This window comes from Wyeomyia smithii, chromosome 3 (genome assembly GCF_029784165.1).
Source record: "Wyeomyia smithii strain HCP4-BCI-WySm-NY-G18 chromosome 3, ASM2978416v1, whole genome shotgun sequence".
NCBI classification, from domain to species: domain Eukaryota; kingdom Metazoa; phylum Arthropoda; class Insecta; order Diptera; family Culicidae; genus Wyeomyia; species Wyeomyia smithii.
Genome location: NC_073696.1, coordinates 187,642,668 through 187,703,615, shown reverse-complemented (window position 1 = coordinate 187,703,615; position 60,948 = coordinate 187,642,668). Strand labels below are relative to the sequence as shown.

Below are 60,948 nucleotides of genomic sequence, written 5' to 3'. Positions count from 1 at the left end.
CACACTTCCCCTATGTAATAGGAATTATAGAGACTATATTTTTACCTTTCTAGCTTGATAGGCTAAAGCGATAAAACGCTGCAAAACGTCACAGCACTGAAGATAAATCAATTGCTGCCATAGGATATTTGCTAAAAGCCTCCCGTAACATTTCCGGTCAGAGTCGAGGCAAAAACTAATAAGCAAGGTTATTCTGAGTGTCACTCAGGCCTTAGACGCGCCTATGCTTTTGCACTGGGTTGTATGTGACTTTTTTTGTGGCTCCATTTCCATTTCGAACCCACTGTGGTTCCAATATTTTGCTTGTTATTTTTCGGTCATAGAAAAATGGCGTCTTTTCATAGGCCTGGTGTCACTGCATAGTGAACTTGGTTGGAATTCCGCGTCTCTAGTTTGTGTTATTACAGATCGATACGATCTATTCTGAGTGGGCCAAATCGAGTAAACGGTAAGTGGACTACACTACTCTAATAACTCAGCCTTTTAAAGCACTTTAACTTAAATTTTGAGTAGTTTGTATCAAAATTGGTAATATTAATCTAAAATAGGTGAATTGAAACTGACCGATAACAAGTAATACGTAATACGTACTAAATTTTTTGCAGAATCTTCTTATAGCTTGGATTGGTATTTACCTTAGAAGCTGAACCTCTACATATTTGGTTTACTATAGGTTACAAGAACGACGATAAGTACACCGCGTTACTTCGTTGAGGCTGGAGAATAACAGTGTTTCGTAAAATCTGCGGATGTAATTGCATTTTTTTTTTGAAATACGCAATTATACGTTATAAGTATAAGCTAAAAAAAGTATCTTATCTTTTGAGTACTCTTATCTCTTACTCACGTTAAATTATTGTAAAGATATTTATATTTATACTCAGTTTCACGAATGCAGTAAATACTTACACTGTGTTGAAAGCCCAACAAGACAATCCCCACGTAAAAATACAATCGATGTTGCCGATTGCCAGCTCGACCGATGAAACTAGTTCTATTATCTGCGGAAGATTTAGCCGCAGAAGCTTGTGAAGTTTATAAAACTTTTATTCGTTTTTGGTGAGTGATACTGTTGGCGAAACTTTATCCATAAATATAACCACTCTCCGCCGTCTACTTGTCTTGTAGGTACTATGGGAACTTTTCCATCAGTTGCGATTTTTTCGCTCCTGCTATCATTCGATGGTTTCGTTTTGCAGCTTTGTACTGCCGGAGGCTTTGCGCCGCCGATAAAGTGCATTGTGGTTTGGTAGTAATAAGGATTGGAAGAATTTTGTTCGATTAAGTACAACTGAAGTAAGATTTTTATAGGATTCCTAGTGATAATATGGTCAATAATGTTAACCCTGTCCTAAGAAAAACTTTTTCAAGATCTGCATAAAAAGACTGCGACATAATTATAAAAAGGAAATTTTGTTTTTCTGCCTCGCAGTCAGGAAAATAAAACAAGCCAAACACATTAGAAACTTTCCTCTGCTATCGCTTGAGCTGAGCATAGGAAACGGATTTAAATAAAATCAATTTCGACTTTCTGCGCAATTGAATGTTCCTGTCGAAAGTATGTGAGAATTGGTGTTTTACGTCATCAACTTGACGAAGCGATATTTTGGATAAACGAATTGCGAAAAGCTGAAAGAGAAAGATATTATTCTGTTTGACGGCAAAATATCGACTGATGACTGGTGAATTTGAATATTTCAACTACAACAGTCTTGGGGATGGGGCTTTGCAATATCACGGTGATTGACACATTGCGTTCTATTGAAATCGATTGTTGGTTGAAAGGCTGAACAGTTCTTTTCGGGGTTTTCTGGCGCAGCTGTTATTCGACGGGTTGTCCTGTGGTATATATATATATATATATATATATATATATATATATATATATATATATATATATATATATATATATATATATATATATATATATATATATATATATATATATATATATATATATATATATATATATATATATATATATATATATATATATATATATATATTTATATACTAGCCTCAAGCCACGGCTTCAATCGCGTGGTCGAAGATTGTGGTAACAGCTATTTCGTTGGTTTTAGTAATATCTGTTTTTCAATAAATATAACAATATGAAACTATTAGTTTCACATTGCGACGTTTTCCATTTCTAAATAAAATACCTACATAGTTTTTATACTTGTGACGTATTTCGAAATGAACGCTGATAATGGTTGTCTTTAGCAACCGAAATACGTACGAATCTGTGGTCGGTATGAGAGAGCATTCGATCTTTTGGTAGGTAGTAGAATTAAATGGAAACATTTTTTTATTATCAATGTTCAATTCCCGTCTACTAAGATGCTCAATAGGAAATCCAAACCTTTTGAAGTTGTGATGAATACTACGGACTGTGTTGAGCTTCAGTGACTACTGGATCTTTTCAACCTATGGTGTTTTAGAAACCTTTTTTTCTGTAAGTCATCGCCTTCTTTCGGACAAAAAAATCCAATCTTATTTGACTATACTATGTCGAGTTAGCCTCTATTTAGAGTGACACAAGTTTGAGATCTGGGAGTTATTCTGGATACTACGCTCTCTTTCAAACTGCACTATAAAGGATCATATCTAAAGCTAATCGACGATTCGAGTTTATGTTCAAGATAGCCAACGAGTTCTGCGTTCCGTTTTGCCTTAGATCGCTATACTATTCTTTGGTGCGATCCATCTTGGAATTCTGCTTCGTTGTATGGTGTCCATTCTACAACTTCTGGATTACTAGAATTGAATCCGTGATGCGGAAATTTGTACGATACGCCCTGCGATTCCTTCCCTGGCGCAACCCCACACATCTGCCAGCCTACGCTGAACGCTGCCGGTTCTTAGGAATGCGAACTCTAGAAAAAATACGTTTTGAGGCTTTAGATTTATTCATAGGTAAAGTTCTTCTAGGTAAAATCGATGCCCCGGAAATTCTCGATATGCTCCCGAACGATCTCTCAGACCCAGATCCCTGCCCGAGCCTGCCCCAACGTAATGTACAATTTGATCAGTTCGGCCCAATACGCTTTATGTCGGCCAGCTTCAATACGGTTGCAGATTCGTTTGAATTTAATGTTACTGGAACAGCTGTTAAAAACAGACTTCGTGTTCGTAGATAGATTTTGTGATCGTTTATTGACTTTGTGTTAGTATTAGGTTATTTATTAATGTCGAATTCCTTTTCGCGGTGTAGCTACACCGGTCCAGATTACATCTGCAGCTTAAAAAAAACATTTTCAGTGTAATTGCATTGGTATGCGTAATAATAGGGATAACTGTCAATTTGTTTTGTTTTGGTCATTATCGCCATCTTCTTTTTGTCCTGTTTCCATTTCATATTTCCATCTCGAAAATTGCTGAAAAAAAATTTACCACGTGGAACGAGAACCAAAACAAACCTGTTTTGACACATACGCGTGAATGTGTTGGTAACTCCCTACAGTACACTCTCCTTTTTTGGGGTGTAGTCCTGGATAAAAAAGTGTAGTCAGAGACAGAAAAAAACTAGTGCGGAAAGTGAAAAAAGACATTTACGGGGCCAAAAGTGCAGCTACACCGCGAAAACGAATTCGACATAAGACAAATACCTTGTCAGATAGAATTTTGAAAAATCATAAAAATTATACAAATTGTATGACGACGTCTTATGGTAGGTACGGATGCATTAATATGTTCACTGTCTTTCTTTCCCAGCACAGTTGACACTAACGAAAACAAACGATTTGACTACTTGTGAAGGTTTTTACGGCTGATATTACCAGCCAGGAAACGAATGTCCGCGGGCTTCAAATGGTGAGTTGACAACTTGGAAGGAGCGTCAAACTTAACTTCACACAAGATCCTATCTCATGCCTCCACGAGTCATATGATACAATACTGCCGTGGGCTGGTATTTTGAAGTAAGCGCCAAATTTCCAAATTTCATTTTTTTACGTTCTAATATAGTATACGTTGCCACCTTCAAGATGCTTGTTACCGTTTCCAAAAATGATGATAAATAGCTGAGAAATCCGGAGTGATTTGCGATAAGGGCGCAACTGGCAAAAGATAAACATTGGGGAATATCAGTTTGAAAATTTGCAAGTACATTTTCAAATCGTAATTTCAAAGGAAGTGACTAACATTAACATCAATACCAAAAATCGACGTAAAATAAACCTGGCTTATAGTTTCCTAACAATACCACATTACATTTGTGCATTTATGGCTTAAATCTGCGCTTTTCTTCTAACCTTTTTCTAATGAGCCTTAAAGCATTTTGACAACGAGATTCGCCCACCTCTATTTCGCCTTAAAGCATTCTGACAACGAAAAACGCCCATCTTTCTTTCGCCTTGTTTTTATTTTTTCTTCAGTTGCGCCCCTTTAAATGCGCCTTCATTTTGAAAACAAAAGTTGATCCGCCCTTTACTGTCGCCTGTTTACGAAATATTTCGCAAATAAGCCCGTTGCTTCAAAACACTGTAAAGGGCCTAGTTCCTTTATACTTTATCTTTTGTTTTGGGTAAACTGCTTTATCGCCCTCCACTAAAAGCTTGATTTAAATAATTTTATCGATTTATACAAAAGAAAGGATCCTTGCCATGAATTTTGTAAGTCTTTTCGAAACCAATGATGTGATAAAACGATTTGTTTACATTTTGTTAGTTGCGCCCTAATCGCGAATAACTCCGGAAATATCAAAAATAGGAAGTGACGTTAGCGCCATTTTACATAGAAATGACGTTGAGGTGCGGATACGATAGTGTATCATGCTTGTGGAGTTAATTTTAATTATATCATTGCAGCTGATTGCCGGCCAGTACGCATGGCAAACTAGACTGTTTAGGCGCACCAGCGTCACTTTTCGTGCAAGATGTTGAAATGGTTTTGCTATTTTGCAGGAGAAGTGACGTTGGCGTTAGAACTCAATGGGACACGTTTCTTAACAAATTTACGCAGATTCCATCAGATCAGATTGCGTAATAAAGCGTTCTGGAGCGATTTTGTGCTTCTGGCGCTTACGACAAAATGCCAGCCCACGGCAGAATAGACTACCAGTTGAAACATGGACACAACTGGTTGGCGTTGCCTGGGAAATGTTGTCATCCGACAATAGCTAAGTGAGAAGGTGCGACGCGATCATTGGTGCGTTAACCATATCTCGGCGGTAGAGGAAATACTTCGCCAACCTGAGCGTCTGTTTATCAAGATGGTGCGGCTCAGAACACCGTCTGCTCTCCATGTTAGGAACGGCTGATCAACGTCCTAGTGTCAGCGAGAGGTTCTAAACAGAGCTGACACGATGGTCCCCCGGCGAGACAGGAAGTTGGGGAAGGCCCAACAAGCCGCCCCGTAAAACACCAAACGTAAATATCGAAGATGTAAATACGGAACGGAACAATCGGCACAGACCTAGGCAACGAAATAAGGACTACGATTGGAAACTCGGTTCATAAACTGCAGATCGTTAGGCTTTCACGGCTGTGACAGGATTATATATGATGAACTCAATCCACGCAACTTTGAAATCGTAGCACTGCTGGTCGGGACAAAAGGTATGGAAAAGCGGATATCGAGAGGCTACCTTTTATCAGAGCGGTGGCACCACCAACGAGCTTGGGACTGGTTTTATAGTGCTGGGTAGGATGCGCCAACGTGTGATCGGGTGCATCCTACCCAGCACTATGAGTGCGAGGATTGTAAGTTGAGAATTAAGGGCCGGTTCTTCAACTACATCATCATCAACATGCACTGTCTACACGGAGGAAGACGCGACGTCGAGAAAGAAGCGTTCTATGCGCAGCTGGAGGTGTATGATAGCTGTCCGCAACAGGACGTTAAGAACATCATCGGTGATATGAACGCTCAGATCGGGCCGAATAGCCTGCATGCCGCATCAAATGATAATGGCCAACGATGCGTGAACTTTGCAGCCTCCCGCGGTATGGTAGTCAGAAGTACCTTCCCACGCTGTCTTACAAATGGAGAACTAAATCGACCACATGCTAATCGATGGTAAATTCTTCTCAGACATCATCAACGTTCGCACCTACCGCAGTGCGAATATTCATTCGGACCATTACCTTGTTACGGTATGCATGCGCTCAAAACTTTCGACGGTGCGAGACACGCGTCAAAGTCACCCACCGCGGCCGAACATCGGGCAACTACGAGACGCCGAAGTTACGCGCAGCAGCTGGATGCAGCATTACCAACGGAAGAGCAGCTTGGCACAGCTACTCTTGAAGATGGCATTCGATCAGCCATAGGTAGTACTGCTGTAGCGGCGCTTGGTACTATGGCTCCGAATAGGAGAAACGACTGGTTTGACGGCGAGTGCAAACAGTTAGTGGAAACGAAAGGCGAACGTGGAGCGCTACCGACGCGCACGGAACAGGTGAAACTTGGTCTTACGGAAGCAGAAGCGCCAGCAGGAATATAGAGATCGCGAGGTGATGAAGGAACTGTACCGTGCGAATGACACACGAAAGTTCTACGAGAAGCTGAACAGTTCCCGTAGGCGAGTTCGTGTATCTGGGCTCAATGGCGACTGCTGGATTTTTTTTTGTATGGACCCCACTGCGAGTGAGTGGTCCATACAGGAACAAAAAACGCATATATTTTGTTGTCGACTAAGCTTCTTAAAAACTGTTTTATTCTTCGAAATAATATCTATTTATTGTGATGCACTGATTGTTACTACACTGTAGTTTTGTAAAGCTGTGCGTCACGCCCTTCGTTCATTTCCAACTCTAGCTCTTCATTAAAGCGGAATCATCTGTCAGAGAGCTAGGTATATATTCAACCAGAGAAAAAGAAAATAACCACTCGGGGCTGAATTTCTGTTAATTTATCAATCGTATCGCAAGTAGTATGAGCGGGAGCGTAGCCTTGGTAACAGAGTACTTGTTTAACATGTACTTACAAGGTAGTTGACGAATCAAACTTTTTTTTTTTATTCTCACTTATTTTCCGTCGGTCTAGTTCCGCCACTGTTGTTGTGCCAATCACCGACGCCCGGGGAGGCGACTTCACCCAGGACCCTAATTCACGACCTGTTGATTAACAAACCGGCGCCAACGGCTTTACTTCTTCATGTGATGGAAGGCGTGATCCCAGAGATTTTTAACCTCAGAAAATCTCCCGGTGTCGGCTAGGATTGAAACTAGACCAGTTGGGTTGGTTGTGAGTGGATCACGCCACCTCACAACCATCGACACCTATGTCGGCGGTGGGATTCGAACCCAGGCGTCGAGCGTGGTTGGCGGAGACGTTACCAACCACACTAGGCCCCCGCTCAACGAATCAAACTTATTTTGCGATCATTTAGCACGGTTTAACGAATTTTCAGATGAAATTGAGCAAACCAATACTCTACAATTGGGTTGTTTAGTTATATCAGTTTTTATATCATCTGAAAGAGCCGCATTTTCTAAGCAAAACGTGATTTTCGAAAATGTCCTATCGTTGTCATTCAATTTTTAAATCACGAATTGAAACTGCTCGAAATCGCTACAATGACAGTACGCCCATATACCAACTGTCATTGCAGCGATTTGGAGCGATTTTCATTCTTCTTTCAAAAATCGAAGGACAATTAAATTAAATTTCGAAAAAATCACGTTTTGTTCAGAAAATTATACTCTTTCAGCTGATATATAAAAATGTGGAATCCGTGTGTAGCTAAACAGCCCAATTAAAAACCCCTTACCCTTTCATGTTTTTTAAATATAAAAAAGGCCGCGTTCAGAATTTTACCTTGCCGTCTGAATGCCCATTCACCTCTATAATACAACCCAAGTAACAATCCAAAGACGATTTAGTTTTTTTTTATATTTTATAGTAGTTTTATCGAAACATTACTAAATCTATCGAGTTTTATCATAAATTCATTTAAGTACTTGTGGTTTTTTTTATCAACAGTTCCCAAGAGTTATTAAAGAACACTTGAAGAATCCTTCATAAAACTCCTTCATTAATAAGTGTAATTAGTCTGAAGAGCGGTTTGAAACGCACTCAGTATCCCTATCAAAATACCTATGAGTAGCTTCCATAAAACTTCATGAGAGTTTTACGATAGTTTTATGGTACTTATCTTCAAGAAGAATCTATCTTGGAAATGTGCTCATAAAATTTTCTTAAACCCATTTTGCCTCATGAAAGAGGAAACATTCGTGAAAGAAAAGGATCTAAAATAAACAAACATTTTTCAGCTCATTCAAGCAACTAACTCAATTTAAATCAAGTCAACCTAAATCATTCTAAATCAAGTCATTTAAGGGTATATTACTTTTGGTGGTTTAAAAACAGCAAAAACTCAATGGGGCTTTTTACGGGAAAAAATGACAACCGTTATAGGTACGGTGAAAGTGATTCCCGTTTGATTTACACGCGTCTTTTTTCACCGTGAGATTTTTTCGATTCGTTCTCACCGTGAGGTGACATCCGTAATAAGCCCCAATACTCACTAACGGACATGAAATATAAGATGGTAGAAATTCCAATACAGGTTGGACTCGATTATCCGGAACACCAAAACATTTTTTACTCCGGATAATCGAGTCTCCGGATAATCGAGTCCGACTTGTACCTGACAATGACAGAGAAGTGGTATTCATTCCCCTGCCTCATGCAATATGTTGCATTTCTTCATTTTGCTCATGTTTTAAGGCCCTAATTATAAAGTACACTGGATGTTTATTCTAAACCATTTATTGTTTCTCGTTTTAAAAATCGCTACAAGTAAGACTTTTCCAACAGCAATGATCACAAAAATGGTGCTTGACTGTGAACAAACAGTTGTCAAACGGGAGAGGGGGTTATCTCAGATAAAATTTGTTTTTCTTGGAAAGTTCAAGCAAGTTTTATTCAAGCGCAAGTATTCTTCTCCGTGAATGCAACAAGTAAATGCCAACTTGTCAAGATACTAAAAAAATCTTATTAGTCTTGCACAAGAAGTTTTAGTTAGAAGCCGTCTTATGAGGGATTAAAATAAAACCAACGACAAATATGGCGAACAGACTGTGATTACCTACGTCAAATTAATAGCCATTTGTAATTGAACGGTAATAAAAGGCCGAGATTCTCAATGCTACTAATAATTCTTGCAGTTCAGTAGTGAATGTTGACCATGCTGAACACAAAGTTTAGTAAAATGTTCCATAGTATAGCAAACCCGAGCTTAATGAAAATTCAGATATATTTTTTATTTTCTGAATAAATTACTGATTTGCCAGTAATATCATGGCGCGTTAAAAATTACAAACTTTTTTGCCATATCTATACATATAAAAATGCAGCTCTGTCTGTCTGTCTGTCTGTCCCAAATAGGCTTGAGGGCTTGAGGCTATAGGGGTTTTAGGGGCCGAGAAAGATGACTAAGATAGTTTGAGACCCCTCCCTCTTCTGGAAGGGAGGGGTCCCATACAAATGAACCACAAATTCATGCACATCTCGAAAACTAACCAAGTAAATGAAACCAAATTTGGCATGTGGATGTTTTTAGGAGTAACAAATATGTCCATGTTGATTCGACACCCTTTCCTCTTCTGGAAGGGAGGGGTCCCATACAAATGAAACACAAATTTCTGCACATCTTGAAAACTATCCAAGCAAATGGAACCAAATTTGGCATGTAGATGTTTTTAAGAGTAACAAATATGTTCATGTTAATTTGACACCCTTCCCTTTTCTGGAAGGGAGGGGTCCCATACAAATGAAACACAAATTTCTGCACATCTCGAAAAATAACCAAGCAAATGAAACCAAATTTGGCATGTGGATGTTTTTAGAAATATCAAATGTGTCCATGTTGATTCGACACCCTTCCCTTTTCTGGAAGGGAGGGGTCCCATACAAATGAAACACAAATTTCTGCACATCTCGAAAACTAACCAAGCAAATGGAACCAAATTTGGCATGTGGATGTTTTTAGGAGTAACAAATATGTCCATGTTGATTCGACACCCTTCCCTCTTCTGGAAGGGAGGAGTCCCATACAAATGAAACACAAATTTCTGCACATCTCGAGAACTAACCAAGTAAATAGAACCAAATTCGTTTGGTGGATGTTTTCAGGGGTAGCAAATATATCCATAATGGTTTGACACGCCTCCCTCTTCTACAAGGGAAGGGTCCCATACAAATGAAACACGAATTTCGCACAGCTCGAGAACCAATCAACCAAATACAACCAAATTTGGTATGTGAATGGTTTTAGAGGTAACAAGTATGTCCATAGTAGTTCGACTCCTCTCCCTCTTCTGTGAGGGAGGGGTTCATAACAAATGAAACACAAATTTCTGCTTATCTCGAGAACTAACCAACTAAATGGAACCAAATTTGGCAGGTGATTGTTTTTAGGGGTAACAAATATATCCATAACACATTCTGTGCCGAACACGCATCAGTATTGGACGTGTTTTGTGATCGCTCCGATAGAATATAAAACAAAAGACGTGTGAACAAGTGTTGGCATTGTTTGCCTGGTCGAGTGAAATAAATCCGGGTTCAAGGTCGCGCCTTTGTGCAACTGTTTCGCAACGTGACTGCCAGCTGGTGCGTAAGCCGATTTGGCTGCTGGCTGAATTGTGCTACAGCAGTGGACGAGACACAAAAGAGGAAAAAGAAGAAGCCATCAGTTGACAGTTGAGTTGTATCGCTGTGTGGAGTGATCTCACACCTGGCTCGCTGCTGGTGGCTGTTTGGTGCTGCTGTATTGATGCTGCTGGCTGTAACGGCTGCAACTTCGAACGATCGGACAACCAACCTTACTGGAAGGGAGAAGTAAAAAGGTACGTGCTCTTGTCGGCGCTAGTGCGCTAGACTTAGCGGGATGGATGTAGATCCCTCGCCTCCCGCGCCACCATCCCCGAACCCCTCTGACCCTGACCCTTCTGTTACCCCCTCGCCTGTTCATTCTGCAGTCCCCCCTCGCCCCAGGCTTTACCCAGACGGAGCCCAGGGCAGCTATACTGTCTATTTTCGGCCAAAGGCGGGACCGAAATCGAAACAGTTGAACCTCTTGCAGATTTCTAAAGACCTGACGAAGGAGTACTAGGGCGTGACCGAAATTTCCAAGGTCCGGCCTAACAAGCTCCGTGTCGTGGTCAGTAACCTGAAAGAGGCCAACGATATAGCTTGCTCTGAGCTCTTCACACGCGAGTATCGCGTTTACATACCCGCACGAGACGTGGAGATCGACGGTGTCATAACCGATTCGAGTCTGTCCGTCGAGTGTATACTGAAAAGTGCCAAAGGGTGCATTAAGAACAAAACCTGTCCCGATGTAAAGGTGCTCGACTGCAAGCAATTGCGGTCAGCATCGATCATCGGTGGCAAAACAGTATACACTCCGTCAGACTTGTTTCGAGTTACGTTCGCCGGGTCAGCGCTACCAAGCCACGTCTCGATCCACCGGGTTCGTCTCCCTGTGCGATTATATGTGCCTCGCGTCATGAACTGCCTGAATTGTAAGCAGTTAGGCCACACCGCCGCCTACTGCTGCAATAAGGCACGTTGTGGCAAGTGTGGGGAGAATCATGCGGATGATTCCTGCAGTAAAAATGCTGAAAAATGCATTCACTGTGGGGAGAGTCAGCATGAGCTCTCGACATGTGCGGTGTACATGCAGCGCAGGGATAAAATAAAGAGGTCTCTCAAAGAGCGTTCGAAGCGTTCTTACGCTGAGATGCTGAAGAAGACCGTTACCACTTCTCCCATTACATCAAACCCTTTTGATCTGTTGTCCTCTGATGAAACCGATTCTGACGATTCACCAGCGGGAACATCTTACGCCAATCCTGGGGAGTCTAGAAAGAGGAAAAATATTTCCTCTCCTAAACTTCCCAGAAAAGGTCCTAAGATTTCTCAAAGTGAAATGAAAGTTACAAACAAACCAAACAGTGCTGCGGAAAAACCGAAGCAAACTCCTCCTGGGCTTGCAAATTTAAAGTCCCAGAAGGAGTTCCCAGCACTGCCAGGAACATTTAAAATCCCAGTTGTCCTTTTTGCACTCCCAGTTGATGAAACAAACTCTGGATTAGTAAAATTTTCTGACATTATGGACTGGATTTTTGAAACTTTCAATGTACCCGATCCAATTAAAATTTTTCTTACAGCATTCCTCCCAACAGTTAGATCATTTTTGAAGCAGTTGACTGCCCAATGGCCCGTCCTTGCAGCGATTGTATCCTTCGATGCCTAATTCAACTGCGTATATGAAGGATTCTATCTCTGTCTTACAGTGGAATTGTGGAAGTATTATACCAAAAATTGATTCGTTTAAAGTTTTAATAAATAGAAACAAATGCGATGCATTTTTCCTTTGTGAAACTTGGCTTACTTCAAATATTGATCTCAACTTCCATGATTTTAATATTATTCGCCTTGATCGAGACACCCCATATGGAGGAGTACTTTTAGGGATTAAAAAGTGCTATTCTTTCTATCGTATTAACCTCCCCTCGATTCCAGGCATCGAAGTTGTCGCATGTCAAATGACAATACAAGGTAAAGAGCTTTGTATTGCCTCAATATATATTCCTCCCAGAGCACAGGTTGGGCAACGGCTGCTCTTTGATTTAATAGAACTTCTTCCCTCGCCACGTTTGATTTTGGGAGACTTCAACTCTCATGGCGTGGCTTGGGGTTCCCCATACAATGATAACCGCTCCTCTTTAATCTATAACCTTTGCGATGACTTCGACATGACTATTTTAAACAACGGTGAAATGACACGTATCCCGAAACCTCCAGCGCGCCCAAGCGCTTTGGATCTATCCTTATGTTCGACGTCGCTACGGTTGGATTGCACATGGAAGGTAATCCTCGATCCTCACGGTAGCGACCATCTGCCTATTCTTATTTCAATTAATAACGGGTCAACTCGCATGCGACCAGTTGACATTCCGTATGACCTCACACGGAATGTCGATTGGAAGTTTTACGAGGAAATGATTTCAAAAGCGGTCGATTCGATTCAACATCATCCACCACTTGAAGAATACAACCTCCTCGCGGGCTTGATTCTCGTCGCCGCGTTGCAAGCCCAAACGAAGAAATATCCCGGCGTAACGATTAAAGAACGGCCTCCCACTCCGTGGTGGGACCAAGAGTGCTTCGATGTCTACACGCAAAGATCCGACACGTTTTTGGCCTACCAGAAGGGAGGTATACCTGGCGACTATTTACGGTATTCGGAGCTTGATACCAAGCTTAAAAGCTTGGCTAAAGCAAAGAAACGCGGATATTGGCGTCGGTTCGTGAACGAAACGTCGAGGGAGACATCGATGAGCACTCTTTGGAACACAGCCCGAAGAATGCGGAATCGCGTAACGGTCAACGAAAGCGAGGAGTCTTCAAGTAGGTGGATATTTGATTTTGCCAGGAAAGTATGTCCGGACTCTGTTCCTGCGCAAAATATTGTTCGCGATGCTTCTCCGGGCCACGACGCGATAGAATCACCTTTTACGATGGCAGAATTTTCAGTTGCCCTCCTGTCCTGTAACAATACCAGGGAAACCAGCTTCTGATCACAACTCTTATAGGCCGATTGCAATGCTATCCTGTATCTAGAAATTGATGGAAAAAATGATACTCCGTCGTTGAGACCATTGGGTCGAATCAAATGGCCTACTATCGGATACTCAATTTGGCTTCCGCCGTGCCAAAGGAACGAATGATTGTCTTGCGTTGCTTTCAACAGATATTCAGCTAGCGTATGCTCGCAAAGAACAAATGGCGTCTGCGTTCTTGGACATTAAGGGGGCTTTTGATTCCGTTTCTATTGATATTCTTTCGAGTAAACTTCACCGCAAGGATTTTCTCCAATTTTAAACAATTTTTTGCACAATTTGTTGTCCGAAAAGCACATGCATTTTACGCACGGCGATTTAGCAACTTTTCGCATTAGCTACATGGGTCTTCCCCAGGGCTCATGTTTAAGCCCCCTTCTTTACAACTTTTATGTAAATGACATCGACGAATGTCTGGCAAATTCATGCACGATAAGGCAACTTGCAGACGACAGTGTAATCTCTGTTACAGGAGCCAAAGCTGCCGATTTGCAAGGACCATTGCAAGATACCTTGGACAATTTGTCTGCTTGGGCTTCACAGCTAGGTATCTAATTCTCTCCAGAGAAGACTGAGATAGTAGTTTTTTCTAGGAAGCATGAACCTGCTCAGCTTCAAACACAATTAATGGGTAAAACGATTTCTCAGGTTTTGGTACACACATATCTTGGTGTCTGGTTCGACTCTAAAGGCACCTGGGGTTGTCACGTGAGGTATCTGATGAAAAAATGTCAACAAAGAGTGAATTTTCTTCGTACAATAACCGGACAATGGTGGGGAGCCCATCCAGGAGACCTTATAAGGCTTTACCAAACAACGATATTGTCTGTTATTGAGTACGGGTGTTTCTGCTTCCGCTCCGCAGCAAACACACATCTGATCAAACTGGAGCGAATACAATATCGTTGTTTGCGTATCGCCTTAGGTTGCATGCAGTCGACCCATACGATGAGTTTGGAGGTCTTAGCTGGAGTACTACCATTGAAAAACCGCTTCTGGAGCCTGTCTTCTCGTGTTCTTATCAAATGTGAGGTTTTGAACCGTCCCGTGATTGAAAATTTTGAAAGGTTAATCGAACTTAATTCTCAAACCCGTTTTTTGACATTGTATTTCCATCACATGTCCCAAAATATTAACCCTTCTTCGAATATTCCAAATCGTGTCGACTTATCAAATACTTCTGATTCTATTGTGTTTTTCGATACATCCATGATAGAAGAAACTCGTGGAATCCCGGATCATTTACGCGTGCAGCAGATCCCCAAAATTTTTTCCAATAAGTATCGAAACATCAACTGCAACAATATGTTCTACACTGACGGATCACTTCTTGATGGGTCCACTGGCTTCGGTATTTTCAATAACAATTTAACCGTCTCCCATAAGCTCGATAATCCTGCTTCTGTTTACGTCGCAGAATTAGCTGCAATTCAGTACACCCTAGGGATTATCGAAAAAATGCCCAAGGACCATTATTTCATCTTTACGGACAGTCTCAGTTCCATTGAGGCTCTCCGATCGATGAAAGATGTTAAGCACTCTCCGTATTTCCTGGGGAAAATACGGGAACATCTGAGTGCTTTATCCGAAAAATCGTATCAGATTACCTTAGCGTGGGTCCCTTCTCACTGCTCGATACCGGGCAATGAGAAAGCGGACTCTTTGGCTAAGGTGGGCGCATCAAACGGTGAAATTTATGAAAGACCAATTGCTTTTAATGAATTTTTCGCATTTGTACGTCAGAATACGATCATCAGTTGGCAAAATTCTTGGACCAGAGGGGAACTGGGAAGGTGGTTACATTCCATAATCCCCAAGGTGTCGACGATCCCGTGGTTCAAGGGGTTGGATGTAGGTCGGGATTTCATTTGCGTGATGTGCCGGCTTATGTCCAATCACTATAGATTTGACGCGCATCTCCGTCGTGTTGGGCTCGGGGAAAGTGGTATCTATGCCTGTGGTGAGGGTTATCACGACATAGAGCATGTGGTTTGGTCATGCCTGTACACCGTGACGCCAGGTCTAAATTAATAGCTTCCCTGCAGGCCGAAGGTAGGCAGTCGGCTGTTCCTGTTCGTGATGTCTTGGCGAGCCGTGACCTATCCTACATGTCCCTTATATACGTTTTCCTGAAATCCATCCACGCCCCAGTTTAATCCTATTCCCTTCGCCTACATCCAACCAAACGACAAAAACACGTTAAGATCCCGGATCCGGAAACAGCAACTAGACCCGCACGATACTCTCAGGTCCCGAGGGAGACAACCCAATATGCCAGTCCGTAATATCTTGGCCCAGCAGCGGAACATATTCAATATGCTGCTTACCTATGGCGATGGAAAACCATCAAACAACAAATCAGTGCTTTTAATGCAAAACATTCTAGCTTTAAGTTAGATTTAGTTTCAGCTCGCAGTCGGCAGCGAGGATAAAAAATTTACTTTTAGTTATTAAGATACTTTAGAAAGTAAGCTACCAGATATAATTGGCGCCGTTAAACATTAAATTGTATGTTTTTTTTGTTCATCTATAATTTATTTGACACGGCACAAATACAATTTACAACCAGTTCCCCTCTGGTCCAAGCATTTTGCCAACTGATGATCGTATTCTGACGTACAAATGAGAAAAACTCATTAAAAGCAATTGGTCTTTCATAAATTCCACCGTTTGTTGCGCCCACCTTAGCCAAAGAGTCCGCTTTCTCATTGCCCGGTATCGAGCAGTGAGAAGGGACCCACGCTAAGGTAATCTGATACGATTTTTCGGATAAAGCACTCAGATGTTCCCGTATTTTCACCAGGAAATACGGAGAGTGCTTAACATCTTTCATCGATCGGAGAGCCTCAATGGAACTGAGACTGTCCGAAAAGATGAAATAATGGTCCGTGGGCATTTTTTCGATAATCCCTAGGGTGTACTGAATTGCAGCTAATTCTGCGACGTAAACAGAAGCAGGATTATCGAGCTTATGGGAGACGGTTAAATTGTTATTGAAAATACCGAAGCCAGTGGACCCATCAAGAAGTGATCCGTCAGTGTAGAACATATTGTTGCAGTTGATGTTTCGATACTTATTGGAAAAAATTTTGGGGATCTGCTGCACGCGTAAATGATCCGGGATTCCACGAGTTTCTTCTATCATGGATGTATCGAAAAACACAGTAGAATCAGAAGTATTTGATAAGTCGACACGATTTGGAATATTCGAAAAAGGGTTAATATTATGGGACATGTGATTGAAATACAATGTCATAAAACGGGTTTGAGAATTAAGTTCGATTAAACTTTCAAAATTTTCAATCACAGGACGGTTCAAGACCTCACATTTGATAAGAATGCGAGAAGACAGGCTCCAGAAGCGGTTTTTCAATGGTAGTACTCCAGCTAAGACCTCCAAACTCATCGTATGGGTCGACTGCATGCAACCTAAGGCGATACGCAAACAACCATATTGTATTCGCCCTAGTTTGATCAAATGTGTGTTTGCTGCGGAGCGGAAGCAGAAACACCCGTACTCAATGACAGACAATATCGTTGTTTGGTAAAGCCTTATAAGGTCTCCTGCTCGGGCTCCCCACCATTGTCCGGTTATTGTACGAAGAAAATTCACTCTTTGTTGACATTTTTTCATCAGATACCTAACGTGACAACCCCAGGTGCCTTTAGAGTCAAACCAGACACCAAGATATTTGTGTACCAAAACCTGAGAAATCGTTTTACCCATTAATTGTGTTTGAAGCTGAGCAGGTTCATGCTTCCTAGAAAAAACTACTATCTCAGTCTTCTCCGGAGAGAATTCGATACCTAGCTGTGAAGCCCAAGCAGACAAATTGTCCAAGGTATCTTGCAATAGTCCTTGCAAATCGGCAGCTTTGGCTCCTGTAACAGAGATTACACTGTCGTCTGCAAGTTGTCTTATCGTGCATGAATTTGCCAGACATTCGTCGATGTCATTTACATAAAAGTTGTAAAGAAGGGGGCTTAAACATGAGCCCTGGGGAAGACCCATGTAGCTAATGCGAAAAGTTGCCAAATCACCGTGCGTAAAATGCATGTGCTTTTCGGACAGCAAATTGTGCAAAAAATTGTTCAAAATTGGAGAAAATCCTTGTCGGTGAAGTTTACCCGAAAGAATGTCAATAGAAACGGAATCAAAAGCCCCCTTAATGTCCAAGAACGCAGACGCCATTTGTTCTTTGCGAGCATACGCCAGCTGAATATCTGTTGAAAGCAACGCAAGACAATCATTCGTCCCTTTGGCACGGCGGAAGCCAAATTGAGTATCTGATAGTAGACCATTTGATTCGACCCAGTGGTCTAAACGACGGAGTATCATTTTTTCCACGAATTTCCGGATACAGGATAGCATTGCAATCGGCCTATAAGAGTTGTGATCAGAGGCTGGTTTCCCTGGTTTTTGGATGGCGATCACTTTCACTTGCCTCCAATCCTGCGGTACAATGTTTTGCTCCAGGAACTTATTGAACAAGTTCAACAAGCGCCTCTTGGCATTGCCAGGTAGATTCTTCAACAAGTTGAATTTGATTCTATCTAACCCAGGTGCGTTATTGTTACAGGACAGGAGGGCAACTGAAAATTCTGCCATCGTAAAAGGTGATTCTATCGCGTCGTGACCCGGAGACGTATCGCGAACAAAGTTTTGCGCAGGAACAGAGTCAGGACATACTTTCCTGGCAAAATCAAATATCCACCGACTTGAAGACTCCTCGCTTTCGTTGACCGTTACGCGATTCCGCATTCTTCGGGCTGTGTTCCAAAGAGTGCTCATCGATGTCTCCCTCGACGTCTCGTTCACGAACCGACGCTAATATCCGCGTTTCTTTGCTTTAGCCAAGCTTTTAAGCTTGGTATTAAGCTCCGAATACCGTATATAGTCGTCGGGTATACCTTCCTTCTGGAAGGCCAAAAACGGATCTTTGCGTGTAGACATCGGAGCACTCTTTGTCCCACCACGGAGTTGGAGGCCGCTCTTTGATCGTTACGCCGGGATATTTTTTCGTTTGGGCTTGCAACGTGGCGTCGAGGATCAAGCCCGCGAGGAGGTTGTATTCTTCAAGTGGTGGGTGATGTTGAATCGACTCGACCGCTTTTGAAATCATTTTCTCGTAAAACTTCCAATCGACATTCCGTGTGAGGTCATACGGAATGTCAATTGGTCGCATGCGAGTTGAACCGTTAGTAATTGAAATAAGAATAGGCAGATGGTCGCTACTGTGAGGATCGAGGATTACCTTCCATGTGCAATCCAACCGTAGCGACGTCGAACATAAGGATAGATCCAAAGCGCTTGGGCGCGCTGGAGGTTTCGGGATACGTGTCATTTCACCGTTGTTCAAAATAGTCATGTCGAAGTCATCGCAAAGGTTATAGATTAAAGAGGAGCGGTTATCATTGTAAGGGGAACCCCAAGCCACACCATGAGAGTTGAAGTCTCCCAAAATCAAACGTGGCGAGGGAAGAAGTTCTGGTAAATCAAAGAGCAACCGTTGCCCAGCCTGTGCTCTGGGAGGAATATATATTGAGGCAATACAAAGCTCTTTACCTTGTATTGTCATTTGACATGCGACAACTTCGATGCCTGGAATCGAGGGGAGGTTAATACGATAGAAAGAATAGCACTTTTTAATCCCTAAAAGTACTCCTCCATATGGGGTGTCTCGATCAAGGCGAATAATATTAAAATCATGGAAGTTGAGATCAATATTTGAAGTAAGCCAAGTTTCACAAAGGGAAAATGCATCGCATTTGTTTCTATTTATTAAAACTTTAAATGAATCCATTTTTGGTAAAATACTTCTACAATTCCACTGTAAGACAGAGATAGAATCCTTCGTATACGCAGATGAATTAGGCATCGAAGGATACAATCGCTGCAAGGAGGGGCCATTGGGCAGTCAACTGCTTCAAAAATGATCTAACTGTTGGGAGGAATGCTGTAAGAAAAATTTTAATTGGATCGGGTACATTGAAAGTTTCAAAAATCCAGTCCACAATGTCAGAAAATTTTACTAATCCAGAGTTTGTTTCATAAACTGGGAGTGCAAAAGGAACAACTGGGGTTTTAGATGTTTCTGGCAGTGCTGGGAACTCCTTCTGAGACTTTAAATTTGCAAGCCCAGGAGGAGTTTGCTTCGGTTTTTCCGCAGCACTGTTTGGTTTGTTTGTAACTTTCATTTCACTTTGGGAAATCTTAGGACCTTTTCGGGGAAGTTTAGGAGAGGAAATATTTTTCCTCTTTCTAGACTCCCCAGGATTGGCGTAAGATGTTCCCGCTGGTGAATCGTCAGAATCGGTTTCATCAGAGGACAACAGATCAAAGGGGTTCGATGTTATGGTAGAAGTGGTCACGGTCTTCTTCAGCATCTCAGCGTAAAATCGCTTTGAACGCTCCTTAAGTGACCGCTTGATTTTATCTCTGCGCTGCATGTACACCGGGCATGTGGAGAGCTCATGCTGATTTTCCCCGCAGTGAATACATTTTTCAGCATTTACACTGCAGGAATCGTCCGCATGAGTTTCTCCACACTTGCTACATCGTGCCTTATTGCAGCAGTAGGCGGCTGTGTGGCCTAGCTGCTTGCAATTGGTGCAATTCATAACACGGGGTACATACAATCGCACAGGCAGACGAACCCGATCGATCGAGACGTGGCTAGAGAGAGCAGATCCGGCAAACGTAACACGAAACGAGTCTGAAGGAGTGTACACTTTTGTGCCGTTGACAAGAGACACAGACCGCAATTGCTTGCAATCTATGATCTTTACTTTTACTTCGTGACACAAAGCATTTTTGAAGCAGCCAAAACCGCTTGCCAAGATACACTCGACCGACAGACTCGAATCGGTTATGACACCGTCGATCTCCACGTCTCGTGCGGGTATATAAACGCGATACTCGCGTGTGAAGAGCTCGGAGCGAGCAATAGCGTTGGCCTGTTCCAGGTCGCTGACCACGACACGGAGCTTGTTGGGTCTGACCTTGGAGATTTCGGTCACGGCCTAGTACCCCTCCGTCAGGTCTTTCGGAATCTGCAGGATGTTTTACGGTTTCGATTTCGGTCCTGCTTTTGGCCGAAAGAAAGCAGTAAAGCTGCCCTGAGATCCGTCCGGGTAAAGCCTGGGGCGAGGGGGGACTGGAGAATTAACAGAGAAAGGGTTGGCAGGAGGGACAGGGTCGGAGGGGTTCGGGGATGGTGACACGGGAGGCGAGGGATCTACATCCATCGCGCTAAATCTAGCGCACTAGCGCCGACAGAACACGTACCTCTTTACTTCTCCTTTCAGCAGGGTTGGTTGTCCGAACGGTCGAAGCTGCAGCCGTTACAGCCAGCAGCACCAATACAGCAGCTCCAAACAGCCACCAGCAGCGAGCCGGGTGTGTGATCACTCAGCACAGCGACACAACTCGCTGTCAACTGTTGGCTTCTTCTTTTTCCTCCTTTGTGTTGAGATTCTCGTCCACTGCTGTAGCACAAATCACTTAGCAGCCAAATCGGCTTACGCACCAGCAAACAGCCACGATGCGAAACAGTTGCACAAAGGCGGGCGACCTTGAACCTTCACTCGACCAGGCAAACATCGGAGCGATCACCAAACACATCCGATACTGATGCGTTTTCGGCACAGAATGATTAAATTGTATTTGTGCCGTGTCAAATAAATTATAGATGAAGAAAAAAAAAAATATATATCCATAATGGTTTGACACCCCTCTCTCTTCTATAAGGGAGGGGTCCCATACAAATGAAACTCAAATTACGCACAGCTCGAGAACCAATCAAGCGAATATAACCAAATTTGGCAGGTGAATGTTTTTAGGTGTAACAAACATGTCCATAATGCTCCGACACCCTTCCTTCTTCTCGCATGTCTCCAAATACCATTTCGAAATCCAAGATGGTGACTTCCCGTTTCTGAAAATAACGGCAAATGACCAAATACCACCCAACATAAGTATTTCCGGAATTGTTATGATGCACTGAAGCTACAAATCGACCTCAGACAACATTTCGAATTGTAAGATGGCGACTTCTGGTGTCTGGAAAACAGCCGAAAATGACCAAATACCACCCAATATGGGTATTTCCGGGATTGTGATGTTGCACTGAAGCCACAAATCGACCTATCAACTTCAGAAAACATTTTGAATTGTAAGAAGGCGACTTCCGGTGTCTGGAAAACAGCCGAAAATGACCAAATACCACACAATATGAGTGTTTCTTCAACCAGATTGACGCTCAGAGGCCAGAAATTGTCTCCTAATGTCATTTTTAAATCCAAAATGGCGACTTCCGGTTTCTGAAAAATAGCGGCAAATGACCAAATACCACCCAATATGAGTATTTCCGGGGTTGTTATGTTGCACTGAAGCCACAAATCGACCTCAGACAAAATTTTGAATTGTAAGATGGCGACTTCCGGTGTCTGGAAAACAGTCGAAAATGACCAAATACCACCCAATATGAGTGTTCCTTTAACCAGATTGACGCTCAGAGGCCAGAAATTGTTTACAAATGCCATTTTGAAATCCAAGATGGCGACTTCCGGTTTCTGAAAAACAGCCGAAAATGACCAATTACCACCCAATATGGGTATTTCCGGGATTGTTATGATGCGCTTAAGCCACAAATTGACCTCAAACAATATTTTGAATTGTAAGATGGCAACTTCCGGTGTTTGGAAAACAGCCGAAAATGACCAAATACCACCCAATATAAGTGTTTCTTTAACCAGATTGACGCTCAGAGGACAAAAGTTGTCTCCTAATGCCATTTTGAAATCCAAGATGGCGACTTACGGTTTCTGAAAAACAGTGTCAAATGACCTAATACCACCCAATATGGGTATTTCCGGAATCGTTATGATGCACTAAAGCCACAAATCGACCTCAGACAAAATTTTGAATTGTAAGATGGCGACTTCCGGTGTCTGGAAAACAGTCGAAAATGACCAAATACCACCCAATATGAGTGTTCCTTTAACAGGATTGACGCTCAGAGGCCAGAAATTGTTTACAAATGTCATTTTTAAATCCAAGATGGCGACTTCCGGTTTCTGAAAAACAGCCGAAAATGACCAAATACCACCCAATATGGGTATTTCCGGGGTTGTTATGATGCACTGAAGCCACAAATCGACCTCAGACAACATTTTGAGTTGTAAGATGGCGACTTCCGGTGTCTGGAAAACAGCCGAAAATGCCCAAATACCACCCAATATGAGTGTTCCTTAAACAGATTAACGCTCAGAGGCCAGAAATTGTTTACAAATGTCATTTTGAAATCCAAGATGGCGACTTCCGGTGTCTGGAAAACAGCCGAAAATGACCAAATACCACCCAATATGAGTGTTTCTATAACCAGATTGACGCTCAGAGGCCAATAGTTGTCTCCTAATGCCATTTTGAAATCCAAGATGGCGACTTACGGTTTCTGAAAAACAGTGTCAAATTACCAAATACCACCCAATATGGGTATTTCCGGGATTGTTATGATGCACTGAAGCCCCACATCGACCTCAGACAACATTTCGAATTTTTAGATGACGACTTCCGGTTTTCGGAAAACAGCCTAAAGTGACCAAATACCACCCAATACGAGTATCTCTAGAACGAGAATGAAATTTTGAATGAGAAATTGTCTCCAAATGCCATTTTTAATTCCAAGATGGCGATTTACGGTTCCTGAAAAATAGCCCAAAGGATCAAATACCACCCAATATGAGTATCACCGGATCCAGAATGATGCAAGGTGCTATAATTGACTTCTGGGAAACAGCAAAAAAAAACCGAATACTACTACATATGGAAATGATGTAGAGAAGCATTGACCCTGGACTCCATTTTGAATTAGAAGATGACCACTTTCAGTTTCTGGAAGACAACGAAAATAACTGAAATGCACCCTATAAATATCCGGAATAGAGGTCATTTACAAAAGCCAAAAGTCGAGGATGTTGTCATTCCGATAAAACCAATCATTTTTAAACGATATAATCCAATCGCAAGGAATCAAAAAAAAAAGCAAAGCCTTGGTGCTACATTCCGTATCGGAATTCGACCTTCTGTTTTACTATACACAGACTTCGCAGCCGACTGTTAAGTGTACAGAACAATTGCGGGGCTAGCGCTACGATCCTACTAACACTAACAGTCTCTCCCGAGCCGGGACTCGAACATACGACAACTGGCTTGTTAGGTCAGCATCGTACCTCGAGACCAGCTGGAAGATATCGCAAGGAATCAATGAATTTGAAATGTTTAAAATTATTAAATTAAACACTAAAATAGGTGGGACGAAGTTTGCCGGGTCAGCTAGTTACGTATAAATCTAACGTAGCAATTGAAAATTTTCAAATATGAACTTGAAAATACATATAGATTCATCTACCTATTTTATTCAACGACTGCGATGACATTCATTTTGGAGAAAGAGTTCGATGGGGTTTGTTTCATAAAGTGATGTATGTAAATCTATACATATAAAAATGAAGCTCTGTCTGTCTGTCTGTCTGTTCCATATAGGCTTGGAAACTACTAAAACGATTGGCGTGAAATTTTGTATATAGGGGTTTTAGGGGCCGAGAAAGGTGACACCATTTCAAATTGAAAGATGGCAACTTCTGGAAAACAGCCGAATAATACTACATATGAATATTTTCGTAATCGAAATAATGTATAGAAGCCAAGCATCGACCCTGGACACCATCTTGAATTCGAAGATAACTGAATACCACCTAATATGAGTATTTCCGGAATAGAGGTGATGTACTAAAGGCAAAAGACGAGGATGTTGTCATTCCGATAAAACCAATAATTTCAAACGATATAAACAAATCGCAAGAAATCAATGAATTTGGAATGATGAAAATTATTAAATTAAACACAAAAATAGGCGGGACGAAGTTTGCCGGGTCAGCTAGTAAAAAATAAATTCTGTTCATAGCGAAATAAGCTAGAAAGAAGAGTTGCGAACCTGATTTATAAAACTCTCGAAGTTCGTTACAGTTTTTTCATGGTTGTGAGCAACTCCTGAATGCCATAATGAGTACATATCGATAAAAATATAGAGTTTTAAGCAAACCTTAGGAATTATTCTTGAGTACCTTCTCTAGAACGGGCCTCCTTGATCTTATGGGGATTTTACGGCTGATTTGTAGCAGTTTGTGAGAATAATAAGATTTATGCCCTGTTTTAAAAACAAGCAATCAAAACTTCTTCAAGTACATCGTTAAACTGATATTGTTACTTGGGAAGTATTTTTAAAACACGGGTTACTCATAAAAGACAATATGCCTGTTGCCAAGGTAAAACCTTTGATTTGTACTTTTGCCTTAAATTTCAATTAAAATACAAGTTTTTGTCATTAAAAAAAGCGTGAAATAAAATATACTTTGAATAATTAATTAATAGCATAGCGGTTGAAAAATTACCGTGAATAACAAATGGTTGACTCATAAACTTTTGGTTGCGCGCTCAGGTAGAGTTCATTACCATGTTTATACTTGGCCAGCTCGGGGTTCTATTTGTTTCGGGTTTAGTTCAAAAACAAAGAGAGAGAGAAGGTGTTCAATGAATCGCGAATAAAAAATGACGGAGAGAGAACATCGTCAATGGAGTGAATACTCTTCCTCTTCACCGACGTAACACTCAGGGGCAGAAATCGGGTTGCTTTTACCGATCGATTTCGAACTGCCTGAAAATATATTCTAGGTTTGTTTTCTTTAGTGAAATCTATCAATCTTTTTCACATGACGGTTGTGCTTTTGTCAAACGTGAATTTTTTAAGTAGAATACTTCTCTCAGGAAGTTCGGCTACATAGGGATGTGAAATGAAAATCTAAAACCGAAAAAAGTGAAAAATATGTCCAATTTCAAATGCTAATAAATCGGTTAGCATTCGATTGATTTCCTTCGTTCTTAAAGCAATAGATTGGAAAATCTTCTAAGATTCTTCCCAAAATAAGATAATTGTAATTTTATTATACACACTATTGTACTATTGAAAAAAGTCAAGCCTTGTCAAAACGAAAAATTCGACCTCTGATTGGTCGTTATATGCTTGCTTCCCAAGCACGGTCGACAGGATCATATACCTAGCAATTGAAAACATGCTATTTGGCCTATATAAGAGCCTGTTTCAGCCGGAGCCACTCATAATAGTTCTAGACAGCGACAACAGCAGTCGTCCTTCCTTAGCAGCAGCACTAGCCCTGTGGTTGGTCACCACGTCTCAGCGGTTTTTTATCAGCGTGTGCCGCCAGACAGCCATTATTCCCCTCGTGTTGGGGCAGCATGAAGATTGCCATCAGGAAATCCAATTTCGGAAATCAAAATGCCTCTTTTAAGGCAAATAAACAAGTCATTGAAAGTTAATAATTTTTGTCAACGCAAGCAAGCATTCTGTGTTGCATCCTAGCAATTTAAATTTGTCGCACCCGTCGAATTTACTGAATGTGAAATAGCTTCCAAAGTGCATGTTGTCCGTGTATCTTAATTCCCCCAATGTTAGGGCAGCTCAAAGGTTGTAATTAGCAACCGATTTTGAACCGCAAAATGCTTTTTTCAAGGCAAATAAAAAAATTATTGAAGGTTAATAATTTTCTGGCATCAACACAAGCAGACATCCTGTGCGGGATGCAATCAAATTCTGTTGTAGTTGTCTAATTCTTATTTTATTTAGTAAACCCCCCACTGTAGGGGCAGCGCAAAGGCGCTGCGATCAGCATAACCGACATTGAATAATAAACTGCCCTGTTAGACCGCATTCACAAAAGCAGTTAGTTCGACTATGCAGAGCTAATATGAAGTCGATTCAATCAATCAGCATAAACAGAATTTCGTCGTCTCCCAGCTGCCAAGTTGTAACATGATGCAACACGCAACAACGAGCAAACGAAATCGCTTGATGTTACAAACCGCAATAAGATGCGGGTTAAAACCGTTGCGTGTGTGAGAGCACCATCGGTGTTTATTCGCTGGATACAAAAATCAAATACGAATTGTGGAATAATTCGTCTAAAGAACATAAGGAAATGGTAAACCTGAACTGAAAGGCGTGGCCTATTACGTAGCACCCTTCGGCTATAAAAGAGTGTTTCTGGGAAAACTAGCTACATTCATTAGTCGGAAGGTGAACTGGATGGACCGTCCACAACGTTGACAGCAGTAACAGCAGATATCGGCACTCAGCAGTAACATACCATAGCAGCGGGTCGCACCTGTGGCTGCCTTCAAATTAAACAAATCACTTGCCCTGTGGTTGGTCACCACGTCTCAGGCCTCTGCCAGGCTGAACGCCAACGCGAGCGATCGGGCGAGATTTTTGCGGTACATCAGCCGGCACTTCCTCTAATGGAAAAGTAGGATAATTTTGTTTAGAAGAATATTACTGTCGGTAATATTACAGAGAAGCGATTGCATCATATCCGATATGGAATTGAACAATTGTTCTTTTGAGGACAAATAAAACACTTAATTTGAAGAGTTAAAAGCTTTGGGTACCAGTAGCAGTATGGTAACAGCCTCAGCGGTAGGTGCAGCCGGTACTTCCCTAAGGCCGATGTAATAAGGAAGTAAATGGAAGCGGCACGGCGAAACAGTTCGGGTGTTCTTAGACGCGCGTCATTTTTCGTACGATGGCGGCGGTATTAGCGGTAGATGCATTTGCCAACACTTACTCCAGTAAAGCCGTGTCTAATTTTCAATGTGAAAACACCTTTCTATTGTGTTGGCCGTGCGCATTAGGCCTCTGCCAGGCTAAATGCGATAAGCGGCGCGAACCGATACGCCGGCCGTAGGTTAATTTACAGCCGTAAGTAGAGCTGTGTAAAAGTATTCTACTTCAACCTTGCGGTCGTGGCTTTGCACACAACCCTCCTGTGATTTTTCAACAAACGTTGTTTCATTACTAACGCAGGATCCCAATTTCAAGCGAGATTGTACCAGAAAATTAAAGTCTCCCACGCTATGAGCGCCGAAAACTGGGGTTAGTTCAAATGCAAATTAGCCAAACTTCATTGTAAGGCTTTACCCTGTTTAAAGTAAACCAGAAGAATGTAGAACCAATGACGCAAAATTCGTTGCTCCACCTGTGCCGCACCGTACCAAACATGGCCTATGGCACCCCGCAGCATTAATTACAATTACCTAAAACATTAATTATGGCGCCCTTCCTCGGAAAGATAGATTCACGGCGCCGACGTTCGGTGGTAAATTTGTTTGCCTGGAAATGGCTAGAAGGTTGAATTGTATGGCGAGACAGATACCGAGCCAATTAAACCTTTTTTGCTTGCTCGGAAATTATGTCGTATAGTTCAAATTTTTCCCTAATTGCCGTAGCTTTCATGTGTCAATGCGAGCATTGTTTTGTGCTCTATCAAGAATGCGTTAATAAATCTCAATTTTGTATGTTTAACACTATCGCGAACAAAGTAAGTCAGTAATTTAGAGTGAATTCTCAGCTTTTTTTTTTTTCTTCACATAACATTTATTTGACACGGCACAAATACAATTTAATGTTTAACGGCGCCAATTATATCTGATGACTTAAAAGCTAAAGCAAATTTTTTATCCTCGCTGCCGACTACGAGCTGAAATTAAGTCTAACTTAAAACTAGCATGGGATTTCCAATCAGTGTTTTGTTGTTCAATGGTCGTCTGATAATCGTCGAATGGCATGTATGGATTCGTTCTGCTGAGCCACGATGTCGTGAGTTGGGACAGAGGCTCGTAGTCCTTGGGTCCTGGTTCTATTGTGCGGGGTTTGGTTGCTGGTTTTGTGCTTAAGGTTCAAACGTGTTCTTGTCGTTTTGTTGGGTGTAGACGGAGGGGAACGGGACTAGACTGGGGCGTGGATGGATTTCAGGAAAACGTATATAAGGGACATGTAGGATAGGTCACGGCTCGCCAAGACATCACGAACAGGAACAGCCGGCTGTCTACCCTCGGCCTGCAGGGAAGCTATTAATTTAGACCTGGCGTCACGGTGTACAGGGCATGACCAAACCACATGCTCTATGTCGTGATAACCTTCACCACAGGCACAGATACCACTTTCCCCGAGCCCAACACGACGGAGGAGCGCGTCAAATCTATAGTGATTGGACATAAGCCGGGACATCACGCAAATGAAATCCCGACCTACATCCAACCCCTTGAACCAAGGGTTCGTCGATACTTTGGGGATTATGGAATGTAACCACCTTCCCAATTCCCCTCTGGTCCAAGCATTTTGCCAACTGATGATCGTATTCTGACGTACAAGTGCGAAAAATTCATTAAAGGCAATTGGTCTTTCATAAATATCACCGTTTGTTGCGCCCACCTTAGCCAAAGAGTCCGCTTTCTCATTACCCGGTATCGAGCAGTGAGAAGGGACCCACGCTAAGGTAATCTGAGTAGATTTTTCGGATAAAGCACTCAGATGTTCCCGTATTTTCCCCAGGAAATACGGAGAGTGCTTAACATCTTTCATCGATCGGAGAGCCTCAATGGAACTGAGACTGTCCGTAAAGATGAAATAATGGTCCGTGGGCATTTTTTCGATAATCCCTAGGGTGTACTGAATTGCAGCTAATTCTGCGACGTAAACAGAAGCAGGATTATCGAGCTTATGGGAGACGGTTAAATTGTTATTGAAGATACCGAAGCCAGTGGACCCATCAAGAAGTGATCCGTCAGTGTAGTACATATTGTCGCAGTTGATGTTTCGATATTTATTGGAAAAAATTTTAGGGATCTGCTGCACGCGTAAATGTTCCGGGATTCCACGAGTTTCTTCTATCATGGATGTATCGAAAAACACAGTAGAATCAGAAGTATTTGATAAGTCGACACGATTTGGAATATTCGAAGAAGGGTTAATATTTTGGGACATGTGATTGAAATACAATGTCATAAAACGGGTTTGAGAATTAAGTTCGATTAACCTTTCAAAATTTTCAATCACGGGACGGTTCAAGACCTCACATTTGATTAGAATACGAGAAGACAGGCTCCAGAAGCGGTTTTTCAATGGTAGTACTCCAGCTAAAACCTCCAAACTCATCGTATGGGTCGACTGCATGCAACCTAAGGCGATACGCAAACAACGATATTGTATTCGCTCCAGTTTGATCAAATGTGTGTTTGCTGCGGAGCGGAAGCAGAAACACCCGTATTCAATAACAGACAATATCGTTGTTTGGTAAAGCCTTATAAGGTCTCCTGGATGGGCTCCCCACCATTGTCTGGTTATTGTACGAAGAAAATTCACTCTTTGTTGACATTTTTTCATCAGATACCTCACGTGACAACCCCAGGTGCCTTTAGAGTCGAACCAGACACCAAGATATTTGTGTACCAAAACCTGAGAAATCGTTTTACCCATTAATTGTGTTTGAAGCTGAGCAGGTTCATGCTTCCTAGAAAAAACTACTATCTCAGTCTTCTCCGGAGAGAATTCGATACCTAGCTGTAAAGCCCAAGCAGACAAATTGTCCAAGGTATCTTGCAATGGTCCTTGCAAATCGGCAGCTTTGGCTCCTGTAACAGAGATTACACTGTCGTCTGCAAGTTGTCTTATCGTGCATGAATTTGCCAGACATTCGTCGATGTCATTTACATAAAAGTTGTAAAGAAGGGGGCTTAAACATGAGCCCTGGGGAAGACCCATGTAGCTAATGCGAAAAGTTGCCAAATCACCGTGCGTAAAATGCATGTGCTTTTCGGACAGCAAATTGTGCAAAAAATTGTTCAAAATTGGAGAAAATCCTTGTCGGTGAAGTTTACCCGAAAGAATGTCAATAGAAACGGAATCAAAAGCCCCCTTAATGTCCAAGAACGCAGACGCCATTTGTTCTTTACGAGCATACGCCAGCTGAATATCTGTTGAAAGCAACGCAAGACAATCATTCGTTCCTTTGGCACGGCGGAAGCCAAATTGAGTTTCTGATAGTAGACCATTTGATTCGACCCAGTGGTCTAAACGACGGAGTATCATTTTTTCCATCAATTTCCGGATACAGGATAGCATTGCAATCGGCCTATAAGAGTTGTGATTAGAAGCTGGTTTCCCTGGTTTTTGGATGGCGATCACCTTCACTTGCCTCCAATCCTGCGGTACAATGTTTTGCTCCAGGAACTTATTGAACAAGTTCAACAAGCGCCTCTTGGCATTGCCGGGTAGATTCTTCAACAAGTTGAATTTGATTCTATCTAATCCAGGCGCGTTATTGTTACAGGACAGGAGGGCAACTGAAAATTCTGCCATCGTAAAAGGTGATTCAATCGCGTCGTGGCCCGGAGACGCATCGCGAACAATATTTTGCTCAGGAACAGAGTCCGGACATACTTTCCTGGCAAAATCAAATATCCACCTACTTGAAGACTCCTCGCTTTCGTTGACCGTTACGCGATTCCGCATTCTTCGGGCTGTGTTCCAAAGAGTGCTCATCGATGTCTCCCTCGACGTCTCGTTCACGAACCGACGCCAATATCCACGTTTCTTTGCTTTAGCCAAGCTTTTAAGCTTGGTATCAAGCTCCGAATACCGTAAATAGTCGCCAGGTATACCTCCCGTCTGGTAGGCCTTAAACGCGTCGGATCTTTGCGTGTAGACATCGGAGCACTCTTGGTCCCACCACGGAGTGGGAGGCCGTTCTTTGATCGTTACGCCGGGATATTTCTTTGTTTGGGCTTGCAACGCGGCGTCGAGAATCAAGCCCGCGAGGAGGTTGTATTCTTCAAGTGGTGAATGATGTTGAATCGACTCGACCGCTTTTGAAATCATTTCCTCGTATAACTTCCAATCGACATTTCGTGTGAGGTCATACGGAATGTCAATTGGTCGCATGCGAGTTGACCCGTTAGTAATTGAAATAAGAATAGGCAGATGGTCGCTACCGTGAGGATCGAGGATTACCTTCCATGTGCAATCCAACCGTAGCGACGTCGAACATAAGGATAGATCCAAAGCGCTTGGGCGCGCTGGAGGTTTCGGGATACGTGTCATTTCACCGTTGTTTAAAATAGTCATGTCGAAGTCATCGCAAAGGTTATAGATTAAAGAGGAGCGGTTATCATTGTATGGGGAACCCCAAGCCACGCCATGAGAGTTGAAGTCTCCCAAAATCAAACGTGGCGAGGGAAGAAGTTCTATTAAATCAAAGAGCAGCCGTTGCCCAACCTGTGCTCTGGGGGGAATATATATTGAGGCAATACAAAGCTCTTTACCTTGTATTGTCATTTGACATGCGACAACTTCGATGCCTGGAATCGAGGGGAGGTTAATACGATAGAAAGAATAGCACTTTTTAATCCCTAAAAGTACTCCTCCATATGGGGTGTCTCGATCAAGGCGAATAATATTAAAATCATGGAAGTTGAGATCAATATTTGAAGTAAGCCAAGTTTCACAAAGGGAAAATGCATCGCATTTGTTTTTATTTATCAAAACTTTAAACGAATCAATTTTTGGTAAAATACTTCTACAATTCCACTGTAAGACAGAGATAGAATCCTTCATATACGCAGTTGAATTAGGCATCGAAGGATACAATCGCTGCAAGGAGAGGCCATTGGGCAGTCAACTGCTTCAAAAATGATCTAACTGTTGGGAGGAATGCTGTAAGAAAAATTTTAATTGGATCGGGTACATTGAAAGTTTCAAAAATCCAGTCCACAATGTCAGAAAATTTCACTAATCCAGAGTTTGTTTCATCAACTGGGAGTGTAAAAGGAGCAACTGGGGTTTTAGATGTTCCTGGCAGTGCTGGGAACTCCTTCTGGGACTTTAAATTTGCCAGCCCAGGAGGAGTTTGCTTCGGTTTTTCCGCAGCACTGTTTGGTTTGTTTGTAACTTTCATTTCACTTTGAGAAATCTTAGGACCTTTTCTGGGAAGTTTAGGAGAAGAAACATTTTTCCTCTTCCTAGACTCACCAGGATTGGCATAAGATGTTCCCGCTGGTGAATCGTCAGAATCGGTTTCATCAGAGGACAACAGATCGAAGGGGTTCGAAGTAACGGGAGAAGTGGTAACGGTCTTCTTCAGCATGTCAGCGTAGGAACGCTTTGAACACTCTTTGAGAGACCGTTTTATTTTATCCCTGCGCTGCATGTACACCGCACATGTCGAGAGCTCATGCAGATTTTCTCCGCAGTGAATACACTTTTCAGCGTTAACACTGCAAGAATCTTCTGCATGAGACTCCCCACACTTGCCACAACGTGCCTTATTGCAGCAGTAGGCGGCTGTATGGCCTAACTGCTTGCAATTCAGGCAGTTCATGACGCGGGGCACGTAGAGCCTCACAGGGAGACGAACCCGGTGGATCGAGACGTGGCTTGGTAGTGCAGACCCGGCGAACGTAACTCGAAACGAGTCTGACGGAGTGTATACTGTTTTGCCACCGATGATCGATGCTGACCGCAATTGCTTGCAGTCGAGCACCTTTACTTCGGGACACGTTTTGTTCTTAAAGCACCCTTTGGCACTTTGCAGTATACACTCGACGGACAGACTCGAATCGGTTATGACACCGTCGATCTCCACGTCTCGTGCGGGTATGTAAACGCGATACTCGCGTGTGAAGAGCTCAGAGCAAGCTATATCGTTGGCCTCTTTCAGGTTACTGACCACGACACGGAGCTTGTTAGGCCGGACCTTGGAAATTTCGGTCACGCCCTTGTACTCCTTCGTCAGGTCTTTAGAAATCTGCAAGAGGTTCAACTATTTCGATTTCGGTCCTGCCTTTGGCCGAAAATAAACAGTATAGCTGCCCTGGGCTCCGTCTGGGTAAAGCCTGGGGCGAGGGGGGACTGAAGAATGAACAGGGGAGGGGGTAACAGAAGGGTCAGGGTCAGAGGGGTTCGGGGATGGTGGCGCGGGAGGCGAGGGATCTACATCCATCGCGCTAAGTCTAGCGCACTAGCGCTGACAAGAACACGTACCTTTTTATTTCTCCCTTCCAGTAAGGTTGGTTGTCCGATCGTTCGAAGTAGCAGCCGTTACAGCCAGCAGCACCAATACAGCAGCACCAAACAGCCACCAGCAGCGAGCCAGGTGTGAGATCACTCCACACAGCGATACAACTCGCTGACACTGATGGCTTCTTCTTTTTCCTCGTTTGTGTCTCGTCCACTGCTGTAGCACAATCCAGCCAGCAGCCAAATCGGCTTACGCACCAGCTGGCAGTCACGATGCGAAACAGTTGCACAAAGGCACGACCTTGAACCCGGATTTATTTCACTCGACCAGGCAAACAATGCCAACACTTGTTCACACGTCTTTTGTTTTATACTCTATCGGACCGATCACCAAACACGTCCAGTACTGATGCGTGTTCGGCACAGAATGTCATTCTCAGCTTTATTTATATATTTAAAGATTTTATCTACAATTGCAAATGTATAAGAAAACTTTGGCGTTATTGAAAAACCATCTTATTGTCTAACGCAATCATCAGTGTATTGTGAGATCAGATGGCAAAAATTTATATTGAATAATTGGATTATCCCGCTTGTAGCTGTTATAGGTTATAGGTAAGGCATTCAACAGAATTTCAGTAAACAAAGCATTTTTTGGTGCTAGGTGTGCAATGTCCGCTGCGAGAAATTCATGTTTAATCCAATACAATAAATGTTTTTATTTGGCTCTATACTGTTTACAAAGCCAATAATAAAATAAACGTGAGTTGACTACTTTTAAACAGATTAACGCAGCTTCCGGTGGTGACAAACGATGAAGCAAATATATTGCTGCTGAAAATACCGTTCGGATTCTAAGCCCAAATAGTCGCTTTTCAATTAGAGGCACGTTTGGTATTATTGATGTCAACAGCGAAGCGTTCAATTGAAATAGAAACGAACCGAATCGATCGGTTTCCTGTGGTGACATTCTAGGCTGAAAATAATGAATCTGTTTCGTGACAGGTGTACGGTATGCGTATGTTGATGATGACAAGTACAAACTTTAAGCTTTGCCATATCCTAGCGAATTCAAGCAGCTTATATGCCAGGATAATGCTTAGTAGTTTACGTTTATGTTCAGTTAGGGCAATGCATCCTTACCACTCTGACTTCTTGATTTATGATGTGACATCTGAGCTGTGTTCAGAAGAAACAAATTTTATTCATCTCCAACTCTAGTGCAGGAAAATAATAAAATTAATATAGGAAAATGGGAGGCGGAATCCAAGATAAAGGTGAATCTTGAAAAGAAGCACGAGAAGTGCCAAACGTTGCAAAACCCACTGCACGTTTTTTTTTATATCGACAATTGAACGAAAATTGTCTAATGGCTCCTATCTAGCGTATGAACAGAACAATTCCAGGTGTTGAAGCCGTCCGGCAAATCTGGCGGCTGTGATGTGGCACCGAGGTTACAGTTTCGTCGTTCCGGTGACTGAAAACGGATTCCGCTGTGAGGTGCCAAATGGAAAAGCGATGCAGGTGATTGGCAAATTCAATTTCAATGTAAATTTTTGTTGGGAGGCCACCGCTTGTTGTACGATAAAAACAAAATATATATACATTTTGGTCAGAGCCGAACGGCTGCTGTACAATGGATTACCATATGGATTCTAGAATTTTCCAATTCGTCGTCCGGTAGCGTTGAGGACGTATTTCGATGAAGCAACCGTTTATGTTTTCGGGTGCCAAATAGAAATGATTTGGTGTATTGAACATAGTTCATAGTCATCTGCTTTTGATTCTGGAAATGATATGATTTACTGAACATTTTTTGTTTTCCATCCCTTCTACGAAGGGTTACAGCGTGATGCTTAGAGCGGGTTTCGTCATGTGTATTTATCTATCGACAGGAGATATTATTGTAAACAACCTAAACGCTGTTGGCTAGGATTGTAAAAACTAATCCAACTTTTTGTTTTTGTAAAAAATTTTTGTTCCTCCTTTTTGGAACGCTAAGCTTTAAGCTGGTGCGTTTCCACCGTTTCCACCTACGTACCGGAAATTTTATACCTATCGACTGTGAACAACATTGCTAAGGGGGAATCGGGTAGAATATTTAGTTGTGGTTACACCCACAAATAATTTATCAAAAAATGATGGAAACCTATAACCTTAGACTTGGGATTCTTCCACGCTTATATGGACGTCACCAAAAGAGATTCACAGAACCTATCGAATTTCTCCAATATGTTATGGAATTTTGCAATCAACCCACACGATTCCCTTTTCGCAGAGTGCGTTCAGGGGTAACACGGAACAAAAATCAAAATTACACGATTTTGTCGAGAAAACACATTGATGTAATAAGAAAATTTGTTTATTACCTTTAGGTCTTGAAAGATTCACTGAATCCAAGCACCAACTTCTCGATTCTATACCAAAAACCGATCATTTTCCTGTAAAACTTTTTATATATTACTCACTTTTACATAATTGCAACAACGACTAAAATGCAATTACAACAAATTGTTTGTTTCCAATTTACATTGATTTGTGATATTAATGTGACAGGTAAACGATAAATATCAATATATATCCACCAATATCGCATAACATTACCGAAATATTTCTCTTAAAAATAAAGTTGTCTAGCCCCTGCAGTAAATAGCTACTTAGGTGCATCTTTTAACTGAGACTAGACATATCGGAATCGAAACTCTCCTGTTTCCATTACAGTTCCCCTCCTTTCTAAAAAATCTGCCGATTATTAAACTTTTTCTACAATCGGCGAAATCCGGCTCTGAAGAAACTGTTACTGTGAACAAACATAAAAATGCTTGTAAGTTGTTAAGCTAACAAATTATGGTTGTTACAAAACATACGAAAAACATTGTATTTATTCCAAGTTTTGTGTCATTTCTATCACCAATGGAGACGCTAGGTACATTATAGTAAAGATATGGGAACGGTAAGAGCAATGTTTTGAAAGAGAGAAGGAAACCTGCTCTTAAAATTCAAAAAGGGTTTCCGGAATATGAATGCAAGATAAACACATACATTTAATCACACATTATTATTATTTCGAATTCATTTCATTTCATACTACAATATGATTTTTATCGACAGAAAAATAATAATATATCTATGACAATGAGCATAAAATGTGGCTGTTACAAAGATTGTATTAAGAACATTCTGTTGATATTTTTTATCCTTTTCAGGTACTTAATGGTACATCCATGATTTTGCAGTCATGGTAACTTTTCGAAATAAGAGGTCTATGGAAAAACACAATTGATTCAATGTACATAATAACAACTGCACATCACTTTAAGATAACTTTCATTTTGTTCGTCATAATCAGAGAGGAAGCATTCTTTGCTGTTTAACTGATTTCACTTATTTTGAACCCCAGATCGTCTCGAGGTACGACGCTAGCCTAACAAGTAAGTCGTCGTAGGTTCGAGTCTGCGTTTAAAAAAAACAAGGTCAAGTTCCGAATCGGAATGTAGCACCAAGGCTTTGCTTTACTTTTGAACAGGATAGAATTTCTTACTGTTGTGCTCGTGAGTATTTTTTATTTTCACAACACGTGTTTCACTCAATGGGTGTGTATAACTGTGCAGTTTTGAAAGCACTGACTGTTATTTCTGTCTAATCGAAACACGTTAATACCCCGTTCACACTATACTGCATATCACCAGATATCACAGATATCAGACGATTTGTGCTATGGAGACCATATCACCATCCATATCACCGCGGCTACATGATAGAGCGGATATCATGTTCGAAAACCAATGTAAACCATATTTACGGATGTTGGCAACACGGCCAATTTAAGCAAATGACATTTGACGCAACCCAGCAAATTTAGCAATTCGCGTTGCATGCAAAAAAGAAGGGAGTAAATATTTTTTTTTGACAGTTATATATGAGAGTTCACGTAGGTTTGAGCAGCCTTCAAAATCTCTTTCAACGCCATCAACCCGAGTTCCTATTAGCTGTCAGCTGTATTTTCTTCTTTTTTTCAATTATCAAACCAAATAGAGCAAATGTCAAACCATATCTCACTGTAGTGTGAACACCCAAAGTGATATCCGATATCATCTGGCGATATCAGGTGGTATGCGGCGTAGTCTGAACAAGGCATGAGCGCGCATTCCTTGTTTCTTTGCAGAGCAAAGCAAAGCCTTGGTGCTGCATTCCGATTCGGGACTTGACCTTCCGTTTAATATACACAGACTTCGCAGCCAACTGTGAAGTGTACAGGACAATGGCGGGGCTAGCGCTACGATCCTACTGACACTAACAGTCTCTCCCGAGTCGAGACTCGAACCTACGACGACTGGCTTGTTAGGCCAGCATCGTACCTCGAGACCAACTGAGAGGGTTATTTCTTTGCATTGAACGCAAATTGAGTGCACCTGTGTTGACCAGTGAATCAACTTTCTGGGGCCTGAAATTTTTTAGATAAAGAAGTTTCTCAGCTCCAAAATTTCTAAGTCCTAGGAAATAGATTTTTTCGATTTTTTTTATGTGTTTCTAAGATATTTGGCATCCGATATCGTCAATTTCATGAACTACTAGGGGAGGAGTACCAGTTATGGCAGGGCCTAAAAATGTACCAGTAATGGCATGAATCGGTTGGAAAATGGCTGGACACGTGTAACTTGAGACCCTAATGTGGCCATTCACCCCTGTCCAGCAACTCCTATCCCAACAACTTACCGACTCACCATCTGTTTGTGGACTTCAGGGCGGCATACGACTCAGTGAAAAGAAACGAGCTGTGGCAGATCATGCTGGAACACGGTTTCCCTACGAAACTAATTAAGCTGTGTCGTATGACGCTGGAGGGATCAAAATCATGCGTGCGGATAGCTGGCGAGCATCAGCCGCGTTCGTAACGTTGGATGGACTGAACCAGGGGGATGCGCTCTCCAAATTACTGTTTAACATCGCTCTTGAGGGTGCAGTACGAAGAGCAAACGTGGAAAGAAACGGTACGATCATCACGAAATCTCACATGCTTCTTGGTTTTGCGTACCTTTTAAGAGGGAAGCAGGGAGATTGGGACTTTTCATTAACTCAGTCAAAACGAAGTACATGGTAGCTGGCATAGAGCGTGGGAGTCTCCGTGGTGTTGGTGCTGAAGTGGAGATTGATGGTGAACGATTTGAAGTTGTTGACGAATTCGGTTATCTTGGTACGCTTGTGACATGTGACAACGATATGAGCCGTGAAGTAAAAAGACGAGTTGCAGCTGCGAACGGACTACGGACTACGTAACCAGCTAAGGTCCCGTAGTTTGCAAACTCGCACAAAACTAGCGCTGTATAGGACACTGATACTCCCGGTGGCCCTTTACGGACATGAAGCATGGACGCTGAAGGAAGCTGATCGACGAGTGCTCGGAGTTGCTGATATAGTGAAGGTTATACAGCGGGGCAGGCTTCTGTGAGCTGGACATATAGCCAGAATGCCTGATGAGAGAGCCGCCAAAACTATCTCCAGTCAAGAACCAGGAAGAGGCCGTCGACTCCGTGGTAGGCCTCGCACGCGGTAAATGTGCGCGGGGGAAGAAGATGCACGATCTGCTGGTGTACGGGGAGACTGGAGAACAGCTATCCAAGACAGAAGAAGCTGGACATCTCTAATTCGTTCGGCCCTAGACCGGTGAACGATCCGTTAGCCAAAAAAGTAAAGTAAGTACTCTTTTCAAGAGACGAAACTTGTGAGTCCTACTTTTAAGTGAAATTCGAAGGTCAAAATTTTCCCATATAGGGGAACATATATCCATCTTATACAACATGGAAACACAATTAAAAACAAGAAAAAACGCATACTTTCTAACGACGCAAATCTGACAATCCATGGAATGGATTCTTCTTAGCTCACTTTAGATTTCTCATTAAGTAGAATTCTCAAAAACTCACTTAAAAGCTCTAAATTTGATATTATAGTCGGGCATCTGCACTCGAAAACTCATTTATTTCAATCACCTACGGGACTCGTTCAGCAGCCAACCAAAATTTATTTCATCACTGGCGAACATCTTTTCATTTTAATCACTAAACAAAATCACTCACTACACTGAGAATACTTTAATCTTAAAAATGTTCACCTCAAATTTCCATAACCAAGCTTTAAATAGCAAAAATATATGAGATGAGTTTTTTTAAACTTAAAACTTCAACTGTATGTATTGTCATCTGTTTTCACTGCGTTGAGGAAAATCAAAAGTTGCCAAATCAGTTTCTGATAATACAAAAAAAAAATCATTTTGAAAATGTTGAATTATTCCGACATAATTGACATAAATCTACAGCACTGCAGTGGTTACCTAGGTTACCAATTTTGCACGTGAACAACTACTGCTGCGGCTACGTTCATTCATGATAATATGATTCATTCATGATTAACAGTGTGATGAATATGGGGGCGTCGTGAGATGAATAATTAAGCAATGGTTTAAGTTTTGAGATGGATATGGAAGCGTTGTGAAAAATGGTTTCTTTACAAAATTCTGGATAAATCTAGCTAAGTTTACTAAATATATAATGCGGAGCGATTCGATAAGAGCACGTAAGCGTATTTTGTTAATTTGTTCAATGATTTCGAAAAATTTGGTGTTTAATCCGTGCTATCTTCGTGAATATCGGCTTAATAAGATGAATAATGGAACAACTACCATATTCCAGGAATGGAATCTAGCAGAACGAAATTTTTAGCGCTCCTAGGGTTTGACCAATCGGTTTCCGATCTTCTACAAAGTTTCTGAGAATAGTTAGGGCTTCAAATTTGTTGTTTAAATTAGATTGGAATATAGCCCCGAAGGTGGCGTTGCTATGCCAACCTTTTTCCCTTACATGCTAGCGCTTTGCAATTTCCAACAAAGTTGTAGATCTTTAAATTTTATGAAACTTTACAGAACATACAAAATTTCCAGCTCTTCAAGTTTTAGAGATTTACGAGTTTTTATTAAATTTGTCTGAATTTCACGTTTTCTTGTGATAATTTTATGAGTTCACTCAAATTAATTTGTAACAAATTTTTTTCTCGATAGAAGTAGAATAATTATGTCATTTTCTTCCAGTTCATAATATTATCAAGTACCTACCGTCGTGAGGAACTTTTTTTGACATGCGGGTAGAGCCGGATTTAAGATTGTGGGGGCCCGGGGCCCAGTTCCAAGTGGGGGCCCCAAAATAAAACAAAACCGCTTTTTTTGTGTGAGTTAGAAACATTTATTTGTTATTGAAAAGTTAGAATTTTTTCTTACGAGTTTTTTTGGCAGAGAACTTATCAATTAAATAATCAATATTCAACTCCTTCAGTATGTCGTACTCGCAACTTAGTAAGGCTAAGTTTGACAGCCTTCATTCTTCATAGTCGTACGCAACCTATTTTTAATGAGTTTCATCTTCGAAAAAGACCTTTCCCCAGTTGCGTTCGAGATCATTAGACACAAATAAATCCGCAACGCAATTTCAGCGTTTACAAATACATTTTGCATATTGTTGTTCACGATTACATTATATAAATGTAATCCAAATGTACTATTCTCTGGTCTTGAAATTGCTTAGCAAACGAAAAAAGTTGAACTAACTCGTTTCCCAATCCATTTTCCAAATCATCCGGATAGGCAGCCATAAGTTTTTCAGCAGCAAGTTCCAGTTCAGTTGATGTCGGACAAAAAACCAAATTGGTTGCAAATAAGCTGATAGGCCGTTCTTCGTTCATCGAGAGCATCGACCAATTTCTCAATCACTGGTAGAATGGCTTCATTCTTGAATTTCTCCTCTGCAGAAATTTGTGTCGATGCAGTTGTGTTCTTAACACCAAGGGGGTTGAGCCGTACGTTTGGCATTCGAACACGAACCACCTCGTATTTCTCATTTCCCGACAATTCAATGCCAGCTGACTCATAGGTATCATATTTATTCCTTATAGCGTCTACGTACTCCTTGAGACTCTGCAAAGAAGCTGCTGCAGTTTTGAGAGTTGTGGTCGTCTTCTGAAGCAACAGGTTAGTTGCATTGAATCTGTCTAGAACATCATGCCAAAATTGGGTGTATATGGCTGTTTCCAGGAGTACCATTTTGTTGTGGATACCCAACACTTCATTCCTTACGATATCTTCTCATCAGAATTACTAGATATATCAAACAATGCTTGCTGGATGGCTGAATATCCATACTTTAGTGCTTTTATAGCATCTGCGCGGCATGACCATCTCGTACTCAGTGTTTATCAGTGCTTCGCACAAAATCTGGTAACGCCCTGTTGATGCCGTAAAATAATTGTACAGACTTCGAATGACACAGAAAAACTGAACTGCAGCTGGACAAGCGTTTGCTGCCGCTTTTCCAACTAAGTTAAGCGAATGTGCACAGCATGGAATAAACGTAGCAAAGCAAATTATGGAAAAATGCAAAAATTACTCCAATTTTAAAACCGGATAAGAACCCAGCTGAAGTTTCAAGTTATCGACCAATCAGTTTGCTTTCTTCAATAAGTAAACTGTTTGAGAGAATTATTCTTAACAGAATGATGTCACACATCAACGAAAATTCAATTTTTGCAAATGAACAGTTTGGATTTCGCCATGGGCATTCCACAACTCATCAATTGCTCAGAGTTACTAATATGATACGAGCTAACAAATCTAAAGGTTATTCAACTGGAGCTGTTTTTTTAGACATAGAAAAAGCATTCGACAGTGTTCGGCATAAAGGTTTGATTGCGAAATTTCAAACTTTTAATTTTCCAATTTTCCTAATCAAAATTTTAAAATATTATCTTACTCATCGAACTCTGCAGGTTGTCTATCAGAATTCAAAATCTGATAGATTTCCTGTCAGAGCAGGTGTGCCTCAAGGTTCAGTCTTGGGGCCAGTCCTGTACAACATATTCACTTCAGATCTTCCTGATTTGCCTCCAGGATGCACAAAGTCATTGTTCTGCGATGACACAAGCATTTCCGTAAAAGGAAAAAGTCTTCGTGTCATATGCAGTCGATTGCAGAAAAGTTTAGATATTTTTTCTTCCTACTTGCAAAAGTGGAAAATCTCTCCCAATGCTTTAAAACTCAAATGATAATTTTTCCGCATAAGCCTAGGGCTTCTTTCCTCAAGCCAAAAAATAATCACGTTGTCAAGATGAATGGGGTTATTTTAAGTTGGTCTGACAAGGTTAAGTACTTGGGACTAATTTATGATAAAAAACTTATTTTCAAAGAGCACATTGAGAGTATACAAGCCAAGTGCATCAAATATACGAGATGTTTATATCCTCTCATTAACAGGAATTCTAAACTTTGTTTACAGAACAAACTTTTGATTTACAAACAAATTTTTAGACCAGCAATGCTTTATGCTGTACCGATCTGGTCAAGTTGTTGTTCAATAAGGAAGAAAACGCTCCAAAGGATTCAAAATAAAATTCTGAAAATGATTTTGAAGCGTCGTCCTTGGTTTGGTACACTCGAATTACATAGACTTACTGGTGTTGAACCATTAGAAGCTATGTCAAATAAAATTATTAACAATTTTCGACAAAAATCGTTGCAATCCTCAATTGCTACGATAAGCTCTCTTTATAGCCAATAAGTTAGCAATTAAGTAGTTGTAAGTTCACTTCCCTTTTTCTGACAAGTAGGTTTAAATCCCTACGAATGATAAGTCCTAATTGTGAAAGCAAACGAATCCTAACAATTAAAATTACAAATTTCTAACAGTGTTGAGAAGTCACCATTTGTGATTGGACACACATACTCATTATTTACTAATATTTATCATAAATACTTTAGCTACTAACAAATCCCCCCCCCCTTAAAAAAACGTAGCAAAGCTGTTCTTTTCCAGGATCAAAGCCTGCATACTTTTGTACTTCCCGGTCATGTTCAAAGCGTTATCATACGATTGACCACGGCAGTTAGAAATGTCAAGACCTTGCAATTCAAGAAACTTCAGAAGTGAATCTGTCATTTGTTGACCCGTGTGACCACAATTAGGAATGTAATTTATGAAACGTTCCACAGGCACTGAGGCTTCCATATACTTAATAACAACAGTCAGTTGATCGATACGAGCTTCATCAGGTGATGAATCGACTGATAAGGAAAAATACTTTGCCTCTTTGACACGTTTGATAATTATTTGCAGAACATCATCTGCCATTAGTTCAATCAACTCCTCTCAAACAGTCGATGATAAATAATCAACATGGCCACTATTCTGGTTGCCATGTTTTTCAATGTGTTGCGCAAGAAACGGATCGTATTCGGCTAAAAGCTCCAGAATTCCTAGGAAGTTTCCATTGTTGGGAGATTCGAAACATTCATCATCGCCTCTGAACGCTAAGCCACGTTGTGATAGAAATAAAACTACGCTAATACTTCTTTTTAGGACTTCTCTCCAATATTTTGCTGTCTCCTGCCCCTGAAGAACAGTATGTGTTTTAATTCTACCAAAATAATAAAATCTATCTTACCTTTTTTTGAAGACTGCATTCAATATTAGCATAGTGGTTTGATCGTGTTGACAATTTAACAACGGATTCTATGTGATTCTTCGATGTTTCATGCATAGAGATTTTTTCCTGGGCACGCTTCCAGTTAGAAAATCCTTCCCCGGCGAAACTCGATAACGAACTCGCATCAGTTTACAGTGAAAGCCGAACAGTTTTCCTGTGGAAGTCGAGAAGCAAAGCCAATCTCGGAAAATCTTTTGGCCACTCTGATGGTTACGATAGAATAATGGTCTTGAACACTTCCTTGCATTGTTTCTGGATTTTTCAAAAAGCATATCATCACAATTGTTTAGCTCACTTGGTCCTTTTTTCACCCAAAACTCGACGGCTTCATCATTTAGTTCTGACCACTTTCCCACATCACATTTAAAGTTAGCTTTATCAAGGTGATCTTGCTCCTGATCACATTTCTCGGTATCTTCAGAATTTGCTGTTTCTAGATTTTAATTTTCTGTATTGGTTTGTTTAATGTCACCCGATATACCAGCCAAGCTTTGCTGGCTGGTATCACTCAAGTCTTCCCGCACGAAAAAATCATCTATTTTTGATGTTTTTGCAAGGCACTCAACGAATTTTTGATATTTTTCTTCATGTAATCTTCTCTTCTGAGCTCCATTTTGATATCCATGCGGGGTTTTGTGTCGATCGCACATTTTGAACAAATGTAATAATAAATTCGGTTCTTGTTCACTGTTTACAGCCAGACCTAACTGTCGAATAATTTAAACCAGAGGTGCCAGATGTTTTTGAAAGATGTCTGCAACTGCTCGAAAAACCGGGAAAAGGCAAAAATTTGCACAAAACTTGAGAAAGACTGCACAAATATAAGGCGGTCCTGACAATAATCTACAGAAACTAAGGAAAAACTACACACATTAAAAAAAACTTGTGGGTTATTTTCTTCTCTGCTCTACCCAGAGATGCCAGATGTTTTTGATGTCTGCAACTGCTCGAAAAACCGGAAAAATCTGCTTGAAATCTGAATGAAATCTATCCGCGATTCGAATAAATTTCGCTTACGCAGGCAAAAGTCTGCGAAAATCTGCACACATTCTGAGAAAGTCTGCGTAAATATAAGGAAACTCTGACAAAAATCTGCAGAAACTATTAAAAACCTGCAAATATCTAAGAATCAATAAAAATCTGGACATGGACTCTGAAAATCTGCGTCTCGCAGACAAATCTGCACATCTGGTTTCCCTGGCTCTACCTCCCATGCACGCTGGTTCGATTCAAATGGTGTGTTAATGTGTGTCATTCAAGAAAAGACAAGGTGAACTCTTATGGAAGTAGTTGTGATCAGGGTTGATATTTGTTGACACTTTTGAGTGAAAGTGAAAAAAGTATCCATAAACGTTATTTTTTTACAATCCTTTCAGAGTTCTCCGTTCCCGCTTTTTGCATGGAAGTGAACTGTCAAAACACCTCATTATAGTTCATGCGATGGAAGCAAGACAACAAAATCAGTTTATCAGTTAACGAAGATTGTCAAGGCATCGGTCAGTGTCAGTGAAAAAGTGCTTCGGTGTGGTTTATTTTGGTTGAGTGAACTGTTTGTTTTTCTTTTTCGCTTTGAAGTGAGGATCATTTGGTTGGATTTGTCGTCAAATTTTATTCCGTAACCGTGAACGATGCACCCGATCTATTTCATCTGAGTATAACAGCACGTTACTAGGACGAAAATCTAATGTATCTGAAAGAGTGCTGCGATCATTGGAAGTGAAAATTGAAAATGATTGGCTGTAATTTTCGAAGAATTTTGCTGGGGAAAATGACTTTTATCAGCACTGGTTGTGATATTGGCGCTCGCGAAAAAAAAAAAACACTGAAGGAAAACTTCTTGGAGTTTTCTTGCTGTAAATCGAACTTTTGATTGAATCTCATTTTTGATAGAGAAAAAAACTTTTTCTCGATTTGTGGGGACCCCAAAAATGTGGGGGCCCGGGCCCCCCGGCCCCCCCCTTAAATCCGGCTCTGCATGCGGAGCTACTTTGGACATTTTAGTTATACAGGGTGTAGGTAGCTCACTTAAAATCCTTTAAGAGGTAAATTAGATGAAAAAAATCCTACGCGTATGGTCAAAATTCAACTACTACAGAGTTATTCACTTTTTCCAGTTTTCGGTTATGTTTGCCTTTAACGAGATCTAGCACAAAAAGACTGATAGCTAGCTCAATTCTGTTGTTTTCTTTGGGAAGCTGAGAAAATTTCGTAATCAATAGTGTCTTAAAAATGTCAAACTAGAAAAAAAAGAAGCACTTAGAAAGAAACAAATGTGAAATCGAATGTTTTTTGAGAACTGAAATGATATTTTCTCTCTAAAATGTGTGATAAACATGGGTTTTGTTGTTAACCAAATTAAACATTGAAGACTACTCTATAAGTTATTTTTTGACACCAAGCACCTAACTCTTTTAGTTTAGCTGCTTTTTCACTTCAAAAGCTATAAGCTGCGCCATCCCTTAAAGGATTTTAGGTGAGCTACCCAACACGCAGTATGAAGGTTTTTAGCAAAAATACATTTTAAACTCATACAGTATCTTTTACATGTTGATAAAACAACGTATTTTGCACTCTTCTGCAGAAACTGTTCTCGAAAATCACTCGTTCGTGCTTGTCAGAACACGACTAACCTCTAATGCCCGTGCGGAAGTAAATTATAGTTGCTTAAACTTTTATTCAAAAATCGATGTTTACGCTAACCGCAAGCCGATCATTTTATCAAACTATTATTTCTTTTTCATATTTACACATCAGTTTTATTAGATTTCAGTTGAAGATTGTTGTTTTTGCAAAAATATTTGACGCGGCGGATTTTTTGTCAGCCATTTTGCAAGGTTTTTTTTTGTGTTTATATGGTACAAATCTACTGAAAAACCAATAATTTCTGGTAACATGCTAGGCAGTCTTATAAGTACCTGGAAAATTGAAACACGGATACGTTTTGTGGCCAATGTCGGTTTTATTTTTCAACTGGTGAATACAGTGGCTGAGGAATCAATTCAAAGCCGATTTCATGGAATTTTACTTGTGTAACTAAACGTGAATGAACAAGCGCATTGTCGTGATGATAAAGCAGTGTTTTATTCTTCAAATGCGGTCATTTTTCGGCGTTATCGATTTTCAATCGTTCACGATATTATGCCATGTGCATCCCAAAATACGGAGGCCATAACCTTTCCGGCCCATTGTTGCGTTTTAGACGCTTCGATGCACTTTGGCCCGGTAAAACTGTTTGTCTGTTGCGTTGACTCAGGAGTGCAGGATCCAGGTTTCATCCATAGTTATGAATCGGCGCAAAAACTCGGTCTGCTTACGTGAAAATAATGCTAAATTCTGCTGGGAAGTCGTCACACGAACTCGTTTTTGGTCCACTGTGAGCAAATGCGGCACCTATCCTGAGCGGAGATACTTCATGCCCAAAACATTCTATTTATTTATACGTTTCAAAATGACATCTGGGAATTTTTCACCCCCGTGCATCCTCTCGATTACGAAAACACCAACGTTTGGTGAACGAAACCGGAAATTATGTGGTATTCGATTCTTTTTGACTGTTTCCCAGAAATCGGAAGTCACCATAGAGAACTTCAAAATAGTGTCTGGAGCTGGTTTCCGGTTTCTGGCTGGGAGTCTTATTTCGGAAATATCCATATTGAATATCTTGAATATTCTTTTCATTTCTGATTGGTCGAAATCTGCGTTCAAAACAGGGTTTCATAACACAGTTTTCCGCACTTCTAAGAGAATCCTTTGATAACCGACTGATTGAACTTGGGCTCGATGTTTAAATTTTTCTGTTACATCTTCTCTCAGAATGTTACCAAGATTTAATTGTACGACAAAAAAAAACAAACAGCATAACGAATGGCACAAATGTACTACTGGTGTAGCTACACCGCAGTTACGAATTCGACATCACCTTACTTAAATCTAACAAAGTTTGTGCTGAAGTAAGTAGCGTTGTTAAAATAAAAAAAAAATAAAAAAAACTGTTCGGATATTATGAAAGTACGCTATTGCGTCCGCTATTCGGACGCGTGGAAAACTTTTGCGTTTATTTTGTACGATGCGAAAATACGATATCGCGACATTTTCAGCACAGTTGATAGTTACACGTGAAAGTGGTGAAAGGTGATTAAAAGGGTGAAACTGACACTACAGCCACTTACAGCAAAGTGTTGAGCTTACGACGAATATTTTTAAAAATAAATGCAAAATATTCCAGCCGATCAAATTTTCTACTAGGTCGACAAAAAACACAGCGACCTCCCTCAGCTGTTTTGATGAAAGTACCATACTACTGCGGTGAATGTTTTTATTTACGTTTTTCACTACTGTGGTGACCTCTTTTCAATGATTGTGGTTAGGTTGCGGTTTTCATCGCGAACGGTGGTGCGTAACTGATTACACAGAGGATCGTTGAAGTTCGGTGCCTTTCGTTATCGATTTAGCTTTTCTACAAATCCTGAAAACGAGGAATAGATTTTTTCGCGGATGATCAGAGATAGACGCTTTTATAAATTTCTATTTTTCAAAGAACAGTTGAAATTGGTTTGTTTAGCCATATCAGTTTTTACAACATCTGAAAGAGTTGCATTTTCTAAGCAAAACGTGATTTCCAAAAATTTGCTGTTTTTTCTTATTCTCGCTTATTTTCCGTCGGTCTAGTTCCGCCACTGTTGTGGCCAATCACCGACGCCCAGGGAGGCGACTCCACACCCAGGACCCTAACTCACGACCCGTTTATTAACGGACCGGCGCCAACGGCCTTACTTCCTCAAGCGATGGAAGGCGTGATCCCGGAGATTTTTCGCCTCAGAAAATCTCCCGGTGTCGGCTAGGATTGAATCTAGACCAGTTGGGTTGGTTGTGAGTGGATCACGCCATCTCACAACCATCGACACCTATGTCGGCGGTGGGATTCGAACCCAGGCGTCGAGCGTGGTTGGCGGAGACGTTACCAACCACACTAGGCCCCCGCTGCAAATTTGCTGTTGTTGTCCTTCAATTTTTAAATCACGAAATAAAACCGCTCGAAATGAATACAATAACAGTTTGCCCATATACCAACTGTCACTGTAGCGATTTTGAGCACTTTTGACGTTGAACTAACGTCTATATCGAAGTTAGGCACCTGAATTTGAAAATCTAGTAATTCAACCGGGGAAAACCAGGGAAAAGTGGTCAGGTTTTGAGCGCTTATATAACAGTTATTTCTTTTCAGAATTTCGAGGTTTTGGCATCAACCGATCAGAAATTCTTTTACGGTTGAATTTATGTAACAAAAATAACCTATTGTTCGAGATACACTATTGAAAAATTGATAAATCACATCGATTGTCTAAATCATACCGAGCAATCAATCACCACCTCTCTTCACAAGCACAGTCGACACTAACGGATACAACCGATCTGACTTTGTAAACAGTCTCGCAGCTTTCAACCAATAACGAGCTCGCTTTCGGTAGCTGCAACAAGTGTTTCAACACCGTTTTAAAATGCTTCTTTTATCATTACCACTGAACAGATTCTAAACACCAATGGCTTGATTGATAGGGGAAATATTGCGCAAGATTGTCATATAATAATTTAAATATGTTTTCGATACTAAACTAGTTAAAAGTTGTGTTAAAAGTCGTGCACATTCAACCAATCACAAGCTCGCTTCTTGTTTGCTCGCGGATGGATTTTTGCTTTGGGCTATATAATAGCCTGTGGCGTCTCATAGCAGTCATCAGTTAACAAGTGGAAGGCCACCAGGCCGGTCTTGAATAATCAGCAGCGGTGGCTGATTCCAGCGGCCAACTGAGCTGCAGCAGAACCAGAGCGGTGGTATCAGGCAGCAGCGGCGGAGGTAGTGGGCAGCTGCATTTCTTCATTCAGTTCGGTTCTCCTTCGATCTGAGTTGGACCCCACCAGCGGTAATCCAATTCAGATATCGTTGGGTGAAAACAGCCAGAAACTGCACGAGCCAGCACCGCCACTAGGAAAGCTACCGCCATTTAGTGTGTGTGCAGTGTGCACATATAGCGTATGTGCATCTGTATTGCTATGACATTTGCGATGATAGGGATGGCGCTGTTGCGTGTGTATGGCTAGCTATAGCGTGTGTAGACACTAGCCTGTGTAGCATATTATGGCTATTGCGTGTATATCTTCAGCGTGTGTACGGATAGTTATAGCTTGTGTGTGGATAGCTGCTGCGTGTGTAATGATTAGTTATAGCGTATGTATGGATAGTAATAGCACATGGTTGGATAGCTTATGCGTGTGTATAGATAGTTGTATCAGATGTTTGGAAAGGAATAGCGTGTGTATGGATAGCTTCGGCATGTGTGTATAAAACACTATAGCTACAGCGTGTGTATGAATAGTTTTAACGCGTGTTTAGATAGTTATAGCATGTGTGTGAATAACTATAGCGGGTGTTTATCGAAGATTATTATTGTCATTGAAAATATTAAAACGTCTTAACGAACACATTTGTGAATTTGATTTTACAGCAGCGATTTTAACTTCTTCAGCCAGTCTTTATTCATCGAGGAAAAAATACTACCTATGAATGATCAACACTTATTTAATAGAAATTTGATTTAGATCAAAACGGGTTCTTTTGAGTATCATAAATTATTGGTAAAAAGAGTTGCAAGTTTTCTTAATGAGCATTCATTAAATTTTCGTTTTTGTTTCTCGGTGCGCGGTTTTGATATTGTTTCTCGCACACAGAGAAAGAAACAAACTTGTCGCTATCGTGAAAAATAACAAAACAATTAGAAATGCTCTGAATCACAACTGAAGAAGTTAAGATATTTTCCTGTCACTCGCCCAAACCTTGATAACAACTACCGAAAAACATGTGATTGAGCTCTTGCTATATTGAGTTATTGAACCAAACGGTTTTTTTTTCAAAAAACATGAAGTTATATGCTGGGCTGGAACTAACCTAGCATGAGTTTTATCGATTTAATGTCAAACAATTTTCAAATTTAAAATTTTCGTTTGAATCGTTCTGGGCTCCGATTTCAGATAGTTTCGTAAAGTTTGCTTTTTGCTTAGATAGGAAAATTTTACCAATTCGCTCAATTAAATGATTGTCTTGGTAGTGCAGCAAACAAAGGGTTGATTCGAATATGTATTAAATGACAGCGATTAAATAAAAGATATCCATTCTTTTAGTATATATTATTATTTATAACGTTTTAACGTCTCAGCATTCAGAAATGCACTGTTAGATAAAATTGCAGCAAATACTAGAGTTGCAATTCTTTCTATTATTTGTTTTAAAGGAATATAAGAATACCGTAGTCCAACGGCATGCGGTCGTGTCTTGAATACCACCCTCCTACTTTTAATTCTTCATTAAAAATCGAAGGACAATGATATAAAATTTTAATAAGTCACATTTTGCTCAGAAAATTACACTTTTTTAGCTGATATATGAAAATCAGAAATCTGTGAATAGCTAAACAACCCAATTGTTCCAACATATTATTTAAGGATATTTCCATTGAGTCGCTTTAAATTAAAGAAATACAGATATCAAAAAGAAATTATATTCCATATTTATATGTAAACAGAAAAATGTTGTATTAGAAGTGAATATAACTATTTTTAGGAATAACTACAGAGAATTTAGCCCCTCATCCATAGGTATGGGTCTGGGGGTAAAACAACATCGTATTGAACCAGAATGCTACGTGCTTGTGAATTTGTTGACAAATAAAAACGATAACGTTAATTTTTCGGCACTGGGTTAAAAAGTGCGCCTTTTGGGCGCGTTCGCTGCGTTTAGGAAAGTGGCCTCCATCACGTAATGTACAGTTCGTTAGTGTTGCTCATTGTTGCAAGAAGTGTAGCGGCTTCCGTCGGTATTGTTTACGAAAGTGGTTCGTTACCTTACGAGATCATTCGCGCAATTTACTAATTTCAGAAAGTTTGCAATTTCCGGAGTTCCCGGTACACTATGACAAGTACCAGAAGCAATGTGGCATTCCGGTGCGTTGTGAAATGGATACCAGTTGTCCTCGGATATGCGATCGGAGTCAGGTCGAATCTTGGGCTCAAGCGCAGGCCGCCTTGGAGGTGGAAGAAAATTGCGCTCTCTTTGACAAACAAAGCTTTTTGATCGGTAGCGATGAATTCGATTATGGAATATTTGCTACAAGTGGATTGAACGAGGATGAGAAAATTGGTGTGCAGAATACTATCACGACAGAAAACTTCCTGCAACGTTTGAGCAGTCAAAGTAAATGTGCGGTACGAAATTATCTCGAAGGAAGGTGCTATAATTTGAATACCTCACTCTCATTGGAGCAGTGTCACCAAGGGAAACTGTACAAATGTGATTCAGCATACCCGTGTGTATTATCTCTAGTAGGTTAACTAACTTAAACATTGTTTACAATTGTTGTTTAATTCTGTTGGCAGGTTTCGTTCATATAATGGTGTATGCAATAATTTAGGTTATGCAACTTGGGGACAAGCAGGCAACCCACTGAAACTGGAAATAGCACCATGTTTTGACGATTTTGTGTCAAAGCGTCGGCTTGGGTGTAACGGTCAAGCTTTGCCGAACAATCGGCAATTGATGGTTGATGTTCAACAGGCAATGCGTCGAGACTTGGAGCCACCATTCCACATTTTGAACATGTTTCAAGTAATCTTCAGTGAATTCGTTCATTCAGATTTAATAGGTCGAGCAATCAAAAGATCTTGTGAAAGAACAAAAGGTTTCAGAGGGTGCAGAGCGGATGGCACAAGCGAAAGCCGATATAAGTCATCGCTAGCGTCTACGATTCAAGTACTGTACAATGATTCAAACTATGGACCACAAAACATCGAATGTCTAAATTTTAGCCCAATTGAAAATGCTAACGATCAATGCAGAACTACATATACCACTAAACGAAATACTGCGACAAGTTATTTGGATCTCTCTATAATCTATAGCGACGGAAAGTATGATGATTGTGGCAAGTTAAAACCCTACTACTGTCAGTCTTCCGAACATGTTACTGAACATAATACGAATTCAATACAATTTTCGGCTATAGCCGGGCTTTTTACACAACTCCACAATGATTGTGTCGAACGAATGCAAGCATGTCAGCAAAAACGATCGGTTGATGACATCACCGAGCGCTGCCGTTCATTGACTATAGCAATCTATCAAAAAATAATTTATGAAGAACTACTGTTGGCGCTGTTTGGCGATGATTTTTACGAACAGTGCAATTTCGAATCTGAATACGATCCGAATCTTGAATCTGCGGTTTCATCGATGTATATCAATGGACCAGGGCGTTTTCAGCATATATGGATACCGGAACAGTTAACTTATCAGGGCAAGCAACATCCGTTTTTCATATTTTTTTACGATCTCGAACGGTTCGAATGTAACAGTGTTATAGATGGTATGTTCGATGACCCAATTTTCATCAATGGCCTGTCGGATCAGGTGAGTTTGATATGTTGTAATTTGTGTCCCATTGTTTATATTAACCTGATTTTGTAATATTCCGATATGAACGTTTGTTTATTTGTATCTTATGATAGATGATGAATGTGATTTTCTCTAAAAATGGAGTAAGAGGACATTGCTTAGCGTGTCTTGATCTGGAACGTGGGCGAGATGCGGGAGTCTGCTCTTTTTTGTCATACAAACACTATATAGACGGAATTAGGAACGCCGATTCTCGGAAATGTTATAATTCATTTGATGATTTACAGGATATTTTTGAACCGAAAGTGAGTATGCCAATAGTTCAGCTCGATGTTCGAATTTTATTCATATCTTTTAGGAATTGAAGACTTTAATTACGAAGAAAGTTTTAAGAGTAAAGTTGCATTTAACAAAATCATGCTTCATTCTCATTTCAGCTTGTTGAAGTTCTGAGGAAGCATTTCAGTTCTCCGTTTGATATTGACATGATGTTTGCAATACTTGCATATGATCGTCTCAAGGGTACTTTATTACCATCAACGGTCGCATGGGCAACGTGCTTGGAATTCAAACGGTTGAAAAGCAGTGATCGATTTTTCTATAGCTGGAACAAATTTCTTTCGTATGGTAAGTTTTGTTTAACACTCAGCTGCGCAAAAAAACTATTATTTGATTACTATTTGTTTTAGCTGCTGAGGAATTAATTGCAACAATTGACCTTAAAACGCTACTAGCACTCTATGCAGGTATCGATACGGTACCTGTTTTTCCATTTGTAACAAACTCGGAACGAGTTTCCGCGCAAGATCTTCGTGATGCGGTAAAAAGTAAAGAATCGGCATTTTGCTATTTGTAGTATTTTTGTTGTACTAATCGAAACAATATTTTCGCAGCGTGTATTGAATGTACATATTTGCATTTAATCATTTTGTTATTTATCGTTCATAGCTTTGACAATAAAACAATTTTCTTTAATAAAAATATAATGAATGTTCATCAACCGAAAAACTTTATGACTTCTTGTATTTGTTTCGTTCTTCTCATTAAATTTTTAATTTGCATAAGTTATTATGAATATAAAGAAGGATTACCTGATTATTCCGAACTTTGTTTTGTACTTCTAATCCTTTCCGTCTGATTGTGTAGGTAGAAAATGAAAAAAACAAAACCTCTTGTCTTTCTTCTCGAATGTCAAATACATTGTTTTATCGCTTACAACGCTAGTGTCAACGTCACAGCTTCTACGAAGATTAAAAAACCGGAGCAAACAAGTGTATTTATATTGAAATTACTTCGATTTGGTTTACGAAACACAATTGGTGTGCATGGTCGGAAAAAAATCCGTCTGCAAGATATCCGTTATCCTTGCTGACGGCCAAGTAGCGGATGTAACCGGAAAGGGAACTGGAAAGCTTTGCAGCTTAAACTACAATAGAAAGAAAACCGAAATTACCTTATCGGATGTGCTCCCTGTTCCAGAACTCGACGGAAATCGGATCTTGGTTGGTTGACCGTTGATAAAGTTGCAGACGTCAGGTTCACAGCTAAGTAATGTTTCTTTAACAACAGTTACGTGGCAGCGTTGGCCACCCGGCGAGGTGGTCTGTTAATTTGATAGTCTCGCAGCAAGAAGTGATTACCGTTAGGGAACAACATCCCGAGGATTGCACAACTGGTACCGCAAGCTAGGACACCGTGACGTTGGTGCAATGCGCCGGGTAGAACGCAGAACTCTTCATGAAAACTGTGAGCGTTGCGTTTCAGGTAAAATGGTCCGACTACGCTTCTTGAAGCTGTCTGGTTTGCAATTTAGCCGTTCACCGGGCTAGGGCCGAACAAATTAGAGATGTTCAGCTTCTTCTATCTTGGGCAGCCATTCTCCAGTCTCATCGTACACCAGCAGATCGTCCATCTTCTTCCACCGCGCACATCCACCGCATGCAAGACTCTTCTTGGTTCTCTACTGAAGATAGTTTTGGCGGCTCTCTCGTCAGGCATTCTGGCTACATGTCCAGCCCACTGCACAGTGGGGAATCGCTGGATATGAGCCAAAAAAATTTTTTTCGTTAGCTGTTTCATAATATTTTTCCTTTATTGCTATAACATTCAAGTGTCTAAATCCAGAATTTGGACGTAATATCCTGAAATCTGAATCTTTTATGACTCTTCAAAGCTTGGCGAACTGACGTTTTTTGTCTCTTTTTTGAAAAAAAGTACATTACTTTGAAACGCTCTGTAGCTTCAATGATAGCTTGGATTTTTTTGACGTCAAAGGAAAAGTTGTTGTAAATATTGTGCAAAACAAACCCTTTTCATTAGATATTGTAAAATTTGGTTATAGTAGGCCTGACACTAAAAAAAATTAAAAAAAAACGTGAATTTTTGTAAAAAAGTAGCTTAAAAGTTTAGTTGCCGCAGGTTGCCACGGTTGTGACTACATTCAAAATTTAGGTAAAAATGTAAGCTTTCAAATGCATATTGTCAGCTGTAGCGCAAAACTGCGCAAATTGTCACTTTAGTGAAAAAAGCGATAGCAGAATTTTTTAGTTTTTATTTTTGAAGTGTCAATTTCATCCAGGATTATTTTTAATCATAACCATGACACCCCATCAATGAAAATTTCTCAATCCGTAAGGATAAAATATAAATTTGGGCCAAAATCACAAAATTTATCAATGAAAAGTTATAAAACAAGTGTTAAACAAGAAAACAGTAAACAAATCTTTATGAAATTTTAATTATGTCAAACTTTATCACTTTCAGCAAATTTAAAACAATTTTAAAAACATTCAGCCCTTTTCAATTTATGATCATGAAATTCGCTAAACTGATTGAAGTGTCAAATACTAGCAGCAAAGCATACCATCAAACTCCGGCTAACAATAGCTCGTTTGAAGATTGCTTTTGCTTGGCACTCGTTTGCATACAAAAGTAAAGCACATGTGCTTAATAAGAAAAAATCAAAGAACAGTCGTCGCCCTCCGCAGCTTTTCGTATTCATTTAGAACGTCGTGTCATTCCAGTGTCTTGGTTTTCAAATTCATAAATTCGTTGAATTTTATTATGGAGCCTTCAACTGGTGTAATGGTGTGATGGTGTAATGGTGTAATACATGTATTTAAAGGTCCTCTTTCAACCATAGAAACCGGATTAGGAAGATAACATATATATGAAACAATGAAACATCGAAAATCACTAGAAGAAATGAAAATTGCAGCGAAAGACATTTTCCTGCTGATAAGTATAATGAACTTCAAATTTTCTGGAAACAATTCAACACAAGATTTAAGCGATCACAGTGGAAGATGATGACTTTTTCAATTTGTAATTAGTTTGTATTACTTATGTTTTTTTAGTTTATTTACAAAAATATATATATTTAGGCAAAATTTGTTTAGTTCGAGGGGTCGTCCATAAATTACGTATTTTTTCAATGGGGAGGACGCCCAGTGGCACTACTTGTGGTCAAATATTTGGATTTCGTGCTTTATGGACGGCCCCAAACAAAAAAACGGATGCCAAATTCGTGTTCAGCGCCCAAAATTATGTAAATACTAAGTTTTTGTCGCATTTATCGACACTTTTTTTGCTTGGCCAGCCTTTATATGGAGTCGCCCCACTGTGCACTGAAGCCTGCCCCGCTGTATTACCATCACTATATCAGCATGTTTGTATACCTGGTACAACTCGTGATTCATGCGTCTGTGCCACACTCCATCTTCCAGTTTACCGCCAAGTATCGATCGCAGAACTTTACGCTCAAAAACTCCGAGCACTCGTCGATCGGCTTCCTCCAGCGTCCATGCTTCAGATCCGTAAAGGGCCACCGGGAGTACCAGTGTCCTATACAGCGCTAGTTTTGTGTGAGTTTGCAAACTACGGGACTCTAGCTAGTTACGTAGTCCGTAGAAGGCCCTGTTCGCAGCTGCAACTGGTCGTTCCACTTCACGGCTCATATCGTTGTCACATGTAACAAGCGTTCCAAGATAAACGGGAACTCCCACGCTCCCTGCTAGCTACCATGTGCTTCGTTTTGGCAGAGTTAATGACAAGTCCCAATCTCGCTGCTTCCCTCTTAAAAGGTCCGAAGGCCTCCTCCACGGCCAACTTCGTTATCAACCGTACCGATGATATCGATGTCGTCCGCTAAACCAAGAAGCATGTGAGATTTCGTGATGATATGATCTGCAAATGTTCGGTTGCCAGGTGTACATGTACATCCTGATAGAGAAGCGAATGGAACTGACGTACGAGGCCACAAAGATGCCTTTTGTGGACTATTCGGGTCGTCATATAGCCTATCGAGCGGCTAGATAGTATTCAGCCGAGATGTACGGTTTTTGAAGAATGAGAAGGCCCTCAAACATTGGAGTAGACCGAACTTTTCTAAAGTCTAAATCGCATCCTCAGCCCATGTTCATGTTTCGCATCCTCGAAAATATCACATAGGGGAACTGTTCCATTATTCAACTCTGCCCATCATACAACATGAGAACTCAATTGAAAACTAGAAACCCAAATTAATCTACCTAGCGCTTAGACCCAGTCTTTCTCATTTAAAATTATTATTTGTTTAAACAGATTTACACGAACACGAATTTGTTTATCACTCTAAATAACAAATTTTTGGTAGCCAACAGTGGAACTATACCGAACATTTAAAACATAACATTCAAACACATATGAATATACTTAACACATGCAAATAACATGAAATAAATATGTTTCAAATATATGACGCGAAACCTTTTTTTTCATCGTGGTATAATGGAAAGAATTCATCAGTTAACCCTTAACTGGCCCATGATACATTACAGACGGAGTTACAGCCCGATTACAGATAAATTCAATAGGGTGTTATGGAGCAACTAGACCTTTCATTTGACACTAATTTTGTTGAAATCGGTTCAGCCATTTCTGAGAAAAGTGAGTGAGTTTGAGTAGTCTTCGAAATATGTTTCATTTTGCATTTCTCCTAGAAAGGTATGGCAATCACTGGAAAAACCAAAGTTATAAAAGTGCTCTAGAGGGTCGAATCTCGTATATCAATCGACTTGTGTGTGTGTGTGTGTGTGTGTGTGTGTGTGTGTGTGTATGTGTGTGTGTATGTGTGTTGTATGTGTGTGTGTGTGTGCATGCATGTAACGGTCTCCCAATCTCACTCGATTTTCTCAGAGATGGTTAAACCGTTTTTAATGAAATCAATTGCAAGTAAAGGTTCAGTTGCCCCATAGAACCCTATTGAATTTTGTCGTAATCGGATTTTTAGTTTCGAGGTAATGTATCAAAATGTGGAAATCACAAAACTTCAATATTTCAGTAACTACACAACCGATTTGAACAAAATTGGTATCAAAAGAACGGGCTTGTTATTTGATCTAGTCGCCCCATAAGACCCTATTGAATTTTATTGTAGTTGGACTTTAACTTTGTTCGTTATGGATAATAATGTGAAATCAGGCTATGAAGAGAAACATTATCCTGTGACTGCTTGAACTCACCCGCTTTTCTCAATGGCTGAACCGATTTTTACGAAATAAGTTGCAAATGAAAGGTCTAATTGTCTCATAATACCCTATCAAATTTTATTATAATCGGACTGTAACGTTGTCTTTTATGTAACGAAATGTTGAAATCACGAAACTTCATTATCTCAGAAACTACACAACCGATTGGAACAAAACAAGTATCAAATGAACATGCTGTCTTCAAAACCATCGATTCTCAGAGATGACTGGACCGATTTTCAAAAAAATATTTTCAAATGAAAGATCTAGTTGCCCCATAAAACCCTATTATGTTATATTGTAATCGGATTTTTAGTTTATATTTTTTTTTCTTCATCTATAATTTATTTGACACGGCACAAACACAATTTAATGTTTAACGGCGCCAATTATATCTGGTAGCTTACTTTCTAAAGTATCTTAATAACTAAAAGCAAATTTTTTATCCTCGCTGCCGACTACGAGCTGAAACTAAATCTAACTTAAAGCTAGAATGTTTTGCATTAAAAGCACTGATTTGTTGTTTGATGGTTTTCCATCGCCATAGGTAAGCAGCATATTGAATATGTTCCGCTGCTGGGCCAAGATATTACGGACTGGCATATTGGGTTGCCTCCCTCGGGACCTGAGAGTATCGTGCGGGTCTAGTTGCTGTTTCCGGATCCGGGGTCTTAACGTGTTCTTGTCGTTTGGTTGGATGTAGGCGGAAGGGAATAGGATTAAACCGGGGCGTGGATGGATTTCAGGAAAACGTATATAAGGGACATGTAGGATAGGTCACGGCTCGCCAAGACATCACGAACAGGAACAGCCGGCTGCCTACTTTCGGCCTGCAGGGAAGCTATTAATTTAGACCTGGCGTCACGGTGTACAGGGCATGACCAAACCACATGCTCTATGTCGTGATAACCCTCACCACAGGCACAGATACCACTTTCCCCGAGCCCAACACGACGGAGGAGCGCGTCAGATCTATAGTGATTGGACATAAGCCGGGACATCACGCAAATGAAATCCCGACCTACATCCAACCCCTTGAACCACGGGTTCGTCGATACTTTGGGGATTATGGAATGTAACCACCTTCCCAATTCCCCTCTGGTCCAAGCATTTTGCCAACTGATGATCGTATTCTGACGTACAAGTGCGAAAAATTCATTAAAAGCAATTGGTCTTTCATAAATATTACCGTTTGTTGCGCCCACCTTAGCCAAAGAGTCCGCTTTCTCATTGCCCGGTATCGAGCAGTGAGAAGGGACCCACGCTTAGGTAATCTGAAACGATTTTTCGGATAAAGCACTCAGATGTTCCCGTATTTTCCCCAGGAAATACGGAGAGTGCTTAACATCTTTCATCGATCGGAGAGCCTCAAGGAACTGAGACTGTCCGTAAAGATGAAATAATGGTCCGTGGGCAGTTTTTCGATAATCCCTAGGGTGTACTTAATTGCAGCCAATTCTGCGACGTAAACAGAAGCAGGATTATCGAGCTTATGGGAGACGGTTAAATTGTTATTGAAAATACCGAAGCCAGTGGACCCATCAAGAAGTGATCCGTCAGTGTAGAACATATTGTTGCAGTTGATGTTTCGATATTTATTGGAAAAAATTTTGGGGATCTGCTGCACGCGTAAATGATCCGGGATTCCACGAGTTTCTTCTATCATGGATGTATCGAAAAACACAGTTGAATCAGAAGTATTTGATAAGTCGACACGATTTGGAATATTCGAAGAAGGGTTAATATTTTGGGACATGTGATGGAAATACAATGTCATAGAACGGGTTTGAGAATTAAGTTCGATTAACCTTTCGAAATTTTCAATCACGGGACGGTTCAAGACCTCACATTTGATAAGAATACGAGAAGACAGGCTCCAGAAGCGGTTTTTCAATGGTAGTACTCCAGCTAAGACCTCCAAACTCATCGTATGGGTCGACTGCATGCAACCAAAGGCGATACGCAAACAA

General features: G+C 40.7%; 1 protein-coding gene across 3 annotated transcripts; it reads left to right on the top strand.

Annotated features, from left to right (window-relative positions):
* The first annotated feature begins 312 nt into the window (after positions 1 to 312).
* On the top strand, positions 313 to 54,360 carry LOC129732772 (peroxidase skpo-1-like). 3 transcript variants are annotated; one of them, XM_055693996.1, is made up of 7 exons: positions 313 to 448; positions 3,715 to 3,813; positions 51,964 to 52,386; positions 52,457 to 53,486; positions 53,585 to 53,776; positions 53,909 to 54,098; positions 54,161 to 54,360. In XM_055693996.1, the coding sequence occupies exons 2-7, from the start codon at positions 3,794 to 3,796 to the stop codon at positions 54,325 to 54,327; spliced, it is 2,022 nt and encodes a 673-aa protein (XP_055549971.1). In that variant the 5' UTR covers positions 313 to 448; positions 3,715 to 3,793; the 3' UTR covers positions 54,328 to 54,360. The 3 variants fall into 3 exon arrangements, with proteins under 3 accessions (XP_055549971.1, XP_055549972.1, XP_055549970.1); XM_055693997.1 differs by having other exon boundaries at positions 51,960 to 52,386; XM_055693995.1 differs by lacking the exons at positions 313 to 448; positions 3,715 to 3,813 and adding an exon at positions 49,591 to 51,897 and having other exon boundaries at positions 51,960 to 52,386.
* Positions 54,361 to 60,948: the final 6,588 nt, after the last annotated feature.

Bases quoted from the DNA above. Each gene is read 5' to 3' on its own strand.
- LOC129732772 (XM_055693995.1), top strand. From the start codon at position 51,843: ATGTACAGTTCGTTAGTGTTGCTCATTGTTGCAAGAAGTGTAGCGGCT. The intron at 53,777-53,908 runs GTGAGTATGCCA...TTCTCATTTCAG, and splicing joins AGGATATTTTTGAACCGAAA to CTTGTTGAAGTTCTGAGGAA. The intron at 54,099-54,160 runs GTAAGTTTTGTT...TATTTGTTTTAG, and splicing joins GAACAAATTTCTTTCGTATG to CTGCTGAGGAATTAATTGCA.